The sequence below is a fragment of the Populus trichocarpa genome, chromosome 19, assembly GCF_000002775.5.
Source record: "Populus trichocarpa isolate Nisqually-1 chromosome 19, P.trichocarpa_v4.1, whole genome shotgun sequence".
NCBI lineage: Eukaryota > Viridiplantae > Streptophyta > Magnoliopsida > Malpighiales > Salicaceae > Populus > Populus trichocarpa.
The window spans coordinates 4,115,496-4,177,978 of record NC_037303.2 but is presented as its reverse complement, the minus strand read 5'-3'; the positions used below and the strand labels follow the sequence as shown (position 1 = coordinate 4,177,978).

Sequence of the window (62,483 nt, the reverse complement as noted above, 5' to 3'; positions counted from 1 at the left end):
AGAAAAAATGAAGCAGCAGTGTTTAAAAAAACCAGCAATATAAACACAATTTAAAAAAAATAGTGAAATAACATAGTTTAGTAATGTTGTGGATGAGAATTGCAAAGTGTTAATATGCTTATAAGAATAACAAAATGCTGAAAGAAATTAAATAAGTTGGAACAAATTATGATGAGTAAAGATGAGAAAGAAAAATAAAGAAAGAAATAAAGAGTGGAGACACATCGAAATTCTATTACGACATTATTAATATTATTAAAAAGATCTCGACAAATAATATCAAAGAAAGTACCAATTGTTATCGGAGTAGGTCACACTTTCCGTCTACATACTAATGAACAATTATAATGAGGAGAGAAATGAGAAAAAAATAAAAAAGAAACAAAGAAAGAAATCTTGGAAGCACATCGAATCTTCAATTATTGTAATTCGTGTTAGTTCATTTAACAATTTCTTTAAGATATCATGTTTTTCACTAGTGATATCTTAAAATATTGTATTTTGTAGTCATGATATGTACTAAATTGTGCTATTTATTTCATTATTAGTTCAAAATACATTTTACATTACATGTATATGTCCAATTCAAACATGCATGTTTTCCGATTACAAATGTTCGGTCCTTTATTGATTTAAATGAAATTAAAAGGATTACAATAAAAAGAAATAGGAGAAACCTCATGATTTTCATCTCAAATTAGTTCCTCAATGTAATTTTCATCAATCTCAATTAGGTCCCCAATTTAATTTTCATCTCAAATTAGTTCCTCAATGTATCAATAAATTTAATAAATTCTCAATTAAATTCTTTCATTATTTTTAATCACCAAGATTATCAAGTATCTCACATCAATAAACTTTCTATGATTCTCACTTTCAATGAATGGAGTTTTGGCCGCATTGTCAAACGCTCCCTAAATATATTTGATATTGTGGTATATGATAATTTTCAAAAGTATTTTTCACTTGAAATGCTTCAAAATAATTTTTTTATATTAGTATATTAAAACCTTAAAAAATACTAAAAAAATTAATTTTATTATTTTTCAAGTAAAATATATTTTTAAAACACATAAAATAAAAGATACTACACTCTTAAACACTTGTTTAAATGAAGTAACGTAATTGGATCAATTCAAATCAATTTTATTAAAATGAGTTGTTTTATTTTCTTAAAAAAAATCTCTAGTTTTGATTTATTCAGAGTTTGAAATAATTTAGTCAGATCAACATAATCACGAGTCAATCCATTAAATTACTCGATTTTAACCGTGGCAATGTAATGTAAAAACCGATTCAAATTACTTGGTTAACTCACGAGTGGAGCCGGGTTTAATTGTGAGTTGAATAAGAGATGACATTCTTAGCGTATTGCCATAACTCTTATGAGGACCAGCATCTTCGTGTGGGCAAAACTTGGCAGTTGGCATTCCGTGGTCGGTCCATGAGAACTTGTGCCGTCGTGGAGAGGGAACAGAAGATAAATTAGCCAGCTCAGCATTATATATATATATATACAAAACGTTGACTTTGTGGCCTCAGTTGTCAAAGTTTTTAGGTTTTTTCTCGGAGAACGGAAGGGCTGGTTTGGTGGCTTTTTGTCATTTACATAAAGCACCAAAGTGTGAAAAATGGGAAGTCAAATTTTCCATCGGCACATATCACTCCACAAGGCATATGCTGCCGTCAGGCCTCGTTAGTTTAACCAGAACTGGTAGACACCAGATCCATTTATCGGCAGTTTTGAGATGCGGTTTAATTTATTTTTTATAAAAAAAATTTGAAAAATAATTATTTTAAATTAATAATTTTCATATTTTAGAAATATTTTAATGTGATGATATTAAAAATTAAAAAAATATTAATTTAATATATTTTCAAAAATAAACACTTTAAAAAACATTTCCTGTTTATTTTTCAACAACCCACGAGATACGAGGTCTGAATTCTCTCTCTGCTATTTACCTGGAATAAAGATTTTTATGATCAACACAAGTTAAATTATTATTATTATTATTATTATTATTATTATTTTGACCAGGACACACTAGACTATCGGCTGCATTGACTGGCAATATTTATTTATTTTTGTTGGATTCCAAAGTTAGGAATTGATTTCTCGGGGGAATTTCGACACTGATATTCTAATATATATTAGTAGAGGTTGATTCTTGATGATTATTGTTTTTAATTTTATTTAGGTTTTTATTAATTTTTTATAAATTAAATTTTTTATTATATAAAAAATAAAAAAATTAATTAAATCTAGAACAGTTTATAACTGGATTATCAGTTTAACAAGTTAACTAGAATAGATTTAATTTATTTTTTTATTTGAATTTATTCAATTGACAAAGTCACGTTAAATAACTCTTTTATAATTTAATTTAAAATTTGAATATTTAAAATCAGATTAAAGTTTTTAAATTTAAATTATTAAATCAAATTTAATAATAAAAATAAATTTGTTTTCTCTTTTTTAAACCTCAAAACCACCCAAGCAATGGCGTGTGTCTAAAAAGGACAATCCGATATTTGTAATCGATGATTAATGGATTGACTATGAGCGTAAAAGTTTTCGACGAACCATCCATGCTTTATTCATATCTTTGTTCTCAAATAACTTTATTTATTGGAAATATAATTGTTGTTATTGTTTAAAATATTTTTTATTTAAAAATTTATTAAAATAATTTTTTTTATTTTTAAAAAATTATTTTTAATATATCATATCAAAATGATCTAAAAACATAAAAAAAATATTAATTTGAAGTAAAAAAATTTTAATTTTTTTCAAAAACGCTTTTAAAACGTAAAAACAAACAGGGTTAAACCTTTTAGTAACCTCATGATTTTTTACTTTAAACATTGGAAATGTGGTTGTTGTTATTTTTTAAAGTATTTTTTATTTAAAAATATTTTTTTTTTATTTTTAAAAAATTATTTTTAATATCAGTACATCAAAATGATTTAAAACCATCAAAAATATGTTAATTTGAAGGAAAAAAAATAAAAAAAATTTTAATTTTTTTAAAAATATCTTTTAAACGCAAAAACAAATAGGGTTAAACCTTTTAGTAGCCTCATGATTTTTTTTTTCTCCTTATGCCATTTTTTGCTCCCCTCGTGTACACATGTTAGGTTTGTTGTGTTAAATCTTATGATGAGATTCATAAAAGAGAGTATATTTTATTTATTCTTAATATATTTCATAATATAGTAGAGGTCGTGAAGATTTATTCTTATAATATATTACCTCCTTTACTCATATTTGATACATAATTTTTAAAGAAAAAAATAAAATGGACTAGCATTTAATCTACATTATTTTACTAACTAATTTAATCAACACAACAAATATCTAAGTTAATTAACCACATTTTAAAAAAAAAAAACTGGAAGCCAAGAAGAGTTCATCATGTCCCTTAACAAAGAATATGATTATCCAATCCTATATTTAGAGTCGCGAGGTTAGCTGGTTCACCTTTATTAACTCAGGTATTTTTTTAGTTATTTTTAATTAATATTTTTTAATTTTTTCTGTTTAATATTGAGTTGTTTAATAATTAAGTTTTATAATATTATTCAGTTTATTTTCGACGAGCTTCATTATTTTTTTACATTGTTAATTTATTTTATTAATTTATCTATTTTCATTGTATTTTTTATTTATAATATTTAAATTAGCTGAATTTATTAAACTCTCATATCTCAAATAATTTTTAAAAAAACACTATAATAACTTTAATATTTTTTATATGTTAAAAAAATCAAACCTGTCTGCGACGTACGTTGACCCCTGTCTAGGAACTACTCTTTAGGAGCTTTCAATTATCTTCAAGTCAAAAATCTTAACAAAAGTTGATTAACTTGCAATGCAATTCTGTCTTGAATTTGAATACAAGAATCAAACGGGACACGTTCTTAAAGAAGTCGAGCAAAAACAACCCATCTTTTCTCTTCAAAGTTCAAAGTTGAGGTAAAGGACTGCTTCTTAACAATGGGTAAAGCGGAGACAGCACCTTCTTTTACTCCTCTTCGACCTTTTCAACATCTTGGCAGCATTCACTGTTCAGGACTCAGGACATGTCGCTACCGCACTCTTACGTAATTCTCAATCTTGAACAGTTCTTAATTAAAAAGAATTACCTTTCAGTTTGGCCATACTCCACAGTCAGAGACTCACTTTTGTAACAGTTCCCAGCACCCAAATCGAGGTGGGAAAAACCCTAAAATATGTGGGTCCCAGTTCCCTGTCTGTGGCGTGAATCTAGGTTGAAGAAAGAAAAGATGGAGCAATAAAGGATTTAGAGGTCAAAAAGGTTGCTCTACTATGCTGTAATCTGTAAAAGCTGGAAACAAAAAGAAAGAAAGAAAGAAAGAAGAGAAACTAGCAAGTAGCAACACAAAACGAGTACAACACCAGCAAAAGCCAAACCCCTTTCCTTTCTGTTCTAGTACTGCGTGCTATAAAGATATGAAATATATCTTTGTTTGCCGATTCTCTCTTCAATTCTGAGCTAGAATCTACAACTTTCATGTCTTTGGGGTGTTTTCTTGAGAGAGGATGATCCCCAAACTCCCTTGTTTTTAACCCTTTTGTTCTCCCTTTTCAAGCTCTTATCTTTTTCTCTACCCTTTATAGGCTTTTTGTTTCGCTCTTTCTCTTTGGCTTCTTGCGTTACACTGCCAAAATCAACCAGAATGGATGTAAGCTCTCCTGCCATTTCTTGGCTTCTTACTCTCACCCTCTTTCAGAATTGGCTTCTTTCTACTGTTTCTGCTCCCTTTCTCTCCCTCTTTTTTCCATTTCATAATACAATATATACTAATGCTATAGTAATCTTGAAATTTCTTCATATGGGACGTCTTTTTTTTTAGTTCTTAGCTTCCCATTGAAGTTCAAGATCTAAACAAATATTTTATCTCCTTAATTTTTTGTGGTGTTCTGTGTGTTGATAGGAGTGGAGGAGAAGTGGACAAATACCAGCATTTGGAAACTGGGACCAAGCAAACGAGCTGCCAATCACGCAGTATTTTGAATCTGCAAGACAGGCAGGATTGATCCGATTCAGTACCACTCATAATTCCTCTGGAGAATGTGGTCATCAGGACATGCGTGGTGATCTATATGCTTCTGATATCAACAAACCTTCTCGTAATCTTCCTCCCCCTGTAAAGGTTTGTCCTTGATCTTGGCCATTTTTCAAATTTTTTTTTGAGGCAAGTAAAATAAATTTGTTGCCGGGAAAATTAGAGTCGGAGGTTGATGGTGAATATAATGATGTTACATAACGTAGAGATCAATAATGATGATGAGAGTGATGATGACGGTGTTGAATTTGTAGACAAGAATGAGAGAAAAGCGAGGCACGCATGCTAAGGAGCAGAGAAAGCAGGGAAAAGTCTGTGACGTGACTGAACCGGCAAGGAAACAACAGCAGCAGCCACAGCCCACAGTGTACCATAAGAATAAGATATCACAATATTCTCATAAAATGGACACTGTAATTGTTGCCAAAGCTCCTGTTAAACCTCCCAAGGCCATCGATGAAGATCTCTACAAAATCTCACCTGAGCTCCTCCGCTCTTCCAAGCGGGTAAGTTTGCTTGTTTTCCTCCTTGAATATACGGGGATATGCATTAATGCAGTTTGTGCTGGACCTAGATTAGTAAAAATGGGGGAGTAAGCTAGCTATAGTGTGGAATTTGGAGGGTAAGAGCATATAGTTTCTTAATTCGATGGGCCAAAAAAGTCTCAATAAAAAGGAAAAACAATAGTCTAAGCAACAGATAACTTCTGATTAGGCTGTGTCGGAAGCTAGCTAGAAGCCTAAAACCATCTATCCATGTCTATTCATTTTCTAGCATGTGGTTTGAGAGCTAATCTCCTTCCTAACATCGTTCAAAACCATTGAAAAGAGCAGCTTTTTAATAAGTCGTGGTGGGTGGAATAGCGTTATTTTAAAGAAATTTTTAAACAGATCGACACAAATTCCAATAAAAAATAAAAAATTTTATACACTTGTGTGTCTTATTTTCCCTTTATTTTTTTAAAACAAAACTAGTTTTGAAAAAAAAAATAGTGATTTGGATAAAACTTCTTTTCAATCCCTAGATTTGCGATTGATGTTGAAATGTTGAATTTTTTTTATGGAAATTTCCCAGGAAAAAAAAGCCATTTATTGCCAAAAGGTCCACATCATTTTGAAAAACGAGACTCCCAAATGTCATCATGGTAAAAGTAAGAGTGTCGTGTTGAATAAATTTTCTAGACACCGTGTGAGGTGGTGGTGGCTGCAAGAAAGTTTGGGCTTGCTGGAGGCCCCACAAGCTCAACCTGCCTCGCATAATGATATGCTCCAATCCTCCAACATTTTCATGGCGGAACCAGCACAGCTCATTGTTTTCGTTTTTTACATTTTTTAGCAAGGAAACATCAGCTTAATTATTGGGAGATTCGGAAAGTGATCTAATTGTATTTTTCCTCCTCTCTTGCTTGCATGCATGCAGAAGAAAAGACCAGGCTTGTTTTCATGCCTTGTACCCGCTTGTGTTTCATAGATTTGGACCTCAAGGAGTTCCTGTCACGAGAGTGCTTATATATATATATATATATATATATATGGAGGTGAAGAACAAGACTCCATGGGCTTTTTGTTCCATTTGGAATGCCAAACTTGTAGTAGTTGTAGTTAAAACAATGTAACCTATGCTATGCTATGAACGATAGTGGATTTATGATGATGTATTTGGCTACAGTGTATGTTACAAATTATCTTAATTTTTTGTTCTGATTTTAATTAATTTAACCAACTATGGCTTCTCAGATGATGAAATCACTGTTCCTAGATTTTTTTTTATGTTTTTTAATGGTATAGTTCTAGTACGTGATGAATTATATTTTTTGTTTCACGTTTGAAAATACATTAAAATATTAATTTACGGACCGAAATATTTTATTAATGGTACAAACTATCAAGTAAAACCCAACTAGTAGAAACTGCAATTTGAAAGCCCATTATACGAGAAAACCACACGTATTTTCTTATAGCATAAAAGAAAAATAGACTAGAAAAGAAGAAAGAAATAGAAAAGAGAGATTTATGTTTTACCTGCTTTTCTAAAGTATTTTGTTTGCTTTTTCTAAAATCAGGTTATTTAGCAAACATATCTACTTTTAAAAGTTAGACCGAAAGTTAAATTTACAAACACAACATAGCCAAGTGTAGCACAGTGCTCTAACTTGCATCAAGTGCTCCAATGAGTAGTCTACAAACCAATCGTGCAATCACTCAGTCCTCCATGGATTCGAGCTTGAGCAATTTGGGCTCAAGCTCAACGCAGCTTACTAGGCCCTATAGATGACCCTTGAGCCTTTACAATATCTTCATTGGGAAAAAGGATGCCTTCCTTTAGCCTTCAGGGTAGAAGAGTTTGGTTGCGGCTTTCCGAAGGAAAAGATAATAAATCAACTCCGAAGAAACAAAACAAGAAGAGCTTCATTTGAATACGAGAGGTAGCTTAACTAGTAGTTATTAGATTTGATTTTTTTTAAATTATTAATTTAAATTTTATAAATTTTAGGACCATTAGAGATTTACATGATCGTACGTTGAATCAGACATCCACGTTAATAATAAGTTTAAAACAACTAAGTTATTGCACTAGTTTCTAACTGTGTGATGAAATAATGGTTAGAATTCTTTCGAGTCTAGAAAGATGATATTTAATTTTTATTTGAAAAAACATTAAATTAGTATTTTTTTAAAGTGTTTTTTTAATTTTTTTATATGCTAATATTAAAAATAATATTCTTATAAAAAACAACATTTTAATATAATTTTTTTTTATTAAAAAACACTTTTAAAAAACCATGAAGGACCACATTATTGAATAAAATTCTGTCCTCTTTCTTTCTCCGGTAATTTTTTCTTGGAAACATGCAATCATGCCATCTCACATGCACCAGTAATCGTAGAGGACAATTTTCTCGAGAAAAGACGAGAAAATTAAAGGGATGGTAGTGGGGTTTGAATTTTTACCAAGGTTTGTGATGGGGTCATTTCAGCGTTGCAAACCACTCGTAAATTACAGAGGACAATTCTCTCTTTAGTGTAGACTTGTACATGGGGAAATTGATTGTTTTGCTGAATTTCGTGGACAACAGTGGCATAAACAAGACTAGACAAAGTGACAAATACATCTTCTTAAGGAAGTTCAAAAGCTTCTCTGTGGAGCTGGGGTCTCGAGCAATGAAGGGATGGGGTCTTTACCTTGTTACTATCTGTAAACTTTTTCAAAGGTTAGTAAAAGAAAACGCAAATTACATTGATTCCATTGCACCGAATTTGGTTTTTTTTTTTTTTTTTTAATTTCTGAAGCTACATTAGTCACTAGTTTTGGTGCCATCTAGTTGAATTTAGAGGTGATCGATTCAACTTTTTGGTTAAAAAATTGTGAGATATGATTTTCAGCATTTAATCCGACATATGGTATAATAAAAACATGTATAATTTTTTATTTAGTTGAGAATTGAATTAAATTTAAGTAATAATTTCTAAATATGTAATTCTATAAAACATCAATTTACTTGTCAACTGAGATTGTTTTTACGTTCAGATTAGACTTGAAATTACCTCTAAAGATGTAATTGTTTTTCAATTTCTGAAGCTACATTAGTCACTAGTTCTGGTGCAATCTAGTTGAATTTGTAGGTGATCAATTCAACTTTTTGGTTAAAAAATTATGAGACTTGATTTTCGTCATTTGATCTGATATATGGTATAATAAAAACACGTATAATTTTTTATCTGACAATTGAATTGAACTGAAATTTAACTAATAATTTATAAAGATGTATAATTTTCTCATAGTTTTGTCTACAATGTTTTGTGCAATTTAGATGGAAATGAACAAATATTTAATACAATTTTAGAAACATGAAGCATTGATTTTCACAGGGAAAAAAAATAATATTATATGACAACACAAGTCTTTGTTTCAAGGTGGAATGGGTTATCAGGTGACAGAAGCCATAGGTCCATTTCTTCAGACACATGGAAGGAAAAATGGACCAGAAAAGTAGATATGCTCATCTGGGTCTTCCATTTTCAAGAAAACCATGCATTAAGCAAGGAATAATTGTCAGAAATCGATCATCTTTAACCATTTTTAAGGTATCGATTGCCAAGCTCAGAAGAATTGTCCTCTCACGTCTTCATGGACCACTTGACACCGAAAGCAAACACAAAAATGTGGCATTAACGCAGTCTGTGGATCACATCTATTCATCTTGAGAATGACACGCCCTTTGCCTTCGCCATCTAACCACCATGTCTAAAGTCGCAACAAAATTAAGATTCCTGCACATGAAATCCGTCAAACAGGTTCACGACACGTCTCAAGCTACAGTACAATAATGCAGGTTTTGGATATCCTTTAGCAATGGTGGTCAGCATTTCCTCATCCTGACAAACTTTTTCAAGGGTTTTCGATGTCCTTTAGCAAATTAAACCGCACGCGCTTTTAAAACGCATCTAGAAGCAGAAGCAGAAGCTACCAGCCTCTCATCCCACAAATGCTGAAAGCCAATCAAACCCCATTATTCGATTCTGCAGGTGATGCTGATAGTCTGTGTAAATGTTACAGTTGCCACTAGAGGAAATTCATAACACATAGCAAGTTAACTCTAAGCACAAAGTCACTAAACATATACCATCTGGCTAGTTGAAACTCAAGTTTACAATTCATTGAGAAATAGTTTATTTAGTCTCCGTAGTGCTAGATAGTCAGATGATACACAAAACTAATGACAGAGACAGATTAACCATCTTTAAAACAATGTGTGGGTCGGCATGACAAGTGACACAAGCAATGCAGGCGAGAAGAAATAACTTTTTTATGAAATAATTTTCAATTATCAGTCAAAGGTGGCTTAATGACAATCAAAGCGTTGCTGGCGACAGCTAGTAATGTTTTTGATGATTTTCACCGACACTGATCTCTGAGAATTCTTGAAGCAGAGCAAAAATGGTAGAAAAGGTCAATGTGACCTTACATCTACCTAATGAAAGGGTGCATGAATATTAATCCTTGCAGAGATTCATATTATAATAGGAAAAGATGTATGCGCGTTCCTATCCACTAAAATTCAATACCTATTTACAGAACATCTCTAGTTGTTTGCTGCTGTAAGGAGGGGCGGCTATTTAACCTAACAAGAAGTTGAATACATAGTGCAACTCTACAAAAATAAAATTCCCACCATGGAAGGTAAACTAGTAGATGGCAGAAATGTGGAAAAACCAGTCAGCCCAACATGAAGATACTGGATATTCCCATCACTTTTTACTCTTTATCTTCCTTTATTCTAGCTCTTGATTCCTACAGAACCGTCCAAATCTTGTCAGTGTACAGTGCACTAAACTTGAATACGTGGGTACTTAAGCCGGCCACTCAAAACCAGAAACAAAATATATGTTTTGTTATGTTATATGGTGTTGGTGCCGACACTCTCAAAGTTGATGGTGAAAGGAACAATTGAGACCCTACAACTGCAATCGGTCCGTGTGAATCCCTTAAAAATCAGTTGGCCTTGCCCTCTTTCAGTCCTCTTAGATGGCAACATTATCGGAATTACATGATGCAATATCACAATCCATTGACATCGAAGGTACTAACTTGGTTTAAATGAAATAGACATTCAAGTGAAGACAGGAAAACAAACTTGAAGAAATCAAGAGGCAGGAAGATGAAGGCACAACGTAAATAACTCACCAGTATAACTATTTTATATCCACTCATCATACTAGGGGTTAAACTCCATATGTTCTTTGCTCGTGTTATACTTGGATGAACCAAAACCAGCCTGGGACAGAAATAGGAAACATGTACCGATATGTGAACTTTTTACAGTAAATGGCCAAACTATCGGTCTGTACAATGAGAGTGTGTAGGAAGACAGCATGTACAAGGACTAATAGGCAATATCTTCAGACTATGCTGTTTATTCTATCATGCAGTATGTGTGAGTGAAGCAGCTCTATTCAGTCTCTCGAGGATGCTATTAGCTTTCCTCTTGGCTCTTGAAGTCCCACTCTCTGCGAGTCTCGAAAGCGTACCGTTGGCATTTTCCTCTTCCCTAATGTCCCTCCATTTAGAGTAGTCGTTTAGACAGATTGTGTGTAAAATTGCAACACAATTCTCTTTGTTGCGCTCAGAACTGCTCTCCCTTATAATGCCAAGCAAACAATGAACCGCACCAAGCTCCCCCATTTCCTCAACAGCTTTCTGATGGCTAGCAAGCATTGCAAGAATAGCCAACAACTCATCAACAAAGATGCAATCCATGATTTTTTTAAGGATTACCCTGACTGCCCCTTCTCGGACAGCCCTACCTTTATTCTCAAGGACAAGACATAGGTTGAATATTGCCGATGCAGCATCCTTCATTGCCAGTGGATGCCCTTCTTCTAAAAGGTCAATTAGAGGTTTGAGAGCACCTGATTTTCCAATAATGAGCTTGTTCGAATCTAGGGCTGACAAGGAGAAGATGGCGGCGGCAGCATTGCTTCTTGTTTCAATAGTTCCAGATTTTACAGATTCAACAAGCAGGGGGATGACAAGTGGATTTTCTGCAGCTAGCCGTTTATTATTGTCATGAATGGAGAGGTTCAAAACTGTTGTGATCAAATCTTCTTGCAGATCAGGGTGAGTGTTAGCTCTGCCTGGTGATAGTGGATTGAGCAATTTTGGAATGGCATCAGTTGAGTCACTGAAAAGGGCCCGGAATGATGGCATCCTTTTAGTAAGCAGCCGAAGCTCTTTTGCAGCTTCCTTTTGATCTGAAAGGGAAGAGGACATCTTTTCAAGCAGTGACTTCAAATGGCCTCTGTCCGCATCAGTACGCACCTCATCAACATCCTTCACGGGCCTTGGTAGCTCAATTCCACGCTCCTTGCACCACTGTGAAATCATTTCTCGCACCAAATGATTAGGGGTCAGGATAGTATGAGAAAGGACTTGCTGGGTCTGGGGACACGTTCGGTGCCCTTCATTTAGCCATCTTTGGATGAATGGTAGATCATAAGTCTAGAAATCAACAAACATTTCAATAAATGAGTGACTCTACACTATAGCCAACAAATCATTGAATTTGTTGGTCACTGAAAAGGGCCAACAAATCATTGAATTTGGATGAAACCAGCTTGAAATAGCACAGGAATTCAAGTAAAATGAACATGGACTGTTCATTCCTCGTTCTAGTGGCAAGGTCACTATCACAAATACAAATCAGTATAACTCTTCTAGCATCAATCATAGCACAAGAACATCTTCACTATGTTGGTGACAGATTCATTAATGCTTAAGAACGGGGTCAATTCCTTGTCCTAGTCTGTGAGGCCACTATCCCAAAGATAGATTGGCCATCTGACTAAGTTATCTCAAATATGGAAAATGATGGCAAGAGGTTGAACAAGAAATATCAAGTCTGTATAAAGAATTAAAAATGGAGTTACCTCAGCTCTAATCTCAAAATTATGGATGGAGGAAATGATAAAAAAAATAATAAAAATAAATAAATAAACAACCAGATTTTCGCCCACAAAATACCTTTTCTTAATTTTGGGCTAACTTTCTCAAAAGAAAAAAAATCTTTTACATTGGGTGCTGCAATTCCTTGTTTCAATAAATTTGTTAATAGAAATTAAATACACATAAACCAAAGAAAAAGGGGAAAATCTACACATTCTACAATTTCAAAAGCAAATCCCAGTGTTTGAAAAATCTCAGTTCTTGCAGAAATACCAACAGATTAATTTTACGCAAATCCAAAGCCTCAACAATTTTGCAGAAGAACCAAAATCCATATGTGCAGAAAACTTGAAAAATCTATGATTACTAGTGCATGGAAAAACATTCAACTCAAATTCCAAGACAAAATTTAGCATTAAACCCTTAAAATAAATCCCCAAAGATGATGAATTTTTTGCATGCACATTCAAATAGCATCCAAACCAAGAACGATTCAACTTCAAACAACACTCAAATCCAAAAGAAATATAGAAAAAAAATCCCAAATGCATACATAAAGTAGAGAGGACAAATCTTGATGGTCTCTACCTGTCCAGTAGCCAAGACAACAGGGTCACCCATTATCTCCCTTGAAATGGGACATTTAAATTCTTCAGGGAGAACTGTATCATCCACAATCTTCAAAGATTTCTTGAATTTCAATTCTTTCAAGACACTCAAAACCCTCATGGCTTCATCAGTGACCTCCACTCTATAATCCTCCTCATCAAGAATTGCCTTTACTAGCTTCTCCAATTCTTTCTTTAACTCTGTTGCCTTTGTCACTGTACATGGTATGGTCTCAAGAACTCCACTTTTAGCCATTAAAAAGAAAGAATGCAAAAGAAAAGAGAAAGAAAATCTGATCAGATGGGATTTATGAGTGAAAAAAACTGAAAAAAGAAAGTATTATGTTTTGTGTGATTCATCAGTTCTTGTTTCTTTCTTTCTTTCTTGCAATTTCTTTTGTTTTGATCTCTCTCTCTCTCTCTCTCTAAACCCAAAATTCTCTCTCTCTATGCACACTGAAAAAGGCATAGAATTATGAGAAGGAAAAAGTTGGGCTACTCCACACTTCGACTTTTGAGAGAGATATATTGTCCCCACCGTTATGTGTTTGTCTTCTCTTACATGATGTGTCTGTCTCTTGGTGGTACTGGATAGATTTCTGTTGGGTTTTGGAAGCCAATTATTTCTTGCCAAGCAAGCAGTTTTTTTCCCAAGCTTTGCATGCTTGCTAACTTGGCTTTGTGCCCTCAAATTTTCGTAACTGTGATGGTAAGTTTGTCTTTTCTGTTTAACTTTTTTTCAAAGAATAAAAAATTTAATTATTTTTTATTTAAAAAAATATTAAATTAATATTTATTTACTCATTCAAGCTTCTAATAACAAATACGTAGACCATAAAAAAAACACGAGATTCAATCTCTTAAAATCCAACTCAAGTCTCTTTACGTTGAATTAGCCAAATTCAAATCTAAACCTTTACTATTTCCTGAACCTCCACGTACGAGGATGACCTCCTATTATCTAGACTCTTATTGGATATAAACATTCCTCTTCCTACAAACCACAACCTCCACCTACCACACCTCAACTATTTGAAAACCCAGACAACAAAAACTTTCTCCAAAGATAAGGAATTACATGCTATTTTGTTAAAGCAATTTTTAGAGATTGTTCACCACCATGACATCATGCTTTCTAAAAGCAAGATGCTCATTTATAAAAAGAAAATTGAATTTCTTAACATGATCTTTGTAGATGGTGCTTATAACTGGTTAAAAATTAAAATAATATTTTAATATATTTTTATTTAAAAAATATTTTTATAAGAACACATTTAAGACATCACAACCCAATCTAATGGCATCATTATAATTACCCTGTAATACTTTTTTTAAGAAGAAATAAAAAATCAAAAGAAAATTTATTTTGCTGCAGAAAGAAATATTAATAAAAACAGTGCTTTCAAGGTGAATGAAATTGAAAGTTTAATGATACATTTGTTCCGTATAACATAAGTTTTTATAAAATATTTTTTTATTTCTTCACGTGTGTGGTTCATTGGTAAAATTTAGTCAATAGAAAATATTTTAATGTCAGAAAAATAAATTTAAAAACAAGAGAAAAACATTTATATTTCTCTAGAGATGAAAATATCAATACTATCTTTATTATTAAATAATGAATCTTACCATAAATCATTTTTTTTTATTTTTAATACTTTTTTTATATATACCAAACACCAAATAAGTTTTTCAAGTAGTTTTGGATAACATTAATAAGCAATGAAAAATAATATGTGTACTAGAAAGTTATTTGTTAAGTGATTTTATATCTCTATATAATATCTTATTATTATTATTATTATTATTTCCTAAGATATATATATATATATTGTAGCTTAGGTAGATTTTCTATTGCAAGCTCCATCTATTATCTTTGAGCTATAACTTTTAAAATTAATATTTTTTTCATAATTCTTCTACAATCTTTAGGAAGGGGTAATCAATTTATTAAATCAATATGTATTTTTAGAGATTTATATATCCATAATTATATATGTAGATTGCTCTTTTTTTTTTCATCTTAATATATTATTGATTTCTCTTTTAAAGAGGTAATTGTTTAGACAAAACTTTTCAAGGTTTGCCATTTTGATGGCTTTATTTAGCTTTAGAACAAGGTCAATTGAAGATGCTTAAAAGTAATAGGATTTGAATTGACAATGAATAATTGATAAGGACTGATATATACTATCCGGGACTAAATAGAACATGTACCAATCCCATGTTGTCTGTCCCATAGTTATTAAACATGGCTAACATGGTTTAGAGACTGATCTAGAAAAGGACTCGAGTTAGTAGGTCAACCTAAATGAATTATTTTTTATTAAAATAATATTATTTTATTTTTAAAAAAAATTCAATGTTAACCTAACAAGGTATTAACCAAGTTTTGGTGGATCAAACTAGTCACTAAAATTCAGTTAGATTAAACATGTTTTACTAAATCAATATTTTTTCTAGTTCAACTTAAAACCTGGTTAAGTTAAGCTTCAAGGCAAGGTTGTTCAAATCAACCTATTAGTTTATTTTTTAGCTTCAAGAAAGTTTTTAGCTATAAATTACAAAGTTAACACATGTGTTTAATAAAATAAATTTAGAATTGTATGCACCAATAAATATTTAAAAGAATTGTTAACACTTACTAAAATCTAAATCGGGAAGTTGAGAGATAAATACAAATTAAGATATATGATCTCATGCCGTAATAAGCTATTCAGATTTTTTAATTTAATTATATGTAAATAATTTTTTTATAAAAAATAATTTAAATTTTATTAAAACAAAATAATTTACAAGTATAATTCATCCTATTCTTATAAATCTATTTTTCTTTATAGTAAAAGATATATATATATTGATTTATGTGCTTTATTTGATAAAAACGGAAAGCGATTATAATAACTATAAAAAATAATTTAGATTATTTAAAATCAGAATAAAAAAGATATCTCTTTAATTTAAACCTCTTTATCTTGTTAATGTGCTTTTATTTTTTGTTATTTTTTACTAGAATATTTATTTTGTTAAAATAAAAGCTTATCAGAATCATAAAAGCAAGTTTTAATAAAAAAACAAATCTTTTAATAATTTTGATGTGAACGTATTAAAAAATATTAGAACAATACATTACTCGCTTGTTGCGACTAGAAAAGTTTAGGAATCCATTTTTTATATAATTATAATAAAAATAGACACGTACAAAAAGTCAAAAAATAAAAATAACACTATAATATTACTTGAAGACTAAGTAAAAATTAAGTTGTATTTAATAAAATAATATCCTTAATATACCTTCAATTAATTTTAATTAAAATAAAAGAAAATTATAAAAAAACCATAAATACCTTAACAAAAAGAGGCTAAGTGCCTAGGCCTAGGTGGGCCAACCCGGATAGTACATAACGAAGAAGACCAAATGCTCATGGGCCTACATGACCAAGCTTATGCAGCTACCCATCCTTTCTTTTTTAATTTGAAAAATACAAAGCCAATGACATATTATGTAATGATATGATTTTCGGTTGTATTAAGTGATTAGAAAATATGATTTTGTTTTTTTATTCAAAAAACTCATTTTCATAAAAAAAAAACACATAAAAGAAATACTTGATTAACCTCAATAAACATATATCTAACCTAAATCCACTCTCTAATCAGTAAAAAAAAAGTATTTTTGAATAAAAATAAAAATTTTCGAGCCTTGCTTTTTTTGACAAGATGAAAGGTTAAAAACACTTCAATGAAACTTATCTTTTCAAATAAAATTCATTGACATCAATATTGCCTTTTATTATTATTATTATTATTATGGAAATGTGGTATGTTACCATTTTTCTATCTCCTCTCTAGTTTTCAACGATTTTATCTCTCATTTTTGAAGCTTAGAATTGAACAAAATAAAATTTTGAATCAAAACATATAATAACAAAACTAAAACGATCAAGAAAGAAGTTAATGGAGAATATGGGGACAAAAGTGCATTTTTTGTGTGAATTTTAAAAAAAAACCACATAACTTTTTGGTTTTCAATTTGGTTCTTTTTCTTTATTTTAAATTGTTTCTTTACACAACAAATCTACACTTTATCTCATTCAATTTGCCTCTAGTGAAGTTTGAAAATATGATGAAACCTTTAATCCTTAAGACATACAAATAGAAGAGATTATCAACTAAAACAAATCCACAAACATGCAAGGATGCTATTGAAAATAAAAATTTGATTATAAAAAACACTATTAAAATTCATATTATTTTACGAGGAGAAACACAATGCGTGCAGTATAGTAAAATCACCATGTGAATTAGTTTTTTGTTTTAATGTTAATGGTTGCTTTTAGGTAGGGGTGTTAAAAAAAAGACTCCTTTTATGATTTTTATATTAACAGACTCGATATAATTCATCAAGATTAGGTGATATAGATATTACAGATGATAGTGAGTAAAAAGACTTAAAAAATAAATATCACAAGTCAGGAGACTGGTCAGGATTTTTGAAACTCTATCCACCCAACCCAACCCGTAAACTTCTTTATTCTTTATTTTTGTTACATGTTTTGTTTGTTTTTACAATTAATTCTTTTATTTTAGTTAATTGATTAAATTGATATATTAAACTTAAATTATTGTCACAACTTATAACAAGTTTTGGATTAATTTATTGATCCAAATCTTAGTTATAATTAAACTCAATCCATAAAAATTAAAATTAGTAATATAAACTCAAATAAACAGTAGAATTAAGTGCAGAGCCTTTGTCTTTAGGATTTGCCTTAGTATATGCACGGGTTACTCTAACTACTAAACAGTGGGATATGACATTTTAGATTGCAGTTTAGGATAGTACTACTCGAGGAGTATATTGGAACTGTAGTTGCGGTTATATTTTTAAAGTTTTTTTTATTTAAAAATTTATTAAAATAATATATATTTTTATTTTTTAAAAAATTATTTTTAAAATCAGTACATTAAAATGATCTAAAAATACAAAAAAAATATTAATTTAAAATAAAAAAAAATAAAATTTTTTTAACTTTCTTAAAAACACTTTTAAATATAAAAAATATCAGAGTTAGGACAAATTTATGGTCAAGAGAATGTCCCCCCCTCTTTGGTTTTATAGAGAAATTGACCTCAATATACTTATGAGATTGTGTCCCTTCAATAATAATAATAATAAGAAAGAGAGAGAGAGAATCTTCATATGTTGCAAAGAGTATCAAATCATTGAAAATAGAGTATCAAATCCACAAAGCTTGATTGATTAATCAACTTAAATATCAAAATTCACTATTCCAATAAAAAGTGATTAAAGAAATAGTGGTGATAATGCAAATAAAATAAAATTTAAAATAAAGAATCAATAACAAAATATGAAATAAAAGTCAATGACTCAAAATATTAGGGCATCCGATTTCATCATAATTGATCCGTAATAACTCTTAAATAATACCTGTTAAAAATGATTATCCATGTTGATTAGCGTTAATTATTTTTTGTTTGGTTCGGTTTTTTTTTTAAAAAAAATAATCAAATTAATTTTTTTAAAAAAAAACTAAAACCGAACCAAAACTGGTTCAAATCGACCGGTTTCGGTTCGGTTCATTTTTTTAGAACAAAAACAGGTTCAAACCGGTTTTGCTCGGTTTTTTTCGGTTTGACTTGGTTTTTTTTTGGTTTGGCTTGGTTGTTTTCCGGTTTGACTCGGTTTTTTTCCCGGTTTTTTTGGTTTGGGTTCGGTTTTTCGGTTTCAGGCTTGTAAAACCGAAACTAAACCGAACCGGTTTGTTTTTTTTTAAATTCTAATCGGTTTAATCAGTTTTTTTTCACGGTTCAGTTTTTTCGGTTTTTTTTTTCGGTTTTCTCTATTTAATCGGTTTTTTTGCTCCCCTAATGTTGATAGTTGAGATTTCTTAACTTAATCAATATTTTCTCATTAGCATCATTGAAATTACCTTTATATATTATCCCACTATATATCTTTATGTGCATTTAAATATAAAAACACATTAAGTTTTATGGATTTTAATATAACATAACCACGCAATCACGTTAATATACTTTTAAATTTAATTTAATTTATGATATTAATCACATAAAGAAAATATTATATATTACCTCTTCTTTAGATAACCACCAAATCATTCAGATACTGACAAGAAATTCAAATGTGCTATAAACCATGATAAACACTGAACACGAAATAACTGAGCTTGGAATAGCATTAAATAGAGAAATTAAAACATTGTTCGTGTACATGGACTTAGTTCATGATAACAAGAAGCAAAAACATGCTAAAAAACAACATTGAAATTGAAGAAAAAGACAAGGAGAAGAATAAGAAGAAATTTGTCGTCATGCACGATCTTATGCTTCAACAACTTGAACATTTTAGTGTTCTCAATGCTCTCTTCTTTTCTTTATCATAATACTCTGTTTGTTTTTGTGTTTTAAAAATACTTTTGAAACAAATTAAAAACTTTTATTTTTTTATTTACTTCAAATTAATATGTTTTTTGGTGTTTTCAGATCATTTTGATGCGCAGATATAAAAAATAAAAAAAATATTATTTTGATGTATTTCCAAGTAAAAAACACTTTGAAAAGCAACCACAATCATACTTCCAAACGCTTTTGGTATTGTGATAGTTTTTGTGGTTGTGATTTTAAAAAAGTTGTTTTATAAAAACAATTTTGGTTGAGGTTGGTTTGGTATTTATATATGTTTGGTTAAAATTGTGGTTGAAAAATTGAGGTTGAACTAAAAATAGTTTAATGTGTTTGGTTAAGAATGCTTTACAAATTGAGGTTATAAAATAACTAAAATATATATATATATATATATATATATATATATATATATATATATATATAAATATATATTAATATTGATGGTTTTTAATTTAAATATTGTAGATTTAACTACTACTATTATATCATGAAATAAATAATACTTTATATAAAATATTTTTTATTGTTCCATTAAACTATCTACAATTCCATCACGTACGAAATTCATTCGACAAGGACTACAGTTTCCATGGTTTTTTGAGCGTGCAACAAAATCAGGTAAAATATCATGAGGAACAAAATTGGGATTACGATCAAATTCTACAAATGCTACATCATCATGCGATCTCCTTCTAATTTATGTAATGTCATTAAATAATGTTAAACACTAGTTTTTTGAATTAAACATAATTAAAAATAAAAAAATTGAATTTTTTTTACTGGGTCGGATCTGATCCAATACATTTAAATTTGAGTTGGACTAAGTCCGGCCATGAACAGTGGAGATATTATTCACTATTCATGCGAACAGTGGAGAGTGAATTAATTCACTCTGAGAGTATAAGAAGAGAAGTAGCTTGAAGCTACTTTCGGTAAACCTGCGTTTTAAACGCAAATTATATTGGGTCTCACAAATAGTAAATTATGTTTTATAATTTACCAAACAGTTTTTTTCTTTAGTTTGCTTCAAAAGCAGGAAACAACCACAAAAACAAACACCCTGTAAACTGTATTCCCTCGAATTTTATTTTATTTTTGTTTAAAATAATTTTTTTTATGTTTTTAGATCGTTTTGATATGCTGATGTCAAAAATAATTTTTTTAAAATAAAAAAACTTCATTTTAATACATTTTTAATTAAAAAACACTTTAAATTATCACCAGTATTACAATTTCAAACACCCCTTCAACTAGAAAGAAAATTATGCCCAAAAAACCGAGAGTTGCTCTTAAGAATCAAAGAAAGAAGATTTCCCATGGAAGAAAAGGAAAATTGTGTGCTTTTCTAAGAGTGTCTTTTCTTTTTGTTTTTTGTTTCACTTCTCGAAAATTTCAGACGAGCAAATTCTGGTTGATTTTTTATTTTGCTTCAAACAATTTTTTTTTTTATATTATTCATTCAAACTTATCAAATCTAAAAATAATGACTAAAAAAATCTAGAATCTAAATAAAATTTGATATATATATATATATATATATATGTCTCAAAAATAATTTTAAAAATGATTAAACTCATATTTTTTTTGAGTTTTCTGGTTGGTTTAATGTGTTAATATTAAAAATAAAAACCATATCTTAAAAAACCTATTTTAATATATTTTAAAATAAAAAGAATTTTTAAAAAGAATTTTTCACCATAAAACTAAACAAAAACTAAATAATAGCAATATTTACATTTAAGAAATTCTATGTTGTACAACCTATAACTATTAATATTTATAATATATGAGAGAAGTATAAAAAAATAATTTTAAGAAATAAAAAAATATTTTTATTATTTTTTTATAAACCCGAATGTAATTTTTTTTTCCATACTCTTATTTCTATGTAATGTTTGAGTACCATATAAATTTTCTTATGTGATTGGCACGTGTTGATCCACGTGCTGAAAGAGGGCTTGAAACAGAGCATTGATCAATAGATAGGCTTCTAGTGTGGGGTCGAGGGACAAATGGGGCTCGATATAGGTCAGTATCGCGGGGCTGAGGGAAAGTTTGAACTCGTAGATATTATTTTTTATTTAAAAATATATTAAAATAATATTTTTTTTTAAAAAATTATTTTTAACAAAACATAAAAACTATTTTTGAAAAAATTCAAACATGGTCGCAGTACAAAACAGAGCCATAATTCAATCATGTGTGTATATATATATATATATATATATATATATAAAATCTGCCACCAGACAACACCTGGCAACTGTCCTGCTGCTGCCTGATGGAATGCTTCACTTGGAATCTTGATGGGACGGGGAAAAAATTGTGTAACTCATCTTTTGCTATTTTTATTTTGTCAATTAAAAAGATTTAAAGTGTTGCTGTGAATATTTTTTAAAATATTTTTTATATTGTAATGTATTAAAATGATATTTTTTAATTTTTAAAAAATTATTTTTAAAATTAATATATCAAAACAATCTAAAACATATAAATTTTTTTTTGAATTTTAATGGAACACATCACTTTCCCATACGTCCTAAATTTTTAAAAATATAAAAAAAAAATTATATCTTTAAAATATATTTTTTGAAACAAAATCAACAACTAGAATTGAAACTATTAAAAACCATTTTATTTGGTTTCGAAAAGTTTAGATAATTGGTTATTGGTTCTTTGTGTTTTTGAAAATAAAAAACAAAAGCAAAAAAAGTTATTATTTTATGATTTTTTTAATCAAAACATAAAAATAAAAATAAAAATAAAAATAAAAATATAGAAAACTTAATTATTTATCAACCAAATAAAGTTTTTCAAAGATTGAGTCTGTGTTATATTGCAAGTATATAAATTGTTTTGCTTGATAAAAATCTGAGAAGGAACATTCTCAGGAGAAAGAGATGATCCAAAAATATTGCTCCATAGTATTATCATTGATTATGTACTTTAAGACCATTTTATTAGCTAAAAGTTAGATAATAATTTTGTCTCCCACTCTAACTCCCAGTCTCTTCAATATCTTGATGACATGGAGTTATTGCATAAAATCACCTCAATCAGATGGCATCATGGCGACATTGAAGCTTCGACCACCTCCCATAAAAAATATAAGCTTTCATCGAACAGTTTAATGGGTTTCTTTGGTTGCTCTTGCTCAATAACAAAATCTGAGATCTGATATGGTTCACCTTGCATCGAACCTGGACGACTCAACTTTCCGGATATCCCTTTTTGGCTTTGCTCGTCTTTGTTTGCTTCTTCCTTTCTGCTACTGCAAGTTTTTTTTTTTTTTTTGTTATATTGAGTTTTGTCTCTGGCTATGTTACCTAAGCTTTCGCTCTATCTTCTACAGTTTCTCTCCTTGGCTGCCTCTTTCACCTCCAAGGTACTCAATAAATTGTTCTGAGCAATCGAGAAAAAGAGAGGCTACAACAGTCATGAAGGAACACAAGCTAAAGCGCTGCTTATTTGCAGCAAACCTGCAGTCGCAAGAAATGCCAGAGTTTATATTTTCTTTGAAAGAGAGGGGGGGTTATCATCTCTTTTTTCTGTCCTCTTGGCAAGAAGGTCTATCACCATGTTGTTTTTGTAACGCTCTAACTGTCATGGGGGGCACTTTTGTTAATCACCATCTCATCCTTGATTCACAGAAATCAGAATACAAGAACTGTATTTTGACAAAAGACTTGGACATTTTCAAAACTTCTACAAGCAATTCTTTACGGGGAAGTTCCTCAATAAAACATAAATGAGTAACTTGCCAGAGTTTACATGAAAATGCTGTTATTTCATAAAAACTATTAGTATTATCATCTCTTCACACTCCAGAAATACAGTAACAGAAAAGGGACAATAGAGGAAGAATCTAAGGTGAATATCCAAGTGCTAGCCTAATCAACAAAGGAAAAAACAGACGATTAGCAATTTTGAATCCATATTTCATTTGCGAGCACTAAATTGGCAAGAACATATGCGAAACTCCTTTGAATATCATTTTACCTGCTGAAGAAATCACTTTGCTTCATCATCAACCTTCTTGCCATGAAAGACCACCATGAGAAAAGGAGCCAAACAAACTTCAAATATTCTCTGGAAAAAGCTGGTCTTCTTTTGCAATCTACAAGAAGCAACGTGAGCTATAAGAACATTCAAATTAATAAATTATCCATACATATTGTATGCAATAAAAAAGACCCATAAACAATAAGTATCAGCTTTTACCTAGAAAAACAAAATCATAAACAGGTAACCATTCTAAGCAAACCTGTAAACCCTGCCGATTTGGGTTATTTACCAGTTCTTCCATGGTAACCAATGACCTTACCATCAAAGCATGGATTGCCAAGAATTTGCATATTTTATTAATCCACAAAGGTACTGATGTCAACACAACAAAATCACATATGATATACTTCAGATTTTATATACAGTATAAATAACAGAACAGTTACAAGCTGCAATAAGGCATGTTCTGCTAGAATGTTCCTGTACAATCTTATTTCCTCTTTCACTATGTAAATAACCGAGACATTATTTTTTCACTCAAATGTGACCACTACTTATTCCATCATATATTGGAAAAAAGTACTGGCATTGTATGGGCAGTAGGAGGATAATGAAATCACTGCCTAGACAGTAAGGACCTTAACAGTATAGAAAATAAAACAGTCAAGGATACAACGGAGGATACAGATGCAGATAACTTGCTGAAGCCTGATGACTTCCTACTGCAAAGTTGTCCGGACAAAAAATGTTAAAAGCAAGAACTTTTATCTAGTGCAGATAAAACATTTTTCAAAACAATAAAAATAACCACAATAGCTTACCTCACATTCTGAAGTGAGAATTTATCAAGGTAATCTGCTTAATTGCCTTTTTGCACTGCACCTGCTAGATCAATCATGAACATCTTCCCTGGCATATGTAATGCTAGTGTAAACATCATCCTCATGCATGTCATAAGATCCTGTAGGATCATATCTATCCTCAAATGCATTTCGTGCCACAGAATTAGAACCATGATTGCCATATGCATTTCTTAGATGCCCATCTCTTACATCTAACTTCCGATCATCCCTTTGCATACCATCTGCAGATTCTAGTCCAGAATTCAACGACTTGTAATCATGATAGGACTTGCTAGAAGACCGTTTCTCATGATCCTTGGATCTAGTCAATTTAGTTTCATCTCGTCCTCTTTGGTGACCACTCCGCTCATGTGATCGGGCATGACTTCTGTGTCTTTCTGGACTTCTGCTGTACTCTCTTCCATGTCTGTCTTGGTTGGCACTTCTCCGATATTCCAGCTTTTCATGGTGACCGTGATTGCTTCGTCCTTGTTGCTCATAATCTTGAGGCAACACATCCTTCGAGGTTTTAGATCTAGAATTGTGGGCGGGGTATGATTCCTTCTGGTAGTGGTTCGAAGTAGTTCTTGTTGCTTCAGAAGAATGGCTATTGACTTTTCTTAGTTCATTCACAGTAACATCAGGGGCAGAAGGAGGATTAGGAGACATCTCTTCCTCTTCAGTTCCCTTCTCAAAGCGGCCTATTCCTCCAGCTAGCTTGATTTCCTCCATGTATCCGTCAATTATATCCCTCATCACCTTTGACAAAGTAATTATAACTAAATAAGAGAGAGACAATGGCCTTTTTATAATGACAACATGAAGGTTAAATGTGAAAGTAATTGTTGTCAAATGGATGGATTTTCCTTTATTGGTTTTCTCAAAATTTGAATATATATGACACTACCACATGCCAAGAAAGATCAGTGATTAGAGATTGGAACTTACAGATCCAATTCATATGATTCCAACTTCCTCTTAATGAAAACTACAATACAATATTCACTTGGCAATAAGGCAAACTATCACTTTAGGAGTCACTTGGAAACTACAGGAAATAGGCCACATGTACAAGCAGTTGATGATTTAGACAATACATAAAAGTAAATAGATTTCAACATGAAAAACCAATGAAGCTAATATTTTTGATAGGTATAATAACAGTACTAGTAGGAGCTTCTTTAGCTTTTGCTCATTAGCTTCCTACCTGTAAAGTTGTTCGTTTCAACTTCTTTCCACGGTATGACATTCTTCGACGTTTATAATCCCTTTCTTCAGCCAATAACTCCTCTCTTGTCTTTGATTTGTTTGATTCCTTGTGCAAAAGAAAAAGATCATTAAACTTATGACCAAAGCAACATTTTATGACAGACAAGCATTGTCAGGAGAGAACATGAGAAAATATTAGCAAGTGAAGGGTCCCATATTAGCAACTACTCGACCAGTTGCCAGTTTTCAAACCGTGGCTCTTCACAATAAATGAAACTCTGAAAGATATCAGGGGATCTAAAGGAAGTAACTAAAATTTTGATAAAATCAACATCCAAATAAAAACCGACCCTCTTTCCTTTATTTTTCTTCAATACCTATTACCATGGACATGACTGTGAATGCTATAATTTCAGACAGTGGAACTCAAACCTCTTCAAATGCATGCCAAGGATGTCCAAAAAATGCATTTTCTAAAATAAAATTTATCTCTAAATCATAGGCAGGTAAAGAACATGTGGCAGCTACCTTCAGTAACTGAATACTACTGCACATCCCTAAAAATTTCAGTAACAAGGAAGACAAAACTTCCACTGCCTATGAAACTTTACAAAATTCCTGAACTATAATGTCATTTGCCTTCTTTGATATCATGTCACCGTGTTTCTAAAATATTTTATATTTTTGGTGGGGCGGGCAGGAGGATTTTATATACATATAAATTCTGTCCAGTATGTCATTTGCCTTCCTGAACTTGCAATTATGTCCAGAAAAGAACAAAAACTAAAAGCTCCAGCAATTAAAACAAAGAAAACCATCTACATGTTTAGTACCTGGTTAGATAATTGCTTTCGAGGAAGGCCATCATGCTCAATAATAGCTTTGTATTGAGGACGTTTACTTCTCTCATCATCAGCTCTTTTTGAGGCAAAAGAATGCTCAGCCATCCTACACAGAAGGCGAGGCAAGTTGAAATCATACTGAACTTGTGAGTGAAACATATTACTTGCAAGCACAATAAGAAAAAGAAGTAAGAATAGCAATGTACCGCTGATATCTTGGTAGTTGTTGAGGAACCCGTAATAGCTTGATTTTTGCTTCTAGTATAGACCTTTCATGCAATGCAGCGACTGCAGCTGCCACTTGGGACACAAAAATTACTCCATCATCACCTTCATCCACTGCTTTTATTATTTTACACTCTCTACTTCCTTTTCGAGGCTCTTCAAGTTTGCTATCCTTTATTTCACTCTCATAAGCATCTAAATCCCTCAGACTTTCTTTCAAACAAGGGTCCAACAGAAACAACACCTCATTAGCAGCGTCTAATAGACACTGCTTCAAAACATGAATGGCAAAACACTTTGCATTCACTTCACCATACAAAACAGAAAGCTGAGATGCAATCCACGTCAAAACTTGAACCAAAATTGGACACTTCAAAGATTTCACATTCATCTCACAACTCACAGAGCTCAAACCTTCCTTTCTAATAGCCTTCAAACAAAGCCTAAAAAGAACACATATATGATCCCTCATATAAACATCAATCACCACACCATATCGTGGAGAATTAGCAATAATCCAACTCCTCAAATCACTCCCTTTAATCAAATCCAACCTCAAAATCGAGCAAAACACACTATCCGAATACACACTCGGATAATCAATCCAACCCTCTATCTCCCTCCTTATTGCCCACAACTCAGATGGCAAAACTCTAAACCCATTTTTATCAAAACCATCTCGCTCGCTCTCCCCACTAACCCCAAAATTCACACATTCAATTAACAGAACACCAGGTAATGTAAAAATTCTTTTTGAGCTATCTAAATCATTCAAGTTAACAGCACCAGGGCAGTCATTGTAAGAGAAATGTGAACTAAACTGATTGTAATAGCTATCTAACGAGAAACAAAGTTCAGTTTCATTAGGGTCTTGTATTGATTGACTAAAGTTTGAATCTTTATGTGGGTCTTGAGGGTTAAGTGTATTGGGGTAGTGAAGATAATCAAAAGGGGAAGATGGGTTTTGAAAGAGAGGAACTGGGCAGTTAAGAGAGTGGAGGAAGAGGGATTCTGGTGGCATAAGGTGGTGACGATTGAAAGGGCAGGGGATAAAGTTGGCATTTTGGGGTTTTGAAAGGGTAATTTGTGGAGAGAGGGAAGTGAGGGTTTGGTGTGTGAGAGAGAGGAGGTTGGTGAGAGTGGAGAGCGTGGTGGAAAGATCAAGAATAGGGGTGGTTGTTGTGGTGGTGGTAGGTGGAGGAACTTGAGGTGGTTTTGATGGCGGTTGTGAGGGGAGGAAGGGGTGGAGTAGGAAGTTAGGGTTAGGATTAGAGTTTTGGGAGGGATATGGGAAGGGAAGGTGATTAGGGTGTGGAGTATAAGGGTTCATTGAGAAAGAGAGAGATCGAAAAGCTCAGCAGCAGCTCAAAAAATAGATAGTTTGAATTCTTTATGTGCCTTCTTCCGCTTCTTCAGAAGACCAGCCGGTGGTGGTGGTGGTGGTGGTGGTTGTGGCGGCGGCGGCAGTGGAGTTGGATGGTTTATTATTAAAATTAAATTACTTTTTACAAATTTGGGGTAGCGTGTTTGGCGTGGTTTGTATTAGATAATGCCATGTCAATTCTTAACCTGTTTTTATTACGTGGAATTATCTCCCTCCTTGGTCACTCGTTTACGTGAGTTGCTCGTGGGGAGGGGCAGTTTTCAGGTTGCATTAAAAATTGTTTTTAAAAAATTTAATTTTTTTTATTTTAATATGTTAATATTAAAAATAATTTTTAAAAAATTAAAAATATTATTTTAAAATATTTCTGAGCAAAATTTTTATTTTAAAAAATAACAGTTGTAACATTTTCAAACTCTAAAACTTAAAAAATTCATAGAAAATTCTTGAGTTTATAATCATTTGATTCGCAGATTTTTAAAGAAAATTCATCATTTAAAAAATTAAATTTTAAAATCTTGATAGATTACTTATAAAAAATTATTTGCATCAGTCTTAAAAAAAAATTTAATCCTTGAAAACAATATTATATCTTTGATAAAAAAATCTTTAGCAAATAAATGTATTATAAAATTTATATTAATTTATATTTTATATCAAGTTATTTTAACTTTTGATTATATAATAGTATCCATGTTAAGTAATTGTTATAATTCAATTTCATATATAAGTAAATAACATTGGTTTGTACTTTGGTGTTAAACTAAACAATTGTCTAATTCAAAAATATCCAACAATCTTAAGACTTAAGATTTCAAAGTGAATAACAAGGTACTAGTGTTTAACTTAAGAAAAAAATATCTAGGATATTGTTAAATAATTAAATTAAAAAGAAAATAAAAGATATTGTGTTTTTACTATATTTAAGATCTATTTATTTCAAATAAAATATTTTTTAGGTTTTCTAGTGTTTGTGTCCTAAAAATAATTTTTTATTTTTGTCTCCCGTGATTTTACATGAAACTTAGTTTATTTGCTGAAAAATATTTTCAGCTCGTGAAGTTCTGTAAAATATTTTATGAATAGTATTCTATTTACAATATCATCTAACTATTTTAACTATCACTTTTGTTCCTCCACTACCACCACTCTCTCCACCAACGCCTCTCTCACCATCGCTTCCATCTCACCACCAACTTTTTCTTTATCACAATCACGACCACCTCCTTCACAACCACCACCACCACTATTGAAAATATTTACATGTAAAATATTTCACGTAAAATTATTTTTCAAGCCAAATATTATAAAAAATTTGCATGTTATATATTTTATTAGAAAATATTTTAAGCAAAACAAATAGATACTAAATCTTTAATGCTATCCACGGTATAAAAGCTATTGTTATAAAACATGGAATAATTACAAAAAGTCTCTTATAAATTATAAATTGATTGTGTTTTCACTTTTATTTTAAAAAAATTACACTTTGTATTTTAGATAAAATATTTTTTTAAAAAAATAAATCAAAAAATAAAATTACCCTCATATATAATACATGAGAAACAATAAATCACCCACACTCAATACCCCCCCCCCCCTTTTAAATTCACAATTTCTCTCTTCTAAATCATAAAATTCTGAACGCAAAACACTAGAAATTATTTAATCGATTTGGGTTATGTGCATATCTTGTATGGAATTCTTCCCTTGTCGCATTTAGAACTCAACAAAGTATATGACTCTCTTGTCTAGAACTCAACAACATTCACAAGGTGTATTACACTTGTTTTCTTTAATCGAGATTTTTTCATTACAATATCATGTTTTTTAATCTCAATTGAATAAAAAATGCGAGATAGTTGTTTGCTATTGAAAAAAGAGTCCTGAAACTGGAACCTTATAAAATTCAAATGTTGGTCGTTCAATAGAGTAAAATTCAAACTCCCATACACTAATTAACCATTGTTTATCCTAATTAGGCATGTAATTAAATATCATGAAAAACCCCTAATTTGAGAATCAGAGTTACTATTCATAGAATCCTAATTTTAAAATAACGTTGTTAATAGGATAATTGAAAGCTTCAATAAACTTTATTTAACCATTTTATTGGGTAAAAAGAAATCTTGATTTTTTAGATTATTGCTAATTGTTCATAGTGTTATGAATTCTAAAAATGTGCTTGTATAGTGTAATTGTGCATGTTTATTTGGTTTCATTTTGTTTTAATATGTGTATAATATGTGTTAGGTTGTAATATGCTTTTGGTATGTTAGCATAGGTCTGGTATGCTTATGGTTTTCTTATAATAAAGTAAACATAAACAATATGAATGGAAGAAAACAAATGCAATAGATATTTTCTTTTTTTTTCTTTTTCTTTATTCAATTTTAGAAATAGGGTGCAATCCTTGTAATCGATGAAAACAGACAAATTAATATTGAGCTCGAAAACCTCACTTATAGATGAAAACAAATAATTAATTTTGCACGTGAAATGTATCAAAATGATATTTTTTCATTTTTTAAAAATTATTTTTGAGATCAGCACGTCAAAACAATCCAAAATATACAAAAAAAATTAATTTTTTGCAAAAAAAAATTAAATTTTTTTAAAAACGCAGTTTACATCGCGTTCCGATACGGAAAATTTATACTCATGAAAATAAAGGCACCAAAGTTTGCCTTCTGATCTTGTCACATCATATTATACCCATCATCCAATGTGGGGCAATATGTTGATATAGCCGTATCAGAGGATCATGATCTTTGCTGAATAATGAACTCGCTGTACGAACTGGTCACTTTGATTCATAACCAAATAAATTCAATAAAAGTCAAATATTGCTCATAATGTGATGTTCAATTTGATTTGTTATGCTTATGGTTTGTTATCAACTATATAGTCTGCCAATATTTAAGTATTCTATTTTAATCATCCCAATGTAAACCATGTAAGTTACAAAATGCCACATATAGTTGCTCATCATGACAATTTTACTTATATTGAAAGAAATTCTATAATTGATTATGTCTTTCATAGATTTATTATTTATATGCAAACAAGACTTGAAGGGATTTCAAATTACAAACGACAAAGGAAAAATAATTACTGATGATGCCTCAATATTACATTATTTAATGTGTATGAAGGTGTTAATGAGATTCATCAATATGTTGATGCTAATTTTGTTGGTGCTCCTCTAACAATGAAAATGCTTTTTTATTAATCAATCAAGAATGATGTTCATAATAGGCAATTTTGCATCATATCTGACAAGCAGGAGGTATACCTAATTGTGTTTAATGTTTTGTGAAACCTTTATCATCTGTTTTATATATCGTTATTCTTTAACTTTTAATTATATTTATTTTTTGATTTCCTAAGTCTCCTAAAAGTTGTTTTAAAGATATTTTCTAAGACAACACATATACATTGTTTAAGGCATGTTTATGCCAACATGAAGAATAAGGGATATCGTGGATTGGAAATGAAGATTGGATTTTAGGATGCCACAAAAACTTATATGAATCTTCATTATAACAATTATTTGAAAGATATTGGAGATGTGGACCAAGTATCTCTTAATTTGTTGAAAAAATTCAACCTAAGACATGGGTAAGATATTTGTTTGATGCTGAGGTTGAGAATGTAACTAATAATTTGACTGAGTCATTTAATAGTTGGGTTGAGAAGTATAAGAATTTGCCAATTGTTATCTTACTAGAGAAGACTCAATTGAAACTAATATCTAGATTCCATGATAGATTTGCTCATAATGTAAGTTAGGAAACAAATACCACACAATACATTAGAAAATTACAAGATAAGTATGTTGAGAAGCCTAGAAATTTAAGAATGATACCATCAAGTTCAAATGATTATCAAGCCCTCAAGAGCCGATCCATATTATGTGTTGATTTCGAGAAAAACACAATTTTCATGCAAGGAATGAATGATGATTGGAATTCCATGTAGGTATGTAGTTCCTTGTATGCATAATAAGATAATTGACATAAAATATTTATATAGTGGAGAAACTTTTAGAAAAACATATATGGAGGTTGTTCGCCCATTACCATAAGCTGATATAGATCTTAAAGAAAGTGATTTCATTGTTTTATCTCCAAACCTTAAAAGGAGTGTTAGGAGACTGAGAAAAAATAGACGAAGGGAACCAAAAGAAGATCAACATTCTAATGTAAGAAGAAAAGGCAACCACGCTTGGGTTCAATATTTGTAAGCAATATGACCACAATTCAGAGGTCTGCTAAAGAGATAATAGTGAACAAATTAGATGATTGAATGATGATTAGAGAGCTGAAAGTAGTAATTCCAAAAAGAAAAGAGCTAAGGCTGCTGTGAAATCTAGTGGAAGAGAAATTGCTAGAGTGAGAATAGGGGTTGCTAGAGGTGGAAAAAGGCCTAACAAAGGTGGAAGATTGGCTGACAGAGGTTCAAGAGGTGATAAAAGGAGGACTGGTTCATCCTCCACACACACATGAACATATGTTGGTCCTTCGCAATATTCAAGCTAGTCCAATTAGTTTATAAATTATGCAATTATTAAACAATGATTTTTTTTAAATTGTAGATTGGTACTGACATTTTCCCTTCTTAACAGTCTACCCAAATACCATGCATTGAGATCAATATGGCCATGAAATCACATGTGTTTGTTTTATGTGCTTGTTTTTTTATTTTTAAAGCAACAAGAGCTTGAATATCATGGATCAATGTGGATGTAATGACATGTTTAAATTTTGGATATTTATTGCCTTGATGTGCATGCTTTTTCTATATAATATATTAATGTTTCTTGCATTTTGTTAAAAAGAAAATACATATGTTTTATTTGTTGAACATGAGAAAGATCATAGTTAGGAACAATAACACTACACATACTAAAATACCTATCAACAACAACTCAATATATACTTGTAAAGGTGGCATCTATATTGTGATTTTTTATCCAAATTGTTCCTACTTCATCTTTTATTTTCTTCAATTCATCTAGTATTCATGAAACATCATTAAAAACCTCATTCTTCTATCATAGTTAATTCATTCGCATTTATAGGTTTACACCAAATGGTTATGGAAGAGGAAACAATTTTGTTATAAACATGTTTTGATTGCATTTTTGTAATTAAATTGAATGTAGGTAACAATATTTTTTTTAATTTATAGGAACGGTAAAATGGATGGCAATTTCATTATTTTGAGGATTTAGGGGTTCTTTAGTCATTAAATTGAATATAATGAAAAACTTGTAAAAATTCATACATCTTTTAATTTTTTTTTTTGCTAGCGAGGTTGAGGATGTAAACTTCTATTTAACATATAAAACCTATGATGTAAAGTGTAATATCTCTAAATACAACAAGTAAGTGAAAACATGATCAAACTATAAAAGATTTTTTTTGTAATTATCCCTAAAAGTATAATTTGTCCCTTCATTTTTTTTTTAGTTTTTTGTAGTTTTAGATATTTATATTTTGGTTCTAAATTGTATTTTTATTATTTTTCAATTCTTGAATATTAAGATAGGAAAAAAACTAGCTACAAATGGTATTTCTTTACTCATGCTAGCAATCACAATTCATAAATAATTTTTTTTTATTCAGTTTGTTTTTTAGTTTTTAGATTCATCAGTGAGTGTTTTAGGGTTTTTAATGGAGTTTTTAAGTATTTTAATAAGATACTTTTAGATAAAAATAAGTTGAAATTTAAGGTTTTTCGAGACCGAATATCCCAAAAACTCAATTTTTTAACCATCTCCGATTACTAAAATTTATTATAGCAGACAATACATTATTTACCTAGACAGACAATATATTATTTGTTTATTAAAAATGCTTGTCAATGTTTTCGAGCTTAGTAGTGTAGGCCATACCTATATTGTCTTTCTTCGCTCTCATCTTCTAGTTTTTTTTTTATATAAAATCTTTATATATTAAAATAAAATCTTCTTTAAACAAATACTTTTGCTCATGTTTCAAAAATTATTCAATAATGATATTTATAAATGAGTTTAGAAATTTTTATGGTTATATTTATAATGTTTTTGATAATTATATATGAAACTAATATCCATAATATTGTAAAACATACACATAAATATTCAATAAAAATATATTTTATTATCAATTTTTTTTTATATTGAATTAATTATTATTTTATTGATTTGCATAAAAAAAATTTCTTTGTTGAAAATCGACTTACATATCATTATAAATTTTTATATGAAAAACCAGGCTTTTGATAAAAAAAATTTCCACAAAAATAAAAATAAATAAAGGAGTAACAAAAATGAAATTTTATCTAAAGAAATATATTTTTCCTTATAAATTTTAAAAAAATTAAATTCTTATCTATTTTTAGTTTAATTTATTTAAATTCTTATTCAAAACATAATGTTATTGATAAAAAAATCATGAAATTATAAAATAAAATAAATAAATGCATAAATAAGAAGAGATAATTTGATCTTTGTAAATATATTTTTTACTCTAAAATTTAAATCATTACTTTTTGTCTAGTATTTCTACAAAACTAAATAAAAATTAATTTTCAAAATGACCTCGTTATATATATCGTGCAAAAAAGAAACTTTATTTTATAGATTAAATAAATGTTTCAATTTTTTTATAACAATAAAAATAATAATAATAGTATTCTAACATATTTCTTAAATGCAATCAAATTATTAAAAATAATATATTTATCCAAAAAATATTTCAACCCCAACTACTCGGCATTCAAATATTCCAATCCATATTTCCTATTTCATTCCAACTTTTAAAAACATTGGGGGGACTGTTTAGAAAATTATTTCTTATTTCTATTTGTAACTTTGTATTTATATTATAAAAGGGAATCTTTCATGAAAATTTGAATGCAATTCTACTGATATGTAGCCATTAGTTTATCTTGACTCTTCGAGGAAAAAATAAAAATTCTTGAAAGTCAACTCCATATAAATATATAGTTTTTAAACATTGAAAGTAATAATATCTTTGAATTAGTTTTATACGTTGAGACTAAGTCCCTGCTTGAATTTATTTTTTAAAATATTTTCTTGCAATCTTTTTTAAAATTCAAATCTTGGATATATAATAATACGCGGACCACCTTCACATACCAATTAGCACAATTTTCCAAGAGAAAAATATAAATTTCAAATGTCCATGTGGGTTTATTTATTTATTTTTAGTAGGAAGAAGAGAACTTATATATATATAGCTAGTTGACCAAATAATGAAATAATTAGAAGAAAACATGTCAGATAACTTGTAAGAAATGGGAAAATTATATATATATAGCTAGTTGACCAAATAATGAAATAATTAGAAGAAAACATGTCAGATAACTTGTAAGAAATGGGAAAATGACCAAATAATGTAAGCATGGAAATATATAACAAAGATAATAAAAGTGTGTAGTTGCTGAAGAATGGTTCATCATTTGAGACAAAATAAAATGATAAAAACGGAGAAGAAGATAACCATTGCAGACTTGGGTTCCTTGTAGAGATAGAGAATAACGCAGACTACTTCAATGAACGATTCACCATTAATATACTTGTTTCCCATTAAATATTTTGTCATTATCACCTACCAACTCTCATATTTTCACCGATTTCTTTAATGCAGTTGTGTGGCGAGGCATTATCAGCGCCCATTCCTGGTTAACTTACGAGTATTATGTTGAAGAAAATATTGGCACAGGATGGATATTCTCAAATGTATTTGAATCTTTTCTGCTTAGCTAACGAAGTGTTTCGTCAATGGCTTTCGTTACAGATATGAATAATAAAGCAAACATTGATGACTTGGGCCAAGTCGTCGTCAGCCTCAACTAGAGCTAACATAACATAGACTATTTCAATGACTCCAGTCTATAAATAGGCTTGCATCGATCCATGCAAGATATCTCACCCCTCACCAAAGAAGAGAAAAATCAGTGTAGGATCTAATGAAAGGATTCAAGTTCGTAATGGATAATTATTTTCTTTGAGTCCTTCCATTAGATTCCGCAATGATTTTTGATAGTATCTCCTTCTATGCATCAGTTTTGGTTCTCAATCTCTGGTGATTTTTTATATCTGTGTCTTGCAGATTTGTCTTTTATTTTATTTCGCTTTTATTAGACGTTGTTATGCTTTCTGCTTCTCAGAAAGAAAAAGTAGTTTCTTTTCTTAGAATTTAGAAGGAATAACGCTAAGCATTGGACTACACTCCCTTTTTCTTAAATGATCTCCTCTTTACTGGGGTGAGTCTGATTTAAACTCAATTTATTTCTTGTTCACACAATTTACAGAAGAAAGCATAGAAAGTTAAACTTTGAGGGCCATGAAGAGCGCATGCCATCCAGAAATAGAAAATACAGGGAAAAAAAGGAGGAAAGAACTAAGGCCAAGCGACTAAATCTGTGATGCTGCATGACTCCATGAGATAGCTTTGCTCGTTGAGCAATCAGCCACATGATCGGCTCATCTCAAAACGAGCACAAACTTCATATCAGCAGAACAAGCACTAAGATTGAGCTGCAGTTAGCATTAAACCCGTTAGGAACTAGTTCCACTCTCTAAATTTTTCCTAGTCTGTTTATTCTATTTTTATTTTATTTTCTGTTAAATGAAAGTCAGACCAAGTGATTTGACAGTACCGGGTGGAAGAGCTGTCGCTCAACAGATAAAAGTTGCTCTAGGAAGAACAGATTGATCTTCCCTTCGGCACAGCGACATGGGAACGTAAAACGAAAAGAGAGGGATTGGCTCTCGCTTTCGGCATAGCAGGCCCTTGGCGGAGTCCCATAATGAAAGCTCGAACCTGAGATACAAGCTTGTATATATCAGTAGGCACTCTCCTAATTGTTGTCCCACCATAATTGCTTCTGAAGAATCCAATGGAGACCAAGCTTGTAATTAATGAAAACAGACAAATTAATATTGGTTTTCACTTATAGATGAAAACAAAAAATTAATTTTGCACGTGTGGTTGCTGTTGCTTTTCAAATAACTTTTTGTGCTGAAATATATCAAAATGATGTTTTTTTATTTTTAAAAAATTATTTTTGAGATCAGCACGTCAAAACAATCTAAAATATACAAAAAAATTAATTTTTTACAAAAAAAAAATTAAAATTTTTTAAGAATGCAGTTTACATCACGTTCCCATACAAAAAATTTATACTCATGAAAATAAAGGCACCAAAGTTTGCCTTCTGATCTTGTCACATCATATTATACCCATCATTCAATGTGGGGCAATATGTTGATATAGCCGTATCAGAGGATCATGATCTTTGCTGAATAATGAACTCACTCTACGAACTGGTCACTTTGATTCATAACCAAATAAATTTAATATTTATTTTTTGATTTCCTAAGTCTCCTAAAAGTTGTTTTAAAGATATTTTCTAAGGCAACACATATACATTGTTTAAGGCATGTTTATGCCAACATGAAGAATAAGGAATATCGTGGATTGGAAATGAAGATTGGATTTTAGAGTGCCACGAAAACTTACATGAATCTTCATTATAGCAACTATTTGAAAGATATTGGAGATGTGGACCAAATATCTCTTAATTTGATGAAAAAAATTCAACCTAAGACATGGGTAAGATATTGTGTGGTATTTGTTTCCTAACCTAGAGAAGACTCAATTGAAACTAATATCTAGATTCCATGATAGATTTGCTCATAATGTAAGTTAGGAAACAAATACCACACAATACATTAGAAAATTACAAGATAAGTATGTTGAGAAGCCTAGAAATTTAAGAATGATACCATCAAGTTCAAATGATTATCAAGCCCTCAAGAGCCGATTCATATTATGTGTTGATTTCGAGAAAAACACAATTTTCATGCAGGGAATGAATGATGATTGGAATTCCATGCAGGTATGTAGTTCCTTGTATGCATAATAAGATAATTGACATAAAATATTTATATAGTGGAGAAACTTTTAGAAAAACATACATGGAGGTTGTTCACCCATTACCATAAGCTGATATAGATCTTAAAGAAAGTGAATTCATTTTTTTACCTCCAAACCTTAAAAGGAGTGTTAAGAGACTAAGAAAAAATAGATGAAGGGAACCAAGAGAAGATCAACATTCTAATGTAAGAAGAAAAGGCAACCACGCTTGGGTTCAATATTTGTAAGCAATACGACCACAATTCAGAGGTCTGCTAAAGAGATAATAGTGAACAAATTAGATGATTGAATGATGATTAGAGAGCTGAAAGTAGTAATTCCAAAATGAAAAGAGCTAAGGCTGCTGTGAAATCTAGTGGAAGAGAAATTGCTAGAGTGCGAAGAGGGGTTGCTAGAGGTGGAAAAGGGCCTAACAAAGGTGGAAGATTGGCTGACAGAGGTTCAAGAGGTGATAAAAGTAGGACTGGTTCATCCTCCACACGCACACACGAACATATGTTGGTTCTTCACAATATTCAAGCTAGTCCAATTAGTTTATAAATTATGCAATTATTAAACAATGATGTTTTTAAAATTGTAGATTGGTGCTGACATTTTCCCTTCTTAATTAACAATCTACCCAAATACCATGCATTGAGATCAATATGGCCATGAAAACACATGTGTTTGTTTTATGTGCTCGTTTTTTATTTTTATTTTTAAAGCAACAAGAGCTTGAATATCATGGATCAATATGGATGTGATGACATGTTTAAATTTTAGATATTTATTGCCTTGATGTGCATGCTTTTTCTATATAATAGATTAATGTTTCTTGCATTTTGTTAAAAAGAAAATACATATGTTTCATTTGTTGAACACGAGAAAGATCATAGTTAGGAATAATAACACTACACATACTAAAATACCTATTAACAACAACTCAATACTCGTAAAGGTGGCATCTATATTGTGATTTTTTATCCAAATTGTTCCTACTTCATCTTTTATTTTCTTCAATTCATGAAACATCATTAAAAACCTCATTCTTCTATCATAGTTAATTCATTCGCATTTATAGGTTTACACCAAATGGTTATGGAAAAGGAAGCAATCTTGTTATAAACATGTTTTGATTGCATTTTTGTAATTAAATTAAATGTAGGTAACAATATGTTTTTTAATTTATAGCAATGGTAAAATGGATGACAATTTCATTATTGAGGCTTTAAAGGTTCTTTAGTTATTAAATTGAATATAATGAAAAACTTGTAAAAATTCATACATCTTTTAAACTTATTTTTGCTAGCAAGGTTGAGCATGTAAACTTCTATTAAATATATAAAACTTATGATGTAAAGTGTAATATCTCCAAATACAACAAGTAAGTGAAAACATGATTAAACTATAAAAGATTTTTTTTTTGTAATTATTCCTAAAAGTATAATTTGTCCCTTCATTTTTTTTTTAGTTTTAGATATTTATATTTTGGTTCTAAATTTTATTTTTATTATTTTTCAATTCTTGAATAGTAGAGAGGAAAGAAAACTAGCTACAAATGGTATTCATTTAATGGTTTTGATCTTTACTCATGCTAGAAATCACAATTCATAAATAATTTTTTTTCTTCAGTTTTTTTTTTAGTTTTTAGATTCATTAGTGAGTGTTTTAGGGTTTTTAATGGAGTTTTTAAGTATTTTAATAAGATACTTTTAGATAAAAATAAGTTGAAATTTAAGGTTTTTCGGGTCCAAATATCCCAAAAATTCAATTTTTTAACCATCTCTGATGACTAAAATTTGTTATAGCAGACAATACATTATTTACCTAGACAAATAATATATTATTTGTTTATTAAAAATGCTTGTCAATGTTTTCGAGCTTAGTAGTGTAGGCCATACCTATATGGCCTCTCTTCGCTCTTATCTTTTATTTTATTTTATATATAAAATCTTTATATCTTAAAATTCAATATTCTTTAAACAAGCACTTTTGCTCATGTTTCAAAAATTATTCAATAATGATATTTATAAATGAGTTTAAATTTTTTTATGATTATATTTATAATTTTTTTGATAATTATTTATGAAATTAATATCCAAAACATACACATAAATATTCAATAAAAATATATTTTACTATCAATTTTTTTTATATTGAATTAATTATTATTTTATTGATTTGCATAAAATTTTATTTCTTTGTTGAAAATCGACTTACATATATATCATTATAAGTTTTTATATGAAAAACCAGGGTTTTGATAAAAAAACAAATTTCCACAAAAATAAAAATAAATAAATGAGTAACAAAAATGAAATTTTATCTAAAGAAATATATTTTTTCTTATAAATTTTTAAAAATTAAATTCTTATCTATTTTTAGTTTAATTTATTTAAATTTTTATTCAAAACATAATGTTATTGATAAAAAAATCATGAAATTATTAAATAAAATAAAGAAATGCATAAATAAGAAGAGATAATTTGATCTTTGTAAATATATTTTTTACTCTAAAATTTAAATTATTAATTTTTGTCTAGTACTATTTCTTTATTTCTACAAAACTAAATAAAAATTAATTTTTAAAATGACCTCGTTATATCGTGCAAAAAAGAAACTTTATTTTCTAGATTAAATAAATTTTTCAATTTTTGTATAACAATAAAAATAAAAATAATAATAGTACTCTAACATATTTCTTAAATGCAATCAAATTATTAAAAATAATATATTTATCAAAAAAAATTTCAACCCCAACTACTCCGCATTCAAATATTCCAATCCATATTTCCTATTTCATACCAACTTTTAAAAACATTGGGGGACTGTTTAGAAACTGTCGAATTTTTTAAAGAACCAACCATTAGTTTATCTTGACTCTTCGAGGAAAAAATAAAAATTCTTGAAAGTCAACTCCATATAAATATATAGTTTTTAAACATTAAAAGTAATAATATCTTTGAATTAGTTTCTTACATTGAGACTAAGTCCCTGCTTGAATTAGCACAAATTTCCAAGAGAAAAATATAAATTTCAAATGTACATGTGGGTTTATTTATTTATTTTTAGTAGGAAGAAGAGACCTCAATTTATTTAGGTATTAAAATTTAAAATATTTTATTTTTATTCTCATATATAGGTTTAAAATAATTGTTTGCCCGATATATATATATATATAGCTAGTTGACCAAATAATGAAATAATTAGAAGAAAACATGTCAGATAACTTGTAAGAAATGGGAAAATGACCAAATAATGTAAGCATGGAAATATATAACAAAGATAATAAAAGTGTGTAGTTGCTGAAGAATGGTTCATCATTTGAGACAAAATAAAATTACGGCTAAGCAAAAAAAAAAATTTAAAAAACTGATTAAACTAAAAAAATTAAAAAAAAATAATTGAAAATACCGAACCGTGAAAAAAAACCGATTAAACTGATTAGAATTTTTAAAAAACCGACCAGTTCGGTTTCATAAGCCCGAAACCGAAAAAACCGAACCGAACCCAAACTGAAAAAACCGAGCCAAACCGAAAAAATCAAGCCAAACCGGAAAAAACCAAACTGTACCGAACCGGAACCGGTCGGTTTGAACCGGTTTTTGTTCTAAAATAACTGAACCAAACCGAACCCGGTCGGTTTGAACCGGTTTCGGTTTTTTTTAAAAAACTGGTTTGATTATTTTTTGATAAAAACCAAACCGAACCGAAAGTGATTACCCCGAATAAAATGATAAAACGGAGAAGAAGATAACCATTGTACTCTTGGGTTCCTTGTAGAGATAGAGAATAACGCAGACTACTTCAATGAACGATTCACCATTAATATACTTGTTTCCCATTAAATATTTTGTCATTATCACCTACCAACTCTCATATTTTCACCGATTTCTTTAATGCAGTTGTGTGGCGAGGCATTATCAGCGCCCATTCCTGGTTAACTTACGAGTATTATGTTGAAGAAAATATTGGCACAGGATGGATATTCTCAAATGTTTTGAATCTTTTCTGCTTAGCTAACGAAGTGTTTCGTCAATGGCTTTCGTTACAGATATGAATAATAAAGCAAACATTGAAGACTTGGGCAAAGTCATCGTCGGCCTCAACTAGAGCTAACATCCAGTCTATAAATAGCTTTGCATCGATCCATGCAAGATATCTCACCCCTCAACAAAGAAAAGAAAAATCAGTGCAGGATCTAGTGAAAGGACTCAAGCTCGTGATAGATAATTATTTTCTTTGAGTCCTTCCATTAGATCCCGCAATGATTTTTGATACTACCTCCTTCTATGCATCAGTTTTGGTTCTCAATCTCTGGTGATTTTTTATATCTGTGTTTTGCAGATTTATCCTTTATTTCATTTCGCTTTTATTAGACGTTGTTATGCTTTCTGCTTCTCAAAAAGAAAAAAGAAATTTCTTTTCTTAGAATTCAGAAGGAATAACGTTAAGCATTGGACTACACTCCCTTTTTCTTAAATGATCTCCTCTTTACTGGGGTGAGTCTGATTTAAACTCATTTTATTTCTTGTTCACACAATTTACAGAAGAAAGCATAGAAAGTTAAACTTTGAGGGCCATGAAGAGCGCATGCCATCCAGAAATAGAAAATACAGGGAAAAAAAGGAGGAAAGAACTAAGGCCAAGCGACTAAATCTGTGATGCTACATGACTCCATGAGATAGCTTTGCTCGTTGAGCAATCAGCCACATGATTGGCTCATCTCAAAACGAGCACAAACTTCATATCAGCAGAACAAGCACTAAGATTGAGCTGCAGTTAGCATTAACTTCAAGAGAACCCGGTAGGAACTAGTTCCACTCTCTAAATTTTTCCTAGTCTGTTTATTCTATTTTTATTTTATTTTCTGTTAAATGAAAGTCAGACCAAGTGATTTTACAGTGCCGGGTGGAAGAGCTGTCGCTCAACAGATAAAAGTTGCTCTAGGAAGAACAGATTGATCTTCCCTTCGGCACAGCGACATGGGAACGTAAAACGAAAAGAGAGGGATTGGCTCTCGCTTTCGGCATAGCAGGCCCTTGGCGGAGTCCCATAATGAAAGCTCGAACCTGAGATACAAGCTTGTATATATCAGTAGGCACTCTCCTAATTGTTGTCCCACCATAATTGCTTCTGAAGATTGTTAATAACATTCTTATCCTGTCAACGTTGTTCAAATTCCAGGACTCAACAGTACTCTTGGCATATCTTTGGCTCGCATCGATTATGCACTATATGGTGGCCTAAACCCACTCCACACTCACCCACATGCCACGGAAATCCTTTTCGTCCTGGAAGGAAGTCTTTATGTTGGTTTTGTCACATCCAACCCGGAGAATCACCTGATCACGAAAGTCTTAAACCCTGGAGATGTTTTTGTTTTCCCAGTTGGACTCATTCACTTCCAATTCAATGTGGGAAAAACCAAAGCAGTTGCGTTTGCCGGTTTAAGCAGTTAAAATCTTGGTGTAATTACCATTGCAAACGCATGCAGTCTTTGGATCACAACAGCCAATTAATCCTGATGTTCTCACCAAGGCCTTCCAAGTGGACAAGAGTGTTGTGAACTATCTTCAAAAGCAATTCTTGTTGAAAATAAAGTTAAACTAAGATTTCTTGCATTCAGAGCCATCCGGACTTCCAGGTTTAGTCGGCGTAATTAATTTCCTAGTTAGAATAAATTTCTTATTCAGTTCAATTTCTTATTTTTCTAGGAATTTAAACCTATAAATAGACTTGTAATTAGAGTTATAAAAAACCAGAGGATAGCAGAGACAAATTCAGAGAAATTTTTTTAATAAAGTATACCTTCATTTCAATTTCTTTTTGTTCTTTAGTTTTGCACTTCGCCATTACTGTCCAGAATAAGTTTCAACACTAATCTTCTTTCTACAAGTGGTATAGAGTACTATAGAGCAACCAGATTTGATTATTTGTGGCTAAATTTGATTGCATGTAATGGCCAACTCAAATTCCTCCCTCAAGGTCCTTGTTTGACAAAGAACAATTATAAAATATGAAGTGTCCAGGCAAAAGCTTGGTTAGGAGCTTAAGATGTATGAGAGATGGTTGATGAATTTGCTGAACGAGTTGTGTTGACACCTGTCCAAAAGAAAGCTATGCAAAAGGCATAAAAAAAGTATCAACAAGCACTGACAATGATTCATCATTGTTTGGATGAAAGAAATATGTGTAGTAGAAAATATCCTGAGATCAATGCCTAAAATGTTCAATTCTATAGTAATCTCAATAGAGGAATCTCAATGTTGGGAGAATGTGACCATTGAGTTAACTATGGGAACCTAAAAGCCCTAAGTTTTCTCTATAAGAGAAACATGATATCCCAGGATCCAGCCAAGCGTACAAAGGTCGTGGGCAAGGCAGAGAAAGAGAAGAAAGAGACAGATTTGGAAAAGGAAGTGGAAATAGTCTTAATATATCATCCCGTAGACCGGATGGAGCCAAATGGATTGTCGGATCCTCAAGTAGTAGCAATTTGAGACTTAAGCTTGACAAATAAAAAATTAAGTGTTATAATGGTTAAAAAAACAGGTCTATATATAAATATAGCCTTGCATGCATCCATGCAAGATATCTCACCCCTCACCAAAAAAAAAAAAAGAAGATATCTCACCCCTCACCAAAGAAAAATCATTGCAGTATCTGTTGGAGGGACTCAAGTTCGTACTAGTTTTTGTCCTCTTGGCTTCAGGCCTCTTCACTTGCCTTCAGGCCTCTGACCCTAGTCCTCTTCGGGACTTATGCGTAGCCATCAATGAAACCGATGGTGGTATATGCTTTTAAAGTGTTTCTTTTATTCGTTAACAGTCGCATGAAAAATCACACCAGAATTATAGCAATGTTGGTCCTGGAGGGAAATGTCATGCACCCTTGCAAATATTCACTTTCTGTTTGTTTATTGTAGTGTAATAAAAAATAAGTTGGAAAACACTTTCCAGTGTTTGGTTATGTCATGGAAAATGAGCTGGAAAATAACTTATTAATGTTTTATTTTTTTCAAGTTTATTAAAATAATGAGGAACAAATCTTACAAATTAAAAAGTTGAATGTGAATGAAATTAAAAAAAAATATAATTTCATAAATTATCTTAAATAAAATAAATAATAATCAAAATAATAGAGATCAAATCCAAAAAAAAAAAATTGAAAGATAAAGAAATTAAAATAATAATCATTAACATTTCATAAATTATTTCAAATAAAACAAGTAACAATCAAAAGAATGAGGATCAAATTTGATAGATAAAAAATTTCAATTAAAAAATAAAAAGGGAAAAGCAAATAACAATTATAAAAATAAGGACCAAAATTAATATAAAAATTAAATTTTAAGGGATGAAATTGAAAAACAAATATTCAATATTCAAAACAAAAAATATATATAGCAATCAAAAGTTTGAGGATCAAATTTGATATAATCAACAAATAATATGACATTTCTAAATTTTTCACAACTTCCGGAAAGTGTTTTCCGCCCAAAATAAAAGGAAAACACTTTCCTGAAAACCAAGCCAAATTTTTCTTTGACCGGAAAGTATTTTTCGTTGACTAACTTTTTTAATGACAAACAAACACAGAAAAGTTTGGAAAGTAGTTTCCCGGAAACTAGTTTCCGGGAACAAACATAGCCTCAATATGCCTTTACTTTCTGATACGTTCATTCTCTGTTACTGATTTCTTAATGAAATCTCTTTCTCATGCTGTGTTCTCGCCAAGGCCTTCCAATTGAACAAGAAGGGAGTGAACTATCTTCAGAACCAATTCTAGTACTGGGAAAACAATCAGAAGAACACATTCATGGAGCCGACGTAAAGGTGTAGCGCTGCCATTTCAGGTTATGTTTAGCATGTTCCCGTCGTTATTACCTTTATCATAGTTATTGACCTAAATGAAGAGGTTGGTGCGCACTTGTCTTTATGCTCGGTTTGGTAATACATAAAAGTTGTTTTTTTAAGAATTTATCTTCTTCTACCTCCTTCTGTTTTCCTCTCAAGGAGACAACATTGTCTGGATCATTTTCATCAACAACAACAATAATTACTAAGCTTTGGATAGTGTTATGGATTGGTTGTCTTACCTTAAAATAATAAATTAAATGTTAGACGCGATGGTCATCTGTTGAAGTAGATTGCAAAGTTATTATTCTAGTAATCCATAGAGGTTTATTTACAGATAGAATTGAAATTGTATTTGTGCTGAATAATCGTAGATTTTTATTGTAGCAAAACTAAATTTGGATAATACATTTTAGAAAAGAATGGTTCCCATCTAAGTTTGTTGATACCAAGATCTTCTTTGTTGGATGATGAATATTAATATCTAGGCTATTAATATTTCTACTAGATTGAGTTGTACAAGGAATAATTCAATCGAGAAAGTTGATTTTCAATTTCTTCGAAGAATTCTTATGAAATCTGAAAATTGGTCTAGAAGTTTATGAAATAATTGTTCCACAACTACTATAAATCAAGAAATTATACCCAATTGATGGAAATTGAAAATACAAATATTTAATAGGTTGAATTGATAGGAATGGAGCCTATTTAGAACTAGCTTGACAGTGTGGTTGCGGTTACTTTTCAAATAATTTTTCGTGCTGAAATGCATGCCAGTGATATTTTTTTTATTTTTTAAAAATCATTTTTGACATCAGCACATCAAAACAATCCAAAACATATTAATTTTTTTAAAAAACAAAATTTGAATTTTTTGGGAACGCGGTGCAAACCGCGTTCCCAAACGGTTTCTTAATGAACTGGTAAGAACACAAGTGTAAATGCTGAATCCAACCATGGCATTTCATTGTTCAAATTGCTCTATAAAAGGTTTTCAGAAACACCCACAACTGGAATGCGAAACAAGCACTTTATACTGTTCAAAATCGTTGTCAGCTTTTTTCAACAAAAGATTTGCCTTTACTTCTCTCTTATCTGAATTAGTCCTAACCCACTCGCTCACCCCCCATTGCAACAATTACAATAATCCTTTAATGCCAAAGATAACGGCAATCGTTGGCAAGGATTCAAATCTTCTCAGAGGGTGCCTAAAATCCTATCTGAAAAGTCTCTGTAAGAACCCATATAGGATTCAAGCATGAACTTGATAGGTTCATGTCTTTTCCCTTCCGCGCTCCTCTAGTTCCATCAAGTGGAAGGGCCGCCGCACAACAGATACTCAATAGGTAAAAGTTACACTAGGGAACAGGAAGGTTTGGCACAGCGAGGGAGAAGGATTACAACGGTATGACTTAATCAAAACACTTGATATTTTATTTCTTATTGAAAACGAGTGCCTTGAGGTGTCTAGGAGGATACAAGCACCAAACCAGGTACCAGCTTCACTAATTTCAGAAATAAAGGTATTTCGCAAACAGGAAATTTAAAATAAACAACCAAAGAATTGATGATAATCTCTTGGTCTTCAAATATTGGACATAAATTATCCAGGCACCAAACAACAATACAAACCATCCATCATGCATAGGCCACGCCATTCCATTATACAACCTGACCAACTAGCAGCTTGCGGATCTGCAATAAGAAGCCATGACAGCATTAGGGTAACAAATTCAACAATACTTAGCAAAGCTGCAATGTCATGCATGTTATACAAATGAGTAGCTAAACAACATACGCAATCACAAAGCTTTCCTGAGATGTCAAGTTACACCGATGCAGGCCATTCGATTTGGCCTTTCCAAGGTAGCACTAAAATTTTCAGCAATTTGCAGACAAAAAAAGGTCATATAATGGGAAAAATACTAATATAACTTCTCACAGAACTCTGTTTGCAATAGCATGTATGGAAATAAGAATGAGGGAGGTTTTGTTAAAGAATCTCTAATTCTTAAAGAGATACCCGCATAAAACTGATAAAGAAAGTTGAGAAAAAAAGGAAAATCATAAGAAGTTAGTCAGACTAGTGAACAACTTTGACCCATAAATTATACTAAATAATTACGTCTTTAAAGGAACTTCCACCTCTTACACAGAACTCATACTAGAGGATTAGAAAAGGAAGTTTAAAGTCAAATAGCAGATGCCCGTGCTGCAAGTTTCATCTAAAAATCATTTCTGCACTCTTTCTTCAGTAAAAAATAACCTCCTAGCATTTCAGATCCAAGCAAACTGTCCTTATCTCTTTGCAGGACTATTGATTGATGGCCAAAAAAGAAAAAGTAAGAAAAGTGATGCAGGTGGAAGCTAAAGACAATAATAAACAAAAAAAAATAAAAATGGGAATTTTAATGAGCGAAAGGGGTTGCACATATGAATCCCAAGCTCGCAAGTTTTATTTTCTCTAGAATAACAATCCTCAAATCCACTTTAAGAGTTTTACAAAGCCTTAAATAAGCCAGAAATCCTACCTCAACTATGAAACAAAATAAAAATCCACAATTACAAAGGAAAGAAGCACAAAATCCAAAAATAACAAGGAAATCACAAAAACTGCTAAAACTGAGGCCCCGAGGTGAGATTTTCAAAATATAAAGATCCGACAGTAGAATAAAAAGTTATGACCATTTTAAGCCGTTATTTTGATTTGACACAACCAGACCACCTCTTGGGCTTAGATTTGTCCCATTAGTCCATAAATGTATCTGCTAGGCCATCCATGTAATTTATCTAGGGTAGATCCTCATCTAGCTATGATAAACTTGCACTTAACTACTTAGAATAATCCGTTATCGCAAGTCCAACTACATCATTCTCCATAGGTTGGAGGGAATTCATCCTCAAGTTTTGTTTCTCCTCTAAATAAAAAGTCAAGTGCTGGACATTGAAGACATCATAAGTTTTCAAATGATGAGGAAAACGAATCTCGTAGGCATTATCATTTATCTTTTACAACACCTCATAATGACCTATCTTCCTTTCCTTAGGCTTGTTATACTCACACTGAAACCTGTCACGTGTAAGGATTGCCCATACCAAATCACCAACTTCAAACACTACTCTCTTATTATGAGTATCAGCTAGGGCCTATACATGGCATTGTTGTCACTAATTGTCTGCTTGACCTACTATGAATGCCAAATAAGTAATCTACCATGTCAGTAGCTTGGATGCTCATGCGTCCGATGCGAGGTATGTGAATTAACTCTAGTACTCCAGAAGGATTCTACCTATAGATAATCTTAAAGGGACTTAGTTAGGTGGTCCGATTTCGAGATCTATTATAAGCAAACTTCACCTATGACAATGTCTTATCTCACTGTTTTAGCTTATCTCCAACCAAGCTTCATAGTAAGTTGCCGAGACTATTATTAACTATCTTTGTCTGCCCATCTGTCTAAGGGTAATAAGCATTGCTAAAATTCAACTGAGTTCCCATCCTTCCCCACAAACTCTTCCAAAAATTACTTATGAACTTGACATTCCTATCAGAAGTGATGAACCTAGGAATGCCATGCAAACAAACCACCTGATTGAAGTAAAGTTAGGCTACCCAAGATGCATCCATAGTCTTTCGGCAAGCTATAAAATAGATCATTTTCGAGAACCTGTCTACAACAAAAATAGAATCCATAGCCCGTTGTGTACAAGGTAAGCCCAATACAAAATCCATGCTTATGTCTAGCCATGGAGCATCAAGAACTAGTAACCGGGTGTATAACCCAACATTCAATAAGGCCCCTTTGGACCTCTGACAAACAACACACCTCTTGACAAAGTTAGAAGCTTGTCCTGGTAACTTAGGCCACTAATAACATGTGGATACTAGAGTCAATGTCCTATCCTGTCCAAAATACCCCTCACAATGTAGTTCACGAATGATATGCTCTCGCAAAAAGCAAACTAGAACACAAAGCTGCTAACCATGAAAAAGATAACCGTTTAAAAACACACAGTTATCTCGTTTACCTCTCTTCGTTAACTCAACATAAATATGACTGAATGATGCATCCCCCGAATACAGCTCAGAAACTATCAAATCCTAGCACATGGGTAAAGTCACACGTCGACTGAGAGCATCATCTACCTTATTTACACTGCTTGATTGGTGCCTCAATGAAAAAGTGAACTCTTGCAAAATCAATACCCATTTTGCATGTCGACGACTCAACTTATGCTACCCATTTATGTACTTCATAGCCTCATGGTCAGTAATTAAAATAAACTCCTTCAGCAAAAGGTAATGCCTACTCCAGAAGCATCACAATTTACTTCAAATAGTTTCTCAAAGACTAACACTAGTAGTTTGCAGTACCAACTAGGGACCCATGATCACTCTCTTAGCCCAGGTCACACTATCCCTGGTCTCACAAGTCTCTCTCCTCTAACCTACTGGTTAATTATGTGATCTGCCTTTGCATGTCTTCGATAGCGAGCTTCTGGATGTTCCCTTGTCAGTGGGGGAGCTCTCCATCCCCTTCTTGGCCACACTCTGCTCCATGACCTTTTCCCACCATGGTTTGTTAGCGCACACAACAACAGATAAATTCTCTTCTATGGGATTGCAACACACAACAACAAATAAACCTAGGATCGTTGGACTTTGATACCAACTGATACAGGCAGAAGCTAAAGACAACAACAAACAAAGAAAGAACACGAGAATTTTAATGAGCAAAATGGGCTGCAAAAGTGAGCCCCAAGTTTGGAGGTTTTATTTTCTCTATAATATCAATCCTCAAGCCCTCTCTTTAGGAGGTTTACGAAGCCTTAAATAGGCCAAAAACCCTACCTCACCTAGGAAACAAAATAAAAATCCAAAATTATAAAGGAAAGAAGCATGAAATCCAAAAATAACAAGGAAAATCACAGAAACTGTCAAAACCAGGGCCCCAGGGCGAGATTTGTAAAATCTAAAGATCCGATGACCAAAGTAGCGATTCCAACGGTCAAATCAAAAGTCATAGCCTTTTTTAGTCATTATTTTGGTCTGGCGCGACCAGACCTCCTCTTGGGCTTGGATCTGTTTCACTAGTCTATAAATATATTTGTCAGGCCATCTATGTAATATGTCTGGGACAAATCCTTATCTAGTTGTGGCAAACTTGCACCTGACTGCTTAGAATCACTTATTATAGCACGCCTAACTACATTAGAAAGCCCCCATCCTCTTCACATTATCCCATGTGTTTCAACAAAAACTAAAATTTATTCAAGTTGGGACTAAACATCTTTTTGAAGATTAGTTATAAATTTCAATGTGCTAAAACAATAATAAGAAGAAATACTCAATTAGAATGAGTTAACACAAATCTAAGAACTAACATTATTCTTACTCTTAATGATTATTGAGTGTAGTGGTGATTTAGAAGATGTAGATCCACCAACAAGATCACCAAACAACACAAACACAGTAAATTTTGGAGAAAAATTAGATTTTTTAATTCAATAATAATACCTTAAAGTTGATGTCCGCGGAGGGTGTAATAAAATAAGAAGTCCTAATGAAAATAGAAAACATAGGGAAACTAAAATATTAAAATTAGACCCTGTGTTTCTTTCTAAAATAAGCAGCCTAAAAAGTCTAAAATGTTGTTCCACTTTTTGTAGGCTACCTCACAACCCCTTTTTTCAAAATAATAATAATTGGGCACTTCATAATCATTCATGATTGTTCCTTTTCTAAGAACAAGTTCAATTCTCTTTCATTCATTCTATTGATATGAGTATCCTATTAAGGAATTAGAGTGTATGGAGAAGTCAGGAAAAAAATAGTAACATCAATAACGATAATTTATTGAACATACCTCAGGAAGTTTTTTACGAAATACAACGTCCAACCGCGCATCAAGAGAATTTTCAAACACAATCTTCCCATCTCGAGATGCCAACACCACACCTCCAGAGCTTCACAACAAAATATACCAAAGTCAACTTTGTTTTTCTATCTCCAGTATCTTAGATACAAAAGAGTGACTTTTTAAGATAAGTCATTTGAAACCTTACACTCATTGGTTACATATTATGCAATTTGGAAACCCTAAGTTATATGATACAATTAGCAATGTGAATTATGCAACTAGAAAATTTTGGAAATCAACAGCAGGTATAAGTTTACTATGGCGACCACAATTAAGAACAAACTACGACACACACTTGATAAGACCCACAGAAGCCCCACACAAACAGCTTTTGATTAATGAATAAGTATATGCACTCAGGTTAGTTTCTTGGATTTTCATGAACAATTTACCAGAAAGGACCATGAGCATTATGATGGCTAGGAGCAGGTGGAAGATAGACATCGTGGTCTACAATGACTTCTGGGGGATAAACATTTGCTTTCTCAGCATATTCTTCCTTTGCTGAATTCAGGACAGACTCCACCAAATGATGGTCATCTTTCCGGCAACGTAGCAAGACAGCAGGCTCCTTCAATCTGAGTAAACTCTGGGAAAAAAAATGAAGAAAGAATATCCAGATTATGAGCACAATACTTTATTCATGTATATAACACCGCATTCCTGTTAAATATGAAATCATAATGGTCATTTCTGAGCATTCCCTGGTAATACAATTTTTCATTTCTTCATCTAATTTACAAACAACCAATCATCCTCTAAAATGTATCTGCAAGTTAAAAAGTTTCATCAGATGATTCCCTCAAAGCTCAAGCCATCATCAGAGTGTTAGTAGATTAAAATTCACTTCATTTTATCAAAAAAACAAAAATGCTCAGTAGGGAACATCAAGTGCATGTATCTAACAACTGAAATGTAGCATCATGTGCATGTATCAAGAGTTTATACAGATACAGACGAACACAAGTGAAAAAGCCCCATCAACCAAAACTTCATGAACTACACGTGGCAAAGCAATTCCACAATTTTCTTCATTTTAAAAGCAACTGAAAAGCAAATGGGCATGCTGGTTATTCAATAATGACCTGAACGATGAGATCTTTGAGAAGATGCTTGTACCGATGGTGATGTTGGCTGACATTCAGAAGATCCTTTCCCGCTACATCTTTCATGGAATTAACTACATCATCTTGAGCTTGAAGCACTTTGATCCGAGAAGCATTAAGCTGCATCGAATACTCACTGCCCATAAAAACCAACAAAACAAACGTCACTTCATCACCAACACTCCTGATCAGAACTGAGTAAAATAATCCCATTCTCTACCTACACAAATCAACGTAAAATTATTTCAAAATCCAATCCTGATCTCCTTTCAATAAAATCAAACTAGTAATCTATCCTATCCTACACAGTTTCAAACCGGACCATATTTTTATAATTTCCCTTCATAAATAAATAAATAAAGAAAGTGCTTGAAACATAACAAAACAAAAATAATAAAATTCAATTTCAACACTAACAAATTCCATGATTAGCATCACTTCACTTAACTGTTCACAAGATAACAACTACAAGCAATCAAATTTAACAGCACAACACAGCCCCACCAATCAATAAACAGCATAATTACCAAAAAGTTAACCAATAAAAAATGGGAGAGAATTACATCTTCTTACGAACTTGAACTTGCTTCTCTTTACGCTCATACTCTTGCCTGATCTTCTTCTTCTCAGCCTCAACCAGTTGTAACTTCTCAATATTGAATTCCTTGAAGAAAACATTTTCTCAATAAGATCAAAACTGAAAAACCCATCAAGCAATTCAGCAAAAACAAGCAAGGAGGGAAGAATTACTTCTTCAGCAGAAACTAAGATCTCGTTGGCCTTTTCCTCTGCTTCTTGGCGGATGAATCGGACCATCTGCTGGATCTGCTTGGAGACATCTGCGTCGTTCATTTCGGATGACTTTGGTGGAAAAATCACACGAGAAGAGAAGATCCAAATGGTATGGACAGATTTGCGATTCAATAATTTCTACCAGAAGAAGATGCAAGAGCGTGTGTGTGTCTATATATATATATATAACGGAGGATATACTTGTTCTACTAGACAGCACGTTAGGCTGGTCAGTGATTATTCACGTTTTCACGAAGCAGTCCCCTTGTATTTTTTTTTTTTTTCAATTTATTATTTATTTATTTATTTATGTATGCATGTTTACAATTTTTCTCTCTGTTTGGAAGGTAACAGGGGTATATAGTACGAAGTTATTAAATTAGCTAAGTTCAAGCACTAATAAAGGTTGGGTGGATAAATTTAAAAATGGCTTTGATTTAATATTATTCAAGTTATATTATTTTGAGAACAATAAAAAAAAAATCTCATTTGGATTTTGATAAAGATAATCGAGATAATCGATTGCCCAAGTAAACTAAATTTTATTAAATCTACCTTCATCTTATTTAATATTAAATTAGATCATTAGCCTGTATCAGGCTACGATCGAATTATTTTTTTAACATAAAAAAATATTTAAGCTAACATGTTTTATAATAAAAAAAATAATCATGAACTTAAAACATAATATATATTGCAAGACATCTTTTTTTAATATTGATATGGTGATATATTTGATAAAAATTGTTTTTTAAAATATTGAATTAGTGACATATTAGATCGATTTGGGTTAACCTATCAAATCTGTGACCTGAGTTATGAGACCGTAATAACCTTATAAAAAGCAAATTAAAATAAATTATGAAGGTCAATTCCTAATCAACTTAATATTCAAGGATGAAATTGAAAAAAAAAACATCAAATTAAAAAATGGACAATAAAAACTATCTGAGCCAACCCTGATCATAAGATTAGGAAAACTCCATAGAAAAAAAAATCATGAAACTCAATTTTCAACTAATCCAATGTTGAAGGATAAAATAAAAAAAAAGAACAAAAAAACAACTCAAGTCAACTCGGGCTAACTTGTTAAGCTCGTGAAATGGATCATGAGAACATGATGATCTCATAAAAAGAAAATAAAAAATAATATAAAAATTTATTTCCAACACATCCACTATTAAAAATTGAAATTGAGTAAAAAAATTAAAGTCATGAGATCAAGATAACTCCATATAAAGTAAATTGAAAAAAAAATAAGAAGCCCAATTTTCAAATAACCTAATATTGAAGGATAAAATTGAAGAAAAAATAAATAAAAAAGAAGAAGATTGAGTTGTTGGAGGGTGAAATTGAAAGAAAAATTCAATTACAAAAAGATTTTAAAAAATAAATTGAGCAACCCGAGTTAACCTACCAAAATCATCAAGATAATTCCATATAAAGCAAATTGAAAAAAAATACAAAATTCAATTAAAAAACAAAAATGAATAGAGTCAACTCAAGGATTAACTTGCTAAATTCGCGATTCAGGTTATGAGATCAGGATAACCTTATAGAAAGAAAATAAAAAAATTATGAAACTCAATTTCTAACCAACTCAATATTGAAGGATAAAATTGAAAAAAAAAATAATTATAAAAGGCAACAAAAAACATTAAGTCAACCCTAGTTAACCTATTAAACCTACGAGTTAGTTAATGAGACTGGGGAAAATTCATATAACAAATCGAAAAAAATTATAAAGCTCACTTCCAACAGATCCAATATTGACAATTAAAATAAAAGGATAAAAAACTAAATTCATGAGATTGTAATATAACCCAAAAAAAAAAAATCAGAAAAGATTATAAAGTATAATTTAAAAAAAACTAATATTAAAAGATAAAATTAAAAAAAATCTAAAAAAACACAAAACACTATTATAAAAAATAATATTTGACAAGTATAACTATAATGATTTAACTTATCTTTAGTATTTTGTTAATTTCATGCGAGCAAAGCCTTCTAGGAACACACACTTATCACTCATTTAAATTGGATTAAAGAATGGATTTAATAAATATTAAAAAAAATAATTAAAAAATAATCATGAAAGGCTATAACAAAGAGCAATAGCTAATATTATATAAAAAAGGTGAACTATATTTTAAAAAATAATTTTGTAAATATATTGTAAATCAATTAATTTAAATAAATTTAAATTAAAACATAAAAAAATCAAAGACCCTTACAAAGAGAGCCCAGTCGACTGGGGTGATTATTTTTTCATTTTCTTTTTCTCTAACTTTGTGACTTCTTCTACTTATATTATTTTGAAATGTCTTGCGATGCATGGGGTGATTAAAATTTGACTGTCTCATTGTACGCAAACGAATAAGTTTTTCACCATGTTATTATGTTTGTGTTAATTGATAATGATGCAGCCCAGATCGGGGTAGCATGCAGCAGCCCCTGGCAGAGCCTTTTCGGCCCAGACTGGGGTTATCTGCAACAGCTAGGCTGGGTCTGGCTAGCTAGAAAGGGGTTGCTGCCATCTGATGGCAGCCTGATCTAGACTGTCACCTTAGCAGCAAGTTGAGCTAGACTCTTTCTCTCTTTCTCTCTCTCTCTCTCTCTCTCTCTCTCTCTCTCCCCCTCCCTCCTTTTCACCCTTTCTTGTTTGCGCATGTTTTAAAATATTTTCCTCTAGAAGCATACACCATCCATCACAGCATACCACCTTCTCTCATTAATAAACAATCTCTTATTAACTTTTTAGGCTAACCTTTACAATCTATATCTAACTTTGCACCAACTTTCTTTGCCTTTCCTGGCCTGCCACTCTTATGATTTACTTTCAATCATTAATCTATCCATGTAATTCGCATGTCAATCAAGTAGTCAACTTTATAAAAAACCAAATATTCCCAATCATTTTTCCCTCCACCATATAATCTTCCTATAAGATAAGCTATGGTCCTCTGGTATCTATAAGATCTTGAAGACAAGCCATTCGAGCTCGTATATGTTAACTCAAGCTCACTCAAGCATTATTACATCATTCATTATATATATTTTTTTACACACACATTCCTATTATATTTATTAACTTAAGTATTAAAGGATTCTCTATCTTAACAGGAAACTTGTTTTATAAGTTAGTCACCAACATAGTACTTAACTAAGGAAAGCCTAATATGTTTGAAGTTTTTCATGACTTCATTAATAGATTTGCATGTGAGAATCTCAACAAAAAATCTAGTTCATTCCCTTTCGTCGTTCATAAAAAATATTGCCTATGACTGATGAAACTCCAAGACAAAGAAGAGTAATTGATCTTCTTATCATAAGGATTTTAATACTTTTAGGTCTCTAATGACTTTCCCATCAAGTACAAGTGCTCAACAATGTTATTCTAGCCATATAAAAACAACTTTACACTCTTCCATTCCATCAATAAAAAAGTTAACATACCAAGAGAGCATGACCCAAATGGTTTCTCCATTGTGTTGAGTAACGTTTTTAGGCGTTCAATCTCCTCCTTATTGAACCTCAACCTCTAGGGTGCTGGACTCACAGGCTGGCTCTTTTGAATTTGTCAAGTGTGCATGTCCTTTTGACTAATTCCATTTGTATACTCCATTACGCCCCATCCTTGGCGGTTTTCCATGGACTTTCCAGTAGGTCTCCTTTGTATGACTTGTCTTATTGCAATAGTTACAAAAAGAGATCATCTTTAGGGAATTTTTCCCTTCAGTCTTCACCACTTCTGCACCATTCATGGCATCACTCAGGTTTCTACTATTAGTTATCATCCCCTTTAATATTAGGGACATCAAGCATCATAATTCTCCTTCCTTCTTCAGCCCTTATCAATGACAACACTTCATTGAGTAAGGGCAGAGATTCCTTTCCAAGTATTTGGACTCGCACTTGATCAAATTCTATATTGAGTCCTGCAAGAAATTCAAAGATCCTTTCTATTTCCATATATTTTTTTAAAATTACAACATCATCACTACACTGCATCTTAAAATCTTGATAATAGTCCAATTCCAACCAGAAACTTTTCATAGTATTGTAATATTCAATAACCATCATATTACCTTGTTTGTTCATTGAAAGCTTTGTCTTAATCTAATAGATTAACGCAACATCCTTTACTTTAGAATAGGTCTGTCTCACTGCATCCCATATATCCTTTGTTGTAATCAGAAACATCTAAGGCCCATAGACTTCTGGCATTATAGAGTTCCACAACCATGGCATAATCATGGAGTCTCTTCATCTCATAGTGTAAATTTTGGGTCTTTTGGACTAGAAGGGTTGTCCATCAAATGACTGATCTTTCCTTTTCCTTTGAGAAAGGTTTTCACTATTTGTGACTACTTCAGATAGTTTTGTCCATTCAGTCGGTAGGATGACTGTAAACTCTACAATTCCCCTGATATTTAGGTTTCTTTTGTAGTGTTTTCAGACATGTTTTTCAGATTTGGACAGGTTTGCTAGATAAAGTGACTAGGGTTGTCAGGATAGATGAGAAGAGAAGAGAAGAGAAGAGAAGAGAAGAGAAGGAATTCCAAGTTCAGAGATAAGGTAGGTTCAGAAAAAAGAAGAAGATAAATTTATTTGCTCGATTTTCTTTAACTTTAAGAGACATCGAATTTATTTGCTTGAATTGTAAGAATATTTGTTTTACTTTGATGATCAATAAATTTATAGGAATGAAAATTTATAGAAATGAATGTCTGGACCTTTGAACTGAATTAATGACATATCAATTTATTATTTTTATTTTCAGAATTTTATTTCTTTAATTTTTTATTCAAATGCCCAGTTATTTTTTTATTTCAATATTTTATAGGAAGATTAAATAAAATTTCCCTTGGGTTCAATCTGCTTTTCAAAATCATACGACGAATTTATTTTATTTGTGATAACTAAAGTCAGAATTATATTTTGAAGGTTCCGATGACCGACCAACTAGCCTCTCATCTGAGGACATACATTGGATTTATGCCCTTTCTAATTGCATCAATGACACTTTATTAAAGGTGGATTGGCACGAGGATTATCTCTTTTTATAGTTATCCTCGCTTGAGGCCTATTTTTATCATAACTAGAAACATTAGCTTGTTTTGATTAATTGTTTATTTATGGTTGCTTACCCTTCTCAACTGGTGTAACTAGTGTAAGTCAAGGCTACGTGGCAGCAACCCTCCTTTGCAACCCTCCTTTGTAGCCAAAATAGTTGAGGTTTGTAATTAGATTGATAATAGAGTATCACAAACAAAAACAAATTGAGTTTGAGAGTTTTTTTGGTCATAATAAAGTTCTTAATTGAAGAGAATATTTAAAAAATAGCTTAATTTGATTTAATTTGAAGTGAAAGAAATTTAAAGAAATTTGAAGTTCAAGAATAATTTCCAAATCCCACAGCCCTGAGCCACCATATCCATTCTACAGCTATCAGTCACCATGAAAACCGCCCTCTCACAGACCTTAGGATCCACTGTCGAACCTAGTAGGCAGGTCCCCCTTCACGCGAACAATCCAGTAGACCCCACTTCTTAAAACTGAACCAATCAAACCCAACTCAACTATGTCGATGACAACCCAGCTGAAAAAAGAAGAAAAGGAGCTGGTGTCTTGATTTGGCCAAATTAATTCACTCCCTTTGCAGGCTATAAATGGTGAGTGAAGGCACGTGGGCGTAATCCTAAGATTGGTGAAATAGCTAGCGTGTGGGTGCACGCGCGCCACGTGGCCCAGTGGTATTTTTTAAACATTTTTTGGTGTTTTTCCAGCTCAAGCCCAATTTCAACCCAAATAAATATTTTATTGCTATTTATATGTTTAAATTTTGTACATATTTTTAATTTTTATTTTTGTGAAAGTCCAATTTTTTTTTTTTTATTGATAGTGACATTCTTATAAAAAAGTACAAAAACAAAATGCAAAAGAAAAATTATAACAAATGCTTCCTTATATTTTCCAAGTATACGAATTGATAACTTGGGTTGTGTCAATATGGTTTTATTAAAGCTCATAGAATAATAATAATGATTTTCGGCTTTGTTTTGCAATTCACCATAGTGAATGGGCTAAATTCCAATTTGATTTTTATTATTTATATGGAACCACCTCTTAAAAATGACTTAATTGACACGTCCTTTTTTAAAACGATTGATGTTCATATGTGAAAATCAAATGCTAGTTATGCTTCTTTTTTAGCAATTTCGATGAACATTCCTTTTAGGAATTTATGTCTACATCTTAATGTATTTGAAGACTAATGTCAAACTTTTATAAAATTAGAAATAATAAAAAATAATAAAACAATTAATTAGGATAATTGATGACAATAAAAAAAATAAATTTAAATGAACATGTAGTAAAGATAACATTTCATAAAATATGATGCTTTATGGGTGACATCGTTCTTATCTTAAGCATAGCTAACCTGTTACCTGAATCTTTAGAACTAATGCTTATCTTTTTTAGGATACTTAGTTTCCTTTAATTTCTAGGTAGGGACTCTAATTTTCAATAATATATGTATTTTGGCTTCGACATGCAACAAGTTTCATGCAGATTATTTCACTCAGTTAGGAGCAAAAATTTCATTGTATATTCATGCAACTTTTGAGAATCATAGGAACACCTTTGATACTTGAGGAAGAGGTCTTTTAAATCAAGAGGCAAAAATCTACCTCTCAACAACTGCTTCATCTGCTCCCAAGTTTTAATAGGTCTTCTACATTATTTCCTTCTAGTTTCCAATAGCCTATCTCATCAGACCAAGGCCCCATGCTTCAATTTAAACCCTGTAGTTTTTATCATCCTCGAGTATGAAACTCTTGTATGCTTATAAAATCGATCACATTCAACTAACCAATCAAGGAAATCCTCTACTCCTAAATCACCACCAAAACAAGAAATCTCAACTTTTATATGATAATCTTGATCATACGTATTATTTCTAGCAACCTTACCTCAATCTTCTTTATCAGAAGAATACCATTGTCATACTAGCAATGATGATTTGCATGAACTAGTTCAGCGATAGGTTTATCACTGGCGTTATTCCAGACGCATGCCTTTGTTATTTATCACTGCTTTTGTAGCTTTAGAGGGACAAACACACAAAAAGTTAGATGATTTTGTGCAAATGAGTGTTTCAGTCTAGGCTGACTGAGTTGGTCACTTTCGTGGCATTGCTGGAGCAACTTCAATGTCAACATTGCAGGAGACCACTTGAAAGTGTCAGATCAATTAGTATAGAATTTGAATGTGCAGTAATGGCTGAATAAAGATAAGATGTTGTTGAGATCATTGGAGAAAATTGAATGTATATGTTTGATTTCATGGAAATGGGGTTATCAATGGGGTGTTTCTCAGTTGAATGGTGGTTATTTTAGCCTCAGAGGTGGTCGGAAATGCCACATTCATTCATCTTAAAATACCTACTCGACTAGCTAAAACTATCGAAGAAGAAGATGCATAGTACCCTGAACAATGTTGTTTTGGCTAAAAATTACATATTAGGGTTTTTAATTTGGGATTTAGGAAACTTTAATTTAATCCTTATTCTTCCAATTTCTTTTCATTTGGCCCTTAATTTCTTCCTGAACTCTTAATTTCATGCATTTTCACCCATGTCAAGTTATTGCCAGCTCTAAATTTGAGCGTCTTTTATAATTTGGTCCTTGATTTTTTATTTGTTTAATTAGACCTCTAGACAACTATCAAACTTTTAATTTTCTTTGATTTAGTCCTTGATTTTCACTAATTTTAGTCCTCGAAATCATACGCCTTTTACAAGTTAGTCATTGGTTTCTAATTTGTTCAATTAAGTCCTTAATTGTCCATCAAACTTTGAATTTTATGCAATCAAGCCCTTGATTAAACCAATTAAGATTCCCAAAATCCAATTTCAGTCCCTAAACTTCAATTGTTTTCAATTAACATCCAAATTAACTTCAAAAACTGATTTCCCTTGCAATTAAGTCCTTAATAAAATTAATTAAGTCTTTCAAAATCCTGATTGGGTCCTTAAACATCAAAATTTTCATTTCTTTACCCCAAATAAAAATATTTTCACCAATGGGGCCTTTTGTCAATCAAAATTGGGTTGTTAATTTTGCCAATCTTGTATATTTTGGTCCTCTAACTTTTTCATTTTTCATTTTGGTCCTTCACCACCAACTTGGGCAGTCTTTTAGGATTTCTTCATATGTATCCTCTTGTATTTTAGATTTATTTTTTTTCTATATTTTTCTTTTATTTTTTATATGGTAAAAAATGGGTAGGAACATATGCCCCCTCTTTACAATGCTTATTTTTCTATATTTTTTATGTGATGCACCTATCCAAAGACTTCACTTTTTGTTATGAAAAAATGGTCTTGTTATCACGAGTGACCTATGTCACACCCGAACATCGTGGTGACCGATTAAAAAACCATCTCTTGTTTATTTATCGGGCAAAGAACGAATATCTGACATCTCGTTCTTTGAGGAAAAGTTTAGTTCAAGGAGTCGCCACCTAATATTATGATTACTAGGAACCCTAACTGGTTAATAAAGATTATTTGGCATAAGACTGGTTACGCGAAAGGGAAGATACTATCACCCCTTAAACGTCCTATCTGACGCAAATTACACTGCTTGGTTTTCTCTAAAATTGCAAAGAGTTGTACTTTCCCTTTTTTTTTATTTCTTATCATATTCCTGAATCTAGGATCAATGAACAATACCTATGAATATTTTCAACTCTGGTATTGGTAA

The 62,483-nt window shown here is 31.3% G+C and overlaps 4 protein-coding genes and 1 long non-coding RNA gene across 9 annotated transcripts; 2 read left to right on the top strand and 3 right to left on the bottom strand.

Annotated features, from left to right (window-relative positions):
• The first annotated feature begins 4,206 nt into the window (after positions 1-4,206).
• Positions 4,207-6,829, top strand: LOC18108219 (uncharacterized). Of its 2 annotated transcripts, none has more exons than XM_024591041.2 (4): positions 4,207-4,710; positions 4,963-5,181; positions 5,349-5,600; positions 6,169-6,497. In XM_024591041.2, exons 1-4 carry the CDS (start codon positions 4,705-4,707, stop codon positions 6,427-6,429), a joined length of 738 nt encoding a protein of 245 aa, XP_024446809.1. In that variant the 5' UTR covers positions 4,207-4,704; the 3' UTR covers positions 6,430-6,497. The 2 variants fall into 2 exon arrangements, with proteins under 2 accessions (XP_024446809.1, XP_024446810.1); XM_024591042.2 differs by lacking the exon at positions 6,169-6,497 and adding an exon at positions 6,514-6,829 and having other exon boundaries at positions 4,247-4,710.
• A 3,938-nt stretch (positions 6,830-10,767) lies between these two features.
• On the bottom strand, positions 10,768-13,667 carry LOC18108218 (U-box domain-containing protein 9). The gene is made up of 2 exons (XM_006371077.3): positions 13,126-13,667; positions 10,768-12,093 (listed from the first exon to the last, which is right to left on the bottom strand). The coding sequence occupies exons 1-2, from the start codon at positions 13,399-13,401 to the stop codon at positions 11,017-11,019; spliced, it is 1,353 nt and encodes a 450-aa protein (XP_006371139.2). The 5' UTR covers positions 13,402-13,667; the 3' UTR covers positions 10,768-11,016.
• Positions 13,668-23,361: 9,694 nt separating this feature from the next.
• Positions 23,362-28,253, bottom strand: LOC18108217 (U11/U12 small nuclear ribonucleoprotein 48 kDa protein). Of its 2 annotated transcripts, none has more exons than XM_024591532.2 (6): positions 26,700-28,253; positions 26,485-26,599; positions 25,650-25,757; positions 24,422-25,201; positions 23,595-24,322; positions 23,362-23,485 (listed from the first exon to the last, which is right to left on the bottom strand). In XM_024591532.2, the coding sequence occupies exons 1-4, from the start codon at positions 28,046-28,048 to the stop codon at positions 24,491-24,493; spliced, it is 2,283 nt and encodes a 760-aa protein (XP_024447300.1). In that variant the 5' UTR covers positions 28,049-28,253; the 3' UTR covers positions 23,362-23,485; positions 23,595-24,322; positions 24,422-24,490. The 2 variants fall into 2 exon arrangements, with proteins under 2 accessions (XP_024447300.1, XP_024447302.1); XM_024591534.2 differs by having other exon boundaries at positions 23,595-23,712.
• Positions 28,254-36,044: 7,791 nt separating this feature from the next.
• On the top strand, positions 36,045-43,856 carry LOC112325613 (uncharacterized). 2 transcript variants are annotated; one of them, XR_008058172.1, is made up of 2 exons: positions 36,045-36,198; positions 42,585-43,856. It is a non-coding gene; the product is annotated as an uncharacterized LOC112325613 (long non-coding RNA). The 2 variants fall into 2 exon arrangements; XR_008058171.1 differs by lacking the exon at positions 36,045-36,198 and adding an exon at positions 41,983-42,354.
• A 3,449-nt stretch (positions 43,857-47,305) lies between these two features.
• On the bottom strand, positions 47,306-54,069 carry LOC18108215 (V-type proton ATPase subunit E). Of its 2 annotated transcripts, XM_006371074.3 has the most exons (6): positions 53,671-54,069; positions 53,484-53,584; positions 52,900-53,056; positions 52,207-52,403; positions 51,761-51,860; positions 47,306-47,588 (listed from the first exon to the last, which is right to left on the bottom strand). In XM_006371074.3, exons 1-6 carry the CDS (start codon positions 53,770-53,772, stop codon positions 47,556-47,558), a joined length of 690 nt encoding a protein of 229 aa, XP_006371136.2. In that variant the 5' UTR covers positions 53,773-54,069; the 3' UTR covers positions 47,306-47,555. The 2 variants fall into 2 exon arrangements, with proteins under 2 accessions (XP_006371136.2, XP_052305443.1); XM_052449483.1 differs by lacking the exon at positions 53,671-54,069 and having other exon boundaries at positions 52,900-53,140.
• Between the last annotated feature and the right edge of the window lie 8,414 nt (positions 54,070-62,483).

Excerpts from the sequence above, each read along its gene's own strand:
- LOC18108219 (XM_024591041.2), top strand. Across the intron at positions 5,182-5,348 it reads ATCTTCCTCCCCCTGTAAAG|ACAAGAATGAGAGAAAAGCG; the intron begins GTTTGTCCTTGA and ends TTGAATTTGTAG. Across the intron at positions 5,601-6,168 it reads TCCTCCGCTCTTCCAAGCGG|GAAAAAAAAGCCATTTATTG; the intron begins GTAAGTTTGCTT and ends GAAATTTCCCAG.
- LOC18108218 (XM_006371077.3), bottom strand. The coding sequence starts at position 13,401 with ATGGCTAAAAGTGGAGTTCTTGAGACCATACCATGTACAGTGACAAAG. Across the intron at positions 12,094-13,125 it reads TTGTCTTGGCTACTGGACAG|ACTTATGATCTACCATTCAT; the intron begins GTAGAGACCATC and ends GTTGATTTCTAG.
- LOC18108217 (XM_024591532.2), bottom strand. The coding sequence starts at position 28,048 with ATGAACCCTTATACTCCACACCCTAATCACCTTCCCTTCCCATATCCC. Across the intron at positions 26,600-26,699 it reads CAACTACCAAGATATCAGCG|GATGGCTGAGCATTCTTTTG; the intron begins GTACATTGCTAT and ends CCTTCTGTGTAG. Across the intron at positions 25,202-25,649 it reads TGAAACGAACAACTTTACAG|GTGATGAGGGATATAATTGA; the intron begins GTAGGAAGCTAA and ends ACTTTGTCAAAG.
- LOC18108215 (XM_006371074.3), bottom strand. The coding sequence starts at position 53,772 with ATGAACGACGCAGATGTCTCCAAGCAGATCCAGCAGATGGTCCGATTC. Across the intron at positions 53,057-53,483 it reads GTTCAAGTTCGTAAGAAGAT|TGAGTATTCGATGCAGCTTA; the intron begins GTAATTCTCTCC and ends TTTTATGGGCAG. Across the intron at positions 47,589-51,760 it reads TTCGTAAAAAACTTCCTGAG|ATCCGCAAGCTGCTAGTTGG; the intron begins GTATGTTCAATA and ends TTCTTATTGCAG.